The 72,089-nt window shown below is 31.9% G+C and overlaps 3 protein-coding genes and 1 long non-coding RNA gene across 4 annotated transcripts; 3 read left to right on the forward strand and 1 right to left on the reverse strand.

Moving 5' to 3' along the window:
• The first annotated feature begins 22,815 nt into the window (after positions 1 to 22,815).
• On the forward strand, positions 22,816 to 28,065 carry LOC132732933 (uncharacterized). Its single transcript, XM_060719458.1, has 3 exons — positions 22,816 to 22,924; positions 25,753 to 26,184; positions 26,658 to 28,065. The coding sequence occupies exons 1-3, from the start codon at positions 22,853 to 22,855 to the stop codon at positions 26,739 to 26,741; spliced, it is 588 nt and encodes a 195-aa protein (XP_060575441.1). The 5' UTR covers positions 22,816 to 22,852; the 3' UTR covers positions 26,742 to 28,065.
• A 5,028-nt stretch (positions 28,066 to 33,093) lies between these two features.
• LOC132732929 (cerebellin-2-like) lies at positions 33,094 to 34,883 on the reverse strand. The gene is made up of 3 exons (XM_060719453.1): positions 34,725 to 34,883; positions 33,939 to 34,211; positions 33,094 to 33,618 (listed from the first exon to the last, which is right to left on the reverse strand). The coding sequence occupies exons 1-3, from the start codon at positions 34,783 to 34,785 to the stop codon at positions 33,152 to 33,154; spliced, it is 801 nt and encodes a 266-aa protein (XP_060575436.1). The 5' UTR covers positions 34,786 to 34,883; the 3' UTR covers positions 33,094 to 33,151.
• Positions 34,884 to 37,588: 2,705 nt separating this feature from the next.
• LOC132732918 (uncharacterized) lies at positions 37,589 to 40,072 on the forward strand. The gene is made up of 2 exons (XR_009626109.1): positions 37,589 to 38,006; positions 39,318 to 40,072. It is a non-coding gene; the product is annotated as an uncharacterized LOC132732918 (long non-coding RNA).
• Positions 40,073 to 44,308: 4,236 nt separating this feature from the next.
• On the forward strand, positions 44,309 to 50,890 carry LOC132732919 (uncharacterized). Its single transcript, XM_060719446.1, has 4 exons — positions 44,309 to 44,406; positions 46,918 to 47,066; positions 49,167 to 49,353; positions 49,776 to 50,890. The coding sequence occupies exons 1-4, from the start codon at positions 44,343 to 44,345 to the stop codon at positions 49,859 to 49,861; spliced, it is 486 nt and encodes a 161-aa protein (XP_060575429.1). The 5' UTR covers positions 44,309 to 44,342; the 3' UTR covers positions 49,862 to 50,890.
• The last annotated feature ends 21,199 nt before the right edge of the window (positions 50,891 to 72,089 follow it).

A 72,089-nucleotide genomic window follows, 5' to 3' on the forward strand; every position in this document is an offset into this window, starting at 1 on the left:
GTATCAAAAATCAATTTTAATCTGTACGGTCCAAATCTTAGAGTGTAACATTCAAATGAACAAAGAACGGTTAGCCAACATAGTTCACTTTATCAAGGTCTAGACTTATATTAATAAGTCCAATTGTACAATAAAAAAACTGCTTGCGCAGCGTTGCAAATTTTCATTTAGATGTTCATCAAAGGGCAAGAAAATAAGTCACTTCGTCAAATTATCTAGGCCAGCTTATATCAAATATTAAAAGTAGGTTCATTCTTCAAAATCTAGGTCAGCTTACATCACAGTTAAATTTTTACATCTAAAACTGTGTACATGGTCTAAATCCAAATGCTTTAGGGTAACATTTGAATAAATTTACTTTGACGGTCAATGTTAATTAAAGGTCAAGGTCACATCTAAATTATTCAATATGTTTGCTTCGTAGAAAGCCTTGTTTTTTGTCCAAGTAAAAAACTACCTACACAAATAACAAAATTATGACATTTTAACCAAAGTTCAATATTTTTACCTTAACGGTTAAGTTTATTTAAAGCTTAAGGTCAGTTCAACCTTTCAGAAGGTCTTGTCCAAAGGTTTTTTCTCTAAATATAAAGATAATACATATATATTTATCAATTACCAAGTTACAGTCAATGGTAGCTAAAATCAGAGAAAATTACATGATTTAACTTCAAGGTCAAGGTCATATATGAGCCAAGGTAAATTTGAGGCTATCCTTAGAAATACAGTATTTTGATATGAAGTCAGTCCATTCATTGATAATTAAGTTATAGTCAGTTACAGCAAAGGAAGAAAATTTCAATATTTCGACGTTCCAGGTCAAAGTCATTTATGAGTGAAGATCAAGGTCTATCTGGTCTACTTAAAGATCTACCCTTTAGGATTATTGTATCAATTAAAATGAAAGTTATAACCACTTATAGCAAAAAACCAAGCAAAATTCAGCCATTTGAATGAAGGTCAAGTTTAGTCTGGTCTACCCAAGGGTTGTTGTGGCCAAGTATGAAGACAATACCCGAAGAACTTAAAAAAGTTATGATCTATGTTAAACTTTGGAAGACGGCAACGGCAACGTGACCGTAACAATTCAAATACTATTCGAAAATAGTCCAGCTAATAAAATGAAAAAAAAATAAATAAATAAAAAAAAAAATATCAAAAAAATCATCAAATATTACCTTACATCTTGCTATGTTATATCTCATTACAAGGAGCTAAATAACGTCAAGGAGAAAATCAAAATACTTGAAAGTACTGATGAAAAACGATCAACAAATTATGAAAAAAATAATGATTTATATCTTTAGTTCGCACTCGAGCAACCATTTTCAGGAAAGACATCAATTCGAATGAATTATTTTGATAAAGGTTTTTGATTCTACAATCTGGCATCACGGTAATTATGTAATATTATGATATTGTATATGTACTGATCATGGGAGTTAACTGCTGTAGACTGTTAATATTCTTGCTTGAAACAATTATAACGTTCGCTCACAAATTATTTTTATGTAATTCTTTGAAACGGCATTCAAGAAACATAACATTATACACTTATTTTATATTTTGAATGTATTTTTTTGTTTATTTTTTTATTTACATAAATTTTGTCGGACTATTTTTGACACGTATGCGTGGATATTGAAGTTGTTGGGCACATGCAATTTGAAACGACGGCATGTGAAGGCAATATTGAAAAAAAAAACAATGGTTTGGTTCTGGCTTTCCATTTTCTGTTTCGTTTGTGACATTTTGAACAAGACTTTGAACATTATGTTAATACCTAAAATAAGAAAGAAAAAAGATGATCAAAAATGTCTAATTTCCAATACTTAATGTACAAGATCAACTGTCATGGAGAAATTACTCTCGCCAGTTGATCGAGTCAGTGACCCCTGGGTTAAGTAGCCGATGCTTTTGGGGTATGAGTCAATATGTACATATTTATCATTAAAAGGATACAGATGGTTTGCTGTTCCGCCTTCCAGTGAACAACAATAAAATGTTATTTTTAACACATTCTGAACCAATCTTCCGCCATAGTTTGTCTTGTAAGGAACAATCTCTCTGCAAAAGACGTTTTTAAATACATCTTTTAATTATTTAATACTAACAATTTATAATGCTTGTATCCCAATGCACCTGAGACATGTTAAAACATATTTCAGTGTGTAAAAAACTGTGAAGTTTTTGTCGATATAATATACCCCTTTCTTTGAAGAAATTAATAAGTCGCTTGTTTTCTTGTGATAGATTCTACTATTTTTGTACTTGAAACCCATCTTCTAAGGTGTAAACATTGTTATAAATGCAACAAATCTGTTAGGAAAATCGTTATGTGTTTCTAAGGTGTAAACATCATCATATAAGCAACAAATATTTTTTGTCAATTGTTATGTGTGTCTAAGGTGTAAACATCATCATAAAAGCAACCAATCTGTTATGAAAATGGTCATGTATTTTATAAGGTGTAAACATCATCATAAAAACCGCAACCGATCTGTTATGAAAATTGTCATTTGTTTCTAAGGTGTAAACATTATCATAAAACCAGCAACTAATCTGTTATGAAAATGGTCATGTGTTTCTAAGGTGTTAATATAATTATTTAAGGAGCAACCAATTTGTTATGAAAATTGTCATGTGTTTCTAAGGTGTAAACATCATCATAAAGCAGCAACCAATCTGTTATGAAAATGGTCATGTGTTTCTAAGGTGTAAATATAATTATTTAAGGAGCAACCAATTTGTTATGAAAATTGTCATGTGTTTCTAAGGTGTAAACATCATCATAAATGTAGCAACCAATCTGTTATGAAAATGGTCATGTGTTTCTTAGGTGCAAACATCATCATAAAAGCAGCAATCAATCTGTTATGAAAATTGTCATGTGTTTTTAAAATGTAAACAGCATCTTAAAAGCAACAAAACTGTTATAAAAATGGTCATGTGTTTTTAATGTGTACACATCACCATAAAAGCAACCAATCTGTTATGAAAATTGTCCTGCGTTTCGTCGGTGTAAACATCATCTTAAAAGCAGCAACCAATCTGTTATGAAAATTGTCATGTGGTTCTAAGGTGTAAACATCATCATAAAAGCAACGGCCTATTAGAAAATTGTCATGTGGCTCGAAGGTGTGCCCTTTGTCAATAAATGAACAAATGATGTAATAAAATGTGTTTACCTGTTTCCTATGACAGCAAGTTGGTAAGATGCATATCATAATTTGAATGATGATAAATGACAAACACATGAACATGCTGATAACAGCAGACATATTGTAGCCTGATAAAGCTAAGACCCTTCCTCTCCGTGCATGATCTAGAACCCATGACGTTTCAGCTATTAAAGAAATCAACGCGTAAAGTGGTACCAGAAGAAACGCCCAGGCGAAATTTTTCAAACGGCTTAGATAATCGTATGAGGACATTATAAGATCCTTGTTCAAGATATCAACCGTCTTTTGTAATAGCTTTTCTGGTACCTGGAAGAGAAAAAGCATGTTTAATTAGAACCAATATATCATTTCAAGGTAATTAATCATTAAACATTTGTTCAATAATTATACATATGTCACAGGGTCATTTGTCATTATATATACATGTATATACTTTATCATTATTATATCCTATATGATATATAGTGCATTTCTTATGAATATATTCTTCCTTGTCCATCCACTCTTCATCTCATATTTACTCCCATAGCCTCATTATATCATTCATCATATATCATACACTAACTATAGTAACTGGTGACGGGCCTCATTTTTTCGCTCATGATTTACCGCCACGCATGCGCACGGCAGATTTGAATTACAGTTGTATACGTGAGAACGAAACTTCTGACTTTCTTGTTTATTTATTTATTTTGCTGTCTCTGTGTGTTTTACAGGTAATTTACTTATATATGTGTATTGATATATATTCATTCTTCATTTTCTCATTCATCGTTTGTTTCATGATTTTGACGGTTTTGTATATTTATGAAATGCACTGAAGATTTGAATTACAGTTGTAGACGTGAGAACGAAACTTCTGACTTTCTTGTTTATTTATTTATTTTGCTGTCTCTGTGTGTTTTACAGTCTCAATCACAAGAGAGAACTTTATAAAAACCCTTCGACCAATATAGAAGGTAACAAATTGGTGGCCAGTGTGACTTTTGTGTTTTTGGGGCGAAGCCGTTGTGGACGAATCGAGGTGTTTCCCTTGACGTCACAGGACTTCCTCAGAGCAGCCAATCAACGCCATAGCTAGCGCTACACATTTTACTGCTACGTCACTGCATATACACATGGAATTCCCTAAGTAGCATGGAGTGATTTGTTTTTATTCGTTCATTATATAGATCGATCTAACTCTTCATTTATTTGGATTACATTAATTTTACCGGTTTAATTCAACTAGATATCATCATATTTAACGTTTCTTCAAATAATTATAGTGCACTTTGTTTACATCAGGAATTATCGTCGTTGGAATTGAAAGTGAAAGTAGACTCTTGACATTTAACATATAGTGATTTACCAATAAGCTTTTGTTTTTCTATTACACATTTTATAACAGTTAATCATGTAGTTATATATTTCATCTTCATATAGTCTTTTTACTGAATTAGGATGTAGTGAAACATTTCATTTATACTTGAATTACTGTTTGTTTACATTTTATTTTACATGTACATTGTGTAATTGTTTACATTATTTTTTTTCCAGAACTGAGTGAATTCATTGATTTTGTCAGCTGCCATTCACAGTAACAGACACAGTAAAGCATGTAGCATTTCACAGCAATTGGTATTGGTGAGATTAATATTAACATAAATAATATATTCCCTTGAGCCCTATATCTTTGTAAACTTTGACTGATATTTACTAGTATCTACATATTCATACTGTATTTTGTCCTTACACAGCCAGCTGTTTTTCCTTTTGGTATTTTTGGCATACTTTTACATTTTGGCATTAATAGTTTCGCATAGCGACAGCTGGTTTGTTTAAAAAAAAAAAAAAAAAAAGTGGTCTGTCAAAATTCATTTAATTTAACTGTAGGTTATAGTATTCATAAATAGTATTTTTACAGCCCTGTGACAATATTGACAAATTGACTTTGACGGTTGACATTATTCTTTTGTAATGGATATTTTCTATCCCGGTTAGTACTTTAGGTGTTGAACAGGAATGAGTTAGTTAATGCTGTAGTACAGAAGATGGTCACAAGTTATTTCACCAACAGCTATGAATATAAATCAGTGTGAAGAATATTTCAGTTTGAGCTAAATATTGTTCAAATAAATGAAATTGTAAGTTGGTTTAATTGATTGATACAAGTTACTGAAACCAGTGATAGTTTATAACTAGTATATGTTATAAATTATTTAGCTTGAGAAGATATATACTTGAAAGCAGATCTTGTTTGATATTGAGTCAGATAAGTGCTGCTAGCAAGACAGTTTGCGCGAAATTTTGTGGAAGTTGTTTCATGTTTTTGTCGATGGAAGTATTTTTATTTGGAGCTGCTGGCGAAATACTGTAAGGAAAGGTATTGTGAAATGTGAAATGTTGTTATATTAAAGCAAATAGAAACTGAAGTTGGTTTTGTGTTTTATTTTGGTAAATGTTGATATAGTTTTGACCTTGAGGAGAAGTTGTGCTACAGTGTTTATCTAAAGGGTAAGGTATACTAGTGGTGTCAAAAGTCTGTCGCCTAATAGTAATGTGCTGAATTTGTTGTTGCACTTGTTTGTTATACAGGTACTTTTAAAAAGAGTTCTACCAGATAGTGGAAATTTCTTTTGAAATTTATTGAAAGTATGGTGTACCAGTAGGATCAAAAGAATTTGATTCTTGTTTGTTATTGCAATTGTTTTATATACAGTTACAATACTTTAACCTGAGATAGAGTTCTACCTGTATAGTTGATATTTCTTTTATTTTTTTAAAAAAAGAAATATATATGGTGTACTAGGGGAGACATAACATTTTTTTAAATGTAAAGTAACTACACCTAGTACTTGGTATTAAAAGTATATAACTTTTAAGAGGTATTTGTTTGAAATATCATTTTTGTACATTGTATAGAAGTGATATTATTTGATTGAATTGTGTGATTTTTATTTTTGCACAATTCTACCATAGTTGTCACCTTGTTTGTCAATTTTTGTCGTCATGGATTTGAATAATACTGCATCAGGCTATACTGACCGTGAACTTGAACATTATGCTGATATTATCCGTCGTTCCGGAAAGTTCCATCTTTATTATGTGGAATCTAGCACACCAGCCCCTCCTACTTTGCCCAGGGAAACCTCTCATACCCCTGATAGAGAATTTGCTGCTAGATATAGCACTGGTACCCCTTTACCAGGAACTGGTGCATGTGGTACCAGCCATCCCAGTAGGCATTCTTTGTTTAATACAGGTTCCAGGAGAGAGTCTTCATGTACCCCTGCTGCCAGATATTCATTTCCTAAACCTTATGTGAATACACACACTGTTGATAATAATCCACTTCCTCCACCCCCTGTACCTTCTCCACCCATACAGTATTCTTTTTCTCACTCTAATGGTTTACAGCAACCTGCTCAATTTTCTTCTAGGGTACCTAAGTTGCCTGAGTTTTCTGGTGAGGATCCTGATGATTGTGCTTTTGATTTATGGAGGTATGAGATCAACTGTTTGATCAGGAATGGTGTGTATCCTGAACATATTTTGCTCGAATCCATCAGGAAGAGTCTGAAGGGTAAAGCCCGTACAGTTCTTTTACATCTTGGAGAGGATGCTTCTGTTCAGGATATTTTGTCTGAATTGGAGGGTATATATGGTAATGTCTCCAGTGGTGAGAAGCTGAAGGAGAAGTTTTATTGTGCTCAGCAACTACCTGCTGAATCTATTGCAGATTATAGCCTTAGATTGGAACAGCTTTTGTCCAAGTCTAACATTAGGTTTGAGCAGTCCACCAAGAATGAGATGTTATGTAATAGGTTGTGGTCTGGGTTGTATGACCAACATCTCAGAAGTGTTTCCAGATACAAGTTTGAAAGTATCCATGATTATGGAGTACTTAGGAAGGAGCTCAGACAGATCAGGCTTTCTACTGCCTCTACCAAAAAAACTAGGGAAAAAGTAGGGCATTTTTTTACCAAAAAGTAGGGCAAAGTAGGGATTTCTGATGTTAAAAAGTAGGGATAAAGTAGGAATTTCTCACCGTTTTATTTAAGAATTAGCAAAACATACCATCACCAAGACCACATCAGGCTGTGTGTAACTTCAGTTCAGTCCATGCTTGAAAGACAGGCAACTCATAGCCAAAATGTTGCTTAATGTTTTGCAAAGGCACCATGAGCAGAGCTGCATCAGTACTAAGGGTGTAGTACCTAAGTACCAGTACCAGTACTTGCCAAGATTTGCAGTACCAGTACTTGATTTTAGCTTGGTACTGCAGTACCAGTACTTTTTGGGGGGAAGTAATTAAATACCAGTAGACTACTAATACTTTTATATATTCATCAAAGTTTGAATAAATACACAGTATCATTCTAAATAATTGCAAACATTATTCAACAAAGAAATAAAATCATTTACTTTAAAGTTGACATAACATGTTTACAACTTAAATGAACAAACATACTTTTTACAAACAATAATTACACTTTACTGATAAAATATCCTTATTGCAATCTTATTACTTTGTATTTACTTAGTAAAAAAAAAGAGCAAAATAAACACTAATTAATTACTTCTATTCTAAATAATCCTATTTCAAGTGATATTGTTAGCATCATAAAAAGTTGTTATTTACTTTGGTATAAATTGAACAGAGGTGTGAAAGAAAAATCAATTATGAATAATTATGTATTAAGTTATAGTAAAAAATAACATTTGTTAAAATAAATCCCAAGATCAAGGGAAATAATTCTAGAAATAGTCACGCTAGAGTTATGAACCTTGTCACACAACATGTATGTAATGATAAGAAGTATATATTTGAAGTTAAAATATTTCTTAAAGAAAATCCTAAGTTCAAAGAGAAATAAATCTGTAAAAATTACTTCAAGAGTTATGAACATTGTCACATAAAATATAATTGATTATAAGGAATAAGTATCTGAAGTTTGAGGTAGATACCTTTAAAACTAAAAAAGTTATATTAAAAAATAACATTTTTCTAGTAAAAAAAAATCTAAGCTGATGGGGAGATAATTCTTGCAATATTGGTGCTAGAGTTATGAACCTTGTCACATAAGATGTGGATGATGAAAAGGTACATTTATTTGAAGTATGAAATTGATCCCTTTAGAAATAAATAAGTTACAGTAAAAAATAATATTTTTTAAAGAAAATTTTAAGTTCAAGGGGAGATAAATCTGAAAATATTGGTGCTAAAGTTATGAACCTTGTCACATAAGATGGGGATGATGATAAGGTACAAATATTTGAAGTATGAGGTTGATCCCTTAAGAAATAAAGAAGTAACAGTAAAAAATAGTATTTTTTAAGGAAAATTCTAAGTTCAAGGGGAGATAAATCTGAAAATATTGGTGCTAAAGTTATGAACCTTGTCACATAAGATGGGGATGATGATAAGGTACATATATTTGAAGTATGAGGTTGATCCCTTAAGAAATAAAGAAGTAACAGTAAAAAATAGTATTTTTTAAGGAAAATTCTAAGTTCAAGGGGAGATAAATCTAAAAATATTGGTGCTAGAGTTATGAACCTTGTCATATGAGATGTGGTTGATGAGGAACATATATTTGAAGTTTGAAGTTGATACCTTAAGAAATGACAAAGTTATAATGAAAAATATTTTACTGCATCAAAACTTTAATCTGAAATCTGGACGCGGACGCCGACGTTGGGGCGAGTAGGACAGCTCTCCATATACTTCGTATAGTCGAGCTAAAAATAATGCCTTGTAATGCAGTGGCAGTACCACCTTTTTAAGACAGCAATACAGTTCCAGTACCTGTGTAGTAGCAAAATTTTGTAAGAGTAATTCAGTATCAGTACCAGTACTTGCAAAATCGCTGCAGTACATACTGCAGTACCAGTACCAGTAATGCAGCTCTGACCATGAGTCTTTCAAGGATGGACATCACAAGGAGACACACACACACACCTGAACTACTCATCAATTGCAACTGAAAATGCAACTGAAATACCACTTTAAATATCTTCTTTTTTTTCCTTTCATTTCAAAATGAAAAAGTAGGGATAATAGGGCTATTTCAGAAAAAAGTAGGGCAAAGTAGGGATCAAAAGAAAAAAGTAGGGAAAAGTAGGAAAAGTAGGGACCAGTAGAAAGCCTGGACAGATGGAACAGGACTTAGAATTAAATAAGAAGAGTCCATCTTCTCTCACACTTCCAGTGAGTAAGGCTAAGTCCTCCCAGGTTATTCAATCCCCTGAGGGTAGGAACACTCCAGATGTCAAGGTTGAACCTGCTTCCCTGTTAATGTCATCTGTTGAGAATAAGATTCTTCAACAGTTACAGGATTTAACCAACCAGATGAAGCAGCTGAATTCCAGGGTTGGCACTGTTGAGAAGGAACTTCAGGGTTTGAAGAAGTCCAGAAACTACCAGGGTGGATACAAAGATAGGAGCAGATGGAGTGATAAGAGTAAGGAGCAGGGTCCAGCCAAAGAAACACCTAAGGCTACTGACAAGCCTGTTGCAGATAAGGTTCCAGAGAATCCTTTAAACCGGAAGTGACCTTCTCAACAGGGCCAACAGGAGGTCAGCCATTTTTTAAAGGCCCATATATTGCACCTTTGGTAGGTCATGCCAATGAGGTTGAAGTTCTCATTTGTGACACTTCATGTAAAGGTCTTCTTGATTCCGGAAGCATGGTTTCTTCTATTAGTGAATCTTTTTATTCATCTTTAGTTCCTAGACCAGCACTTCACAGCCTTACAGATTTTAGTTTGGATATTTCCAGTGCTAATGGTTCTTCTGTTCCTTACATTGGTTATATTATTGTTGATATTGGTATACCAAAGGTTGATTTTAACCCTGTTTCTGTGCCATTGTTAGTGGTTCAGGATACCAAGTATTCTTTTTCAGTTCCTTTAATTGTAGGTACCAATGTTTTAAATTTTCTTAAAACTTTGGCCCCTACCTGTCAGGTACCAGCTGAATGGAGTGATGTTTTTACTGTTTTATCTTCTGTAAATTGCCTTCCTGTCAGAAGTCTTAGTGATATCAGTGTTTAGATCCCACCTTTTGAGACCAAAACTGTTATTGGCAAGGTTCGCAATGTTTGTAATATGTCTGAAGCTGTTACTGAGAATATTGACAATAATGTATCTGTATCTGTTTGTCCAAACCTTGTTCATGTGAAACCTACAATTTCTTTTTGTAGGATACCTGTGAGAATGTGTAATATGTCTGCCCATCCTGTTGTCATTAAACCCAATTCTCTTCTTTGTCGTCTTCAAGATGTAGATGTCGTTAGAAGAATGGATCCTTTTGAAGGTTCTACTGCCAAGATGAACAATGCAGACAAGTCACTTGAGGATTTGGGTATTTCTGTTCCTACTGATATTCTAACAGTAGATGAACATGTTAAGGCCAATGAATTTTTCTCTAGTTGGAAACATATCTTTTCATCAGGCCCAACAGATCTTGGATGTACCAAAATTGTAGAACATGGTATTGAACTTTCAGATCCTACCCCTTTCAAGGACCATTATCGGCGTATTCCACCGGGTATGTATGTTGAAGTCAGGGAACATCTGAAAGATATGTTAGCTGCTGGTGCCATTAGAGAATCTAATAGTCCCTTCTCTTCGAATGTAGTCCTTGTACGTAAGAAGGATGGGTCTTTAAGATTCTGTATTGACTACCGTCGGCTCAACAGTAGAACCATCAAGGATGCATATGCCTTGCCCAGGATAGACGAGACCATAGATAGCTTAGTTGGTGCCAAATTCTTTTCTAAGCTTGACCTACGATCAGGTTACTGGCAAGTTGCCATGAAGGAGGCCGACAAGTATAAGACAGCCTTTTCGGTTGGTCCACTCGGTTTTTACGAGTGTAACCGTATGGGTTTTGGGCTAACCAATGCCCCTGCTACTTTCCAGCGACTGATGGAGCGTGCTATGGGTGATCTTAACCTTACTGAATGTCTCATCTATTTAGATGACATTATCATCTTTTCTAAATCCAAAGAAGAGCATTTTCAGCGTCTTAATTCTGTTTTTCAGCGTTTGGAGAAAGCTGGTCTCAAGCTTAAAGGTTCTAAATGTGATTTCTTTCGAACCAGTGTGAAGTATTTAGGCCATATTGTCAGTGAACATGGTGTCGAAACCGATCCCGACAAGATTGCTGTTTTAAAGAATTGGCCTGTCCCTAAATCTATCAAGGAGTTAAGGAGCTTTATTGGTTTTGCTGGTTACTACAGGCGGTACATCAAAGGATTTTCCCAGATAAGCAAACCACTGAACGATTTGCTGATTGGTCATCCTACCAACAAAGCCAGCAAATCCAAGAATAAAGCTACACCTTGGAAATGGGGTCCTGATCAACAATCTGCCTTTGACTTACTACTTAAGTGTCTTAGTACCCCACCCATCTTGGCATATGCTGATTTCCATAAACCATTTCTAGTGAATATCGATGCCAGTGGAGTTGGTCTTGGTGCCGTTTTATACCAGGTGCATGATGGTAAAGAGAGAGCTGTTGCTTTTGCAAGTCGTGGGTTAAAACCAAATGAAAGGAATTATCCCGCTCATAAATTAGAGTTTCTTGCTCTAAAGTGGGCTGTGAGTGATAAGTTCAAAGACTATCTGTATGGTAACTCTTTCCAAGTCCGTACTGATAATAATCCTTTGACTTATGTTCTTTCCACTGCGAAACTTGATGCAACGTCTCACCGTTGGTTAGCTTCTTTAGCTAATTTTGATTTTACAATCAGTTATCGCAGTGGTAAGTCGAACGTTGATGCAGACGCACTTTCACGATTACCTACATCTTCTTGTCCTGGTACTGTTATATTTTCAGATGTAGTAAAGGCACTTTGCCTTGGTACTTTAGTTGATCCCAAGGAATCCCCTCTCTTTGAGTGTAACTCTTTCTCTCAGTCTGTGTTAGACCATGCCGATGCAGATGGTGATGAACCGGTAGACACCCATTTTAGTGATATTGATTGGGCTGAAGAACAGGGAAAAGATGTAGCCATAGCATGCATCCGACATTTAGTCCAGGCAGGTCAAAAACCAACTAGACGTCTTTGTTCTTTAGAAGACCCACTTGTAAGACCATATTTTAGGGAATGGTCATCTCTTTTTATCAAAGACCATATTCTTTTTCGTAAAGGAACTGTTTCTGGCCATTTTGTTAATCATCTTGTTCTTCCAGAAGTTTTCCGTGATATTGTGTTTACAGGCCTTCATGATGATGCCGGACATCAAGGTCGAGAGAGAACTTGTAGTTTGTTAAAGTCGATGTTTTACTGGCCTGGTTTAGAACAGTTTGTTGAACATCGTGTCAAAAACTGCCCCCGCTTTATTTGTCGGAAAACACCATGCAAAGTTTCTGCTGGTTTAGTTCCCTTTGAATCTTCTTATCCCCTTGAATTAGTCTGTATGGATTTTCTATCTTTAGAAATGTCTGCAGGCGGTTATGAAAATATACTTGTGATTACTGATCACTTCACCCGCTTTGCACAGGCCATACCTACTAAAAACCAAACGGCCCGTACAACAGCCAAAGTCCTTTTTGAGTCTTTTATATGTCACTATGGCTTTCCAGCCCGTTTACATAGTGACCAGGGTCGAAATTTCGAAAGTGCGGTGATAAGCGAGCTGTGCAAGATTGCCAATATTGACAAGTCTCGCACAACTCCTTATCACCCACAAGGAAATGGAATGGCCGAAAGGTTTAATCAGACCCTTTTGAATATGTTGGGGACCCTGGAAACTAAGCAAAAGCAGAATTGGAAGGCTCATATACCCACTTTAGTCCATGCTTACAATTCTACGAGGCATGAGACCACTGGGCTCACCCCTCATTTTTTGATGTTTGGGAGGCATCCTAGGTTATCCATTGATGCTTTTCTTGGAATCGAACCTGATTCAACATCAGCCAAGAAAAGTCCCTCGGAGTACATTTCTTCTTTAAAGAAACGTCTCCATTTTGCTTATAAGGTTGCCAACCGTGAGTCCAGGCGTCAAAGTAAACGACATAAGCGTCGTTATGATTTTAGGGTTAGGGACGCTAAAGTTCAGCGCGGGGATAGAGTTTTAATTAGAAACGTAGGCCTGAAAGGGAAGAACAAGTTGGCTGATAGGTGGGATAAGGAGGTTTATATTGTGACATCCCAACCTAATCCTTCTATACCTGTTTTTCAGGTTAGAAGAGAGCATGGTCGGGGTGGCATAAAAACCCTTCACAGAAATCTTTTGTTGCCTTTTATGGGTTTGCCTGTACGGAAAGCTCAGTTAAACCCCTCTCATGAGAATGATGGACCTGAGCTTCTTGTACAGACCGAGCCCATAACTGATTCTTCTTTTAACATTTCAGATAATACACCAGAAAATACAGATGTTCCCAAATATGTCATTCCACAGAGAAGAACATCTACGTTAAATCCCAAAGCTGAAGAATTCGTTCCCAAAAGATCTTCCCGTACAAGACTGAAGCCTGCCTGGTTACGTGACAAACACTGGATTACTTGAAATTGATGATTTTACATGTTTTAATTTTGTTATCTTTTATCTACATGATTGGTGGTTTTACTAAAATCTTCACGAATTCCAGTGTTATATTTGCCAGTATATGTAGCATCAAATTTGCATTATTATCTTACATTTATTGTGATAATTGTTGCATTATGAATAAATAAAATTTGAACACGTCGGATTATTTGAAACAAATGTCTGATACAGCGTTTATTTATTTTCTATGTGTATAACTACACAGGAAAGGTATATAATTTATTGTAATTTTTGTATTTAGATAGAACTGCAGTCTATCTTAAATACTTTATGAAACATTCCATTGGAATGTATTAAATCATCTTTGTTATTAACGTTTCTTTTTGATAGAACGTTAATATAAACTAAATATTCATTATAACTTAAACAACATAGCTGTTGGTGGAATATTTTGTGACTGCTTTGTAAAAAGTAGTTGTATATAGACTTCTGACCCTAGGTATGTAGTTGTATTTTTTAAGATGACTGTAAGATATGGAAATGTCGGGACGACATTTGACTGAGCGGGGAAGGATGTCACAGGGTCATTTGTCATTATATATACATGTATATACTTTATCATTATTATATCCTATATGATATATAGTGCATTTCTTATAAATATATTCTTCCTTGTCCATCCACTCTTCATCTCATATTTACTCCCATAGCCTCATTATATCATTCATCATATATCATACACTAACTATAGTAACTGGTGACGGGCCTCATTTTTTCGCTCATGATTTACCGCCACGCATGCGCACGGCAGATTTGAATTACAGTTGTATACGTGAGAACGAAACTTCTGACTTTCTTGTTTATTTATTTATTTTGCTGTCTCTGTGTGTTTTACAGGTAATTTACTTATATATGTGTATTGATATCTATATATTCATTCTTCATTTTCTCATTCATCGTTTGTTTCATGATTTTGACGGTTTTGTATATTTATGAAATGCACTGAAGATTTGAATTACAGTTGTATACGTGAGAACGAAACTTCTGACTTTCTTGTTTATTTATTTATTTTGCTGTCTCTGTGTGTTTTACAGTCTCAATCACAAGAGAGAACTTTATAAAAACCCTTCGACCAATATAGAAGGTAACACATATTAAAAATTTACACACATGTAAATGAAATATTGATTGGTTTTCATTTTTCGTATTTTACACTATAAAATTTTATTTCTCACTGCAGTGAACCATTTTTTCCCGTATTTTCATGGGTGTTTTGCCGGATCAAATAGATAAAAAAGAGAAAGTAAAATAAATGGTAATGACTACTCGATCATCTGAACAGAAAACAGTTTTCATGTACATGTTAAATACAAATAAAATGCAATTTCTTTCTTTTAATGCAGGATTTATATTCAACTAGCGGTATAAAAATAGATATTTCAAGAGTGGCAATCTCAACCAAAATGTGAACAAAAGTGATGAAAAATATATGTATAAAAGTAATAATTACAAGGTGATGCCATAAATGAGTCAATGTTTTTTTTAATAGCGACATGGTACGCTGCGAGTTTATATGTGTATTGTTTTTTTTGCGGTTAGCGACCTTGATATGGGAAATGTATGATAGAAATATGTTTAATCCTGTAAAGTCTATTGTGTGGCATGACATATTTCCAGAAGTTTGTAGAGCGCGATTATTTTAATCACTGTCAAAAAAGGCTGAGCACGGTCGTGAAATTTCAAGTGAAACGAAAAGAAATATTATTGAGCTGATTGAAAGCGAATTACGCGCAAGGGATGGTGCAAAAAGATTAAGTATTGGTTTGAGTACCATTTCTAGGATTTTAAAGCGGTGGAAACAAAGGGGACGCATTGAAAATGTCCACAGACCTGGCAGACCAAAAGCAACATCGGTTTACGCCGACCGCACTTTGTTAAGGATTGTAAAAACAAATGTGTTTGATATAATTTGAAGTGTATTACCGGAAAATGTAATGAAATAGCACCTGTGAAACTTTATATTCGTTCTGTATAGAGGAGACTTAATTTCTTTGGACATAAACAACGATCCGTTAGGAAAACCATAGGAATATTATTAAGAAAATCATTTAAAGAATATTGTTTTTAGTTGAGAAATGATGGTTGTTATTAAAACTGACAGGAAAACAAAAGTTTGGAGAAAGAGCTTGGAAAAAGTGGCGACCTGAATGCTTTGGATATGTTACTGACGGGCCCCAATCAACAATTAAAATCAGGGTCTGGGGTTGCATTACTTATAATGGAATTGGGACTTTAGCATTCGTTAATGATATCATGATTTCTGAACATTACATTGCGATTTTAGACTCGAATTTTCGGCAAGTTATTGCGAAAATATTTGGTGTTAATACCTGACTCTATCAGGATGACAACGCTCCCTGCCACCACTCCCGACAGTCCGAGGAATTAAAACATAGAAATCAAAATACCCAAGCTTATTTAGCCACTACAGTCCCCAGATTTGAGTCCTATTGGAAACGTTTGGTAACAATTACTGATGAAAAACACGTCGAAAAATCGACTTTATCTAGTACATAATGTCAATGACCTGAAGGCTCAGTTGGTACATGTGTGGAATAAGGTGCCACTATATTATATCCAGAAGTTGTACGATAGTCTACCCAGAAGATGTCGACAGGTCATTATTCAGAAAGGAGATAGTATAACATACTAGTTACATCACTCCTTTTTACAGGTTAGTAAATCAATTCTTTAGAGTTCATGTTTTGTTAACTACTGCGCAGACATTAAAAATCTTAACCAGTTTATGGTTTGACGCTGTAGCTTTGTAGATAAGTACATGCCAGAACAATACTAGACTACAGGCACCGTCTCGTACGCTCATATCGTTGGACTGTGAATAGGGTGATCCCGGTTCGATTCCCGGACGGTGCGGGTAATTTTCCTTGTGATTGATCATGAAATCCTTTCTTCGGTCATTCGTAATGTACTCTGCATTGGCAAGTACAGAAGTTATCAGTTCCTTATAAACGTGAAGGCATCTAGTACTGGTAAACTGCGTGATAATCTGCCCAAGAACGATGCGGTGGCTGGATTGTGTTCTTGTTTATTCAATGTGGCTTACTGCCGGGATGCGGACTGAAAATAAATATAAGTACCAGCACCACCACATTAACTACATACTTCAACCTTATTTTCCTTCAGTTTTTCAATCAGGTTATTGTCAACTGTGAAACGATACTTGGCAGGTCTGGCGACACTTAAGTTATCACGTGATGCCGGAATGATAAAACAATATCCGTTCTCGTCTGAAATATACAAATTCATAAAGTAAAACGCCTAAATTCATGAAGCTGAATTCGTGAATTTACGAAGCTAAAAAATCACAAAATCGTTATTTTTCATCTTATTAAGGTAATGTAAGGTAAGGTTAAAAACAAGAACATTCATTAACTCTGCTTAACATGTTAATCACACCACCAATTGTTAAACATTTTGGCAGAACTTAACGTTCATTAACGTAAATTAACGTTCATTGCAGACCAAGTCAAGCGCAGTTATTAGCTTAATACTAGTAACTTGGCTTGATGAAAACAAAATTTGAAGTTCAATTATGTGAGAAAGATAACTAACAGTATCCAGAGTTACCTTGGGTACTATATGAACATAATGTCAATGACATTGAATTACTCTGCAATATATAAATTCGATATGGATTTTTTGACTCGTAAAATGCAAATGAAGCTATGACTACGAAAATAAGGCTAAATAGATAAGACTGGATTCAATTATGAATTTGACAGACATATCACATGGTGCAAATACTTTTTTGTTTTTGTTTTTATTGGGTTTTACGTACAGTATAGGTCATATGGCGACGTTTCAGCTTTACTGGTGGAGGAAAACCTCAGGTGCCCTTCCGTGCATTATTTCAGGCACGAACGGGCACCTGAGTAGAACCACCGACGCTCCGTAAGCTAGGTGGATAGCTTCCTCACATGAAAGAATCCAAAGTCCGTGTCAAAGCATCGAACCCACAGCGGTGAATGGCAAGTGGTTTTAAGTCAACGACCTTAACCACTCGGCAACGGACGCCCCTATACTTGAAGTTCATTGGTTGCATATTATAAAGTGTGAACTAAAAATAGATATCACAGTTACTTGCAAAAGTTTCACTTACAATATCGGTTCATCATCCTAATGTTAAGCGAGAATAAACCGTCATCAGTATCTGGAAAAAGGTACAAAAATAGATATCATATCTTAAACTAGAACTATCTCTAAATGTAATTAATACCCCCACAAGACTGCTTCGAAAATGAGGATGTTACTAGTAACAGAATACATTGTAAAAGAATTGAAATAGAGTTATGGTTGTGGGCAATTAAAGATAGTCGTGTTTCTTGTATGTTGCATTTCCTTTCAATGCGGTTTGACATTGATGATGTTTTATTGAATTACTCTGCAATATGTCCAGAAAGACAAGGAAAAGGAACAAAGGGCAATAAGTGTATAAATACTGAAAATGGAGTTATGGTTATTGTACACTGCACTTCCTCTCATTGCGCTTGACCATTGTATGAAGTTGTATTGAATTCCAACTACTAGTTTTCAAGTTATGCACTGGACAAAAAAAAGTAACAAAGGGCAATTACTGTTAACATAGTCCAAATAGGCTTATGGTTCTTGTGCACTGCACTTCATATCACTGCCCTGGACCATTGTATAAAGTTTCAATGAATTCCAAACATTATTTTTCAAGTTATGCATTGGACAATAAAATGTAACAAAGGGCAAAAACTTTTAAATGAGTCAAGAAAGAGACTTTATGGTTTCTGTGCAGCACTGAGCTTCCTCTCCATATACTTGACCATTGTATGAAATAAAATTGAACTCAAACCAGTAGTTTCAAGTTATGCTCTTGACAAGAAAAGATCAATGGAAAAGTAACAAAGAGCAATAATTCTATAACTACTCTGGACAGAGTTATAGTTCTTGTGCATTGCACTTCCTCTTATTGTGCGTGATCATTGTATGGAGTTGTTTTGAATTCCCACCAGTATGTTTTAAGTTATGCTCCGGACAAGGAAAAGTATCTAAGGGCAATAACTATGCAATTTGTCAAAATGGAGATATGGTTCTTTTGCGCGGCACTTCCTTTTAATGTGCCTGACAACTGTATGAAGTTGTATTGAATTCCAACCAGTAGTTTTCAAGAAATGGTCCGGACAAGGAAAAGTAACAAAGGGCAATAGCTATGTAATTAGTCAAGATGGAGTTATGATTCTTATGCACTGCACTTCCTCTCAATGTGCTTGACAATTGTATGAAATTATATTGAATTCCAACTATAAGTCTTCAAGTTATGGTCCGGACAAAAAAGCAATGGAAAAGTAACAAAGGGCAATAACTCTGTAATTAGTCAAGATGGAGTTATGGTTCTTAGTCACTGCGCTTTCCCTTATTGTGCTTGACCATAGTATGAAATGTTTTTGAATTCCAACCAGTAGTTTTCAATTTATGCTCCGGACAAGGAAAAGTAACAAAGTGCAGTAACTCAGTAATTAGTCAAGATGGAGTTATGGTTCTTGTGCACTGCACTTCCTCTCAATTTGCTTGATCATTGTATGAAGTTATATTGGATTCCAATCATTAGTCTTCAAGTTATGGTCTGGACAAAAGAAAGCAATGTAAAAGTAACAAAAGGCAATAACTCTGTAATTACTTTAGATAGAGTTATGGTTCTTCTGCACTGCACTTCCCCTTATTGTGCTTGACAATTGTATGAAGTTGTTTTGAATTAAAACCAGTAGTTTTAAATTTATGCTCCGGACAAGGAAAAGTAACAAAGGGCAATAACTCTGTAATTAGTCAAGATTGAGTTATGGTTTTTGTTGTGCACTACACTTCCTCTCAATGTGCTTGACCATTGTATGAAGTTATATTGAATTCCAACTATTAGTCTTGAAGTTATGCTCCAAACAAGGAAAATGCAACGGACAGCTGGACCGACCGACTAACTGACCGGCCGACCGACCGACCACTGGGTGACTCCTATATACCCCCAAACTTCGTTTCGGGGATATAATAATAAATTCTTATTCCCTAAAAATGTATTAAAAGGAACTCCACTGAGGTCCAAACCCCAAAAACATAAAATTTGAATTACTTACATAGATTAAATTGGACACACAAATCAGAAAGATATGCTAAAGAAAATAATGAAATAAACCGAAAATCGTATTTTTGTGCTATTCTTTATGGTGGCATATTACTTACTAGTTAATTAAAAGGTTATCTAGTTACGTAACGTAGTTAGTTATGTGGTTAACTAGTTACGTTACGTAGTTAGTTATGTGGTTAACAAGTTACGTTACTAGTTATTTTTTTCAATAAATAAAAGATCATAACGGGAAATAAATGCATGTTATAGCCTACAAATGCCATCTTTTTATTATTTTACCAGCTTAATATTAAGGGGTTATCTAGTAACACAGCTAGTTTATCACTTAACTAAATAGTTAATTAAAAGGTTAACAAGTTACGTAACTAGTTAACCTTTTAATTAACTAGTAAGTTAGTGGTTAACTAGTTACATATTTACGTAACCAGTTAACCTCTTAATTAACTAGTTAGTTAAGAGGTAAACTAGTTACGTAGTTACGTAACTAGTTAAACTACGTAACTAGTTAACCTCTTAATTAACTAATTAATCAAGAAGTTAACTAGTTACGTAACTAGTAAACTTCTTAATTAACTAGTTAGTTAAGTAATTATTATAAGTAGTTAGTTAAGAGGTTCACTAGGTACGTAACTAGTTAACCTCTTAATATTAAGCTGGTAAAATAATAAAAGGACGGCAGTTGTAAGCACTCAGTTGTAGGCACTCACATGCATGTTTCCTTTTTTTTAATTGAAAAAAATAACTAGTTGCGTAACTAGTTAACCACATAACTAACTAGTTAATTAAGAGCTTATCTAGTTACGTAACGAGTTAACCTCATATGGTTATCTGGTGGCAGAAATATGCAACCAAAATCCTTAGCCCTGTTTAAGTGAAACAAATGATGTTAAGCATTTCAAATTTTGGGTCATTTTTTTCAAATTTAGAATAATTATTTTGGAAAACAAAATGAACGAATGATCTGAAATTTTAAACACAAGTTATTAGCCTCAGTCTTCATCAAATAAAACATTAATCTCGAAAAATTATATAAAGTTGGTGATTCGATCCGCTTTGTCAGTCATGTTTATTTTCACAAAGTCTGTCCAAAGTGAAAGTAGGCCAAAATTCATATAACAATAGCATTTGTTGGCACTAGAATAGACTTTGAACTGGATTTTGCCATTCATGAAATGTGCATAAAACTTTGCAACAGAATGTTTTTGGTCTTCAGAAATTTAGCCCATTCAAGTTAAATTTTCTTATTGTTATCATTTTTATTTTTGTTTAAACATAGAACATAAGTGTACATGCAAATGGCTCATCATATAACAATGTGAGCTTTGTTGTTATTATGAAGTTTCGCCTACTTTCACTTTGGACAGACTTTAGTTAAAACAAACATGGCTGACAAAGCGGAATCACCTTAAAACACATCAGTGAAGTCCCTTTAAAGAAAGCCTGCTAGTTTCTTATAGTTTTCTGTATATTACAACTACGAAAAAAATACCCTGAAATTTCCGATAAATTCTCGTTTATATATCTAACTTCATGCAAAAACGCATAATTGGGCATTTTCGAACTCAGCTGTGCTTTAATTTATACGTGATTCAACATCTTGTGTAGTGTTTGACATGTAGATTAGCGTTTTGAATATACACACTGAAACTCAAACATCCCCATCATGTTTTGTTGATAAACATTGTAACAAAACATTTTGACATAAGTAAGCGGACTCGAAAGTAAACACTTAACTCAATCAAATAACTGTTGTAAAGTAGAATGTATAGATGTAACATATTTATTCTTATTTGTTATTTAAGATTTTTGTTTAATGATAAAATATATATTTGAGGTCATGTACTTCATATTATTCTCATATAGATGGTTGAATGTTAGAGATATACTATCCTCATCCTAGAGAGAAAAAAAATAATCACAGACATTAAATGAAATATATGAGATTCTAACTGAATATATCTAATTTGAATGACAGAATGAATAAACTATGTGTGGGAAGCTGCATTCCTTAATATGAATCAAGTAAAGTCTTGATGTTAACATTTATCAAACATATGTATATAGTTTATAATCATAATCCAAATGAGTTTAAAGGCCCATTATGCCTCAAAAATGCCATTATTTTCATTTGTCCAAGACCTTTTATTTTTTATTTAAAATATCATTTGTCATTTGCAACATATTATACTTAACCACCTTTGCTTTTTTTTTTGCTATATTGGCAATTTGTATAATTACAAATTATTATTAATTTATTTGTTACACATGTGTGCACAATCATTACTAATCTACTTAGCTGTTTTAAATATCAACATGCTCTGAATCAATTATTTAAACATTATTTAACAAATGTTTGACATTTTTTATCCATAGTGTGCCTTTAAACTAAATATGAGAATTGTCTTTACAGCATACTTAGTCACATATGTACATACCAGGGCGTAAAAGTGAAGCTGCAATTTTGGCTGGCACATCTAATCCCGGTATGGTTGCATCAATGTAGGTCAAGGTCACAAGTGTAGGCGGTATCTCACACTCTTCAAGAAGTACAGGCACAATACAGCTATAGCCACAACCCATAGAGTTTATAAATGCCGCGTCAGTTTCATACTTACACCAACCACTTTCGAGAAAATTTGGTGTCAGAAAGAGTAATACCTTTAATGAAGACATCATTCCTTCACGTATATTTACTGTTATATCCTTCCCACCCTGAAAGTCCCGTTCATCAAATACACATTGTAGACCAAATCTCTTTTCGACGTCCTCAATTACCGAATGAACACGTTCTTTGTCTAAACTGGTGTAAGAAACAAAGAAATGCTTTGTCTTCCCTTCGGGTAAAGCTGGTATCTTAGCTTTTAAATCCTGATCACGGCAATCGTTTGCAAAATATTCTGAATTATTTTCTGTACTCGTAGCCATGATTACACAGATAGGTATATGTCAGTGAAAATGAAATCGATTCTAAAAATAGATAACGGAAATACCAGCGTACTTCCAAATGTCAATAATGGCGTGTCGAAATTCACTGCTCGCTGCTTGTTTAATTGGATATATGTGTTCTATAACTACCGTAAGTTGCTGTTTATGTATTTTTTTATAGTTTGTTCAAATGATATGTAAAGTTCGTTCAAATGATAAGATATGTTACGTTTTAATTTATTCCTGTACTCATTTTAAAATAAGTGCTTTCTTTTCACATGATTTTTCTGTTTTCTAAAATCATGAAAATAACATACATGTATTTCCATTATTACACACGTGTTTTTAATATAACGTTAGCACTTTTGCTCCTTATAAAGCGGGCGATGTTTATAAATGAAAATAAGACTGTAAACTTATTCTTTTGGTTGTTTTAGTAATGTGTTAAAACGATATATACATGTCTGTCGTTATTTAATATAAACTAGTTCTCGGAAAAAAATTACACCAATAATATCACATTGACACCCCTGATCTCAATTATCACATTGACAATATTTAGTTTAGCTATGTTTATATAACGCAAATAACGTCACGTCAAAATATATGCACTGTCGTTTAGTGCACATGTACCCAACCGTCCAATATGACAATAATATATATTTGTTTGGATCCAATACGGGAATATATTGGAGGGTCACGAGGCACACATACAGATTGTCGATTGGTTAGATTTATCAATATATAATAATTGGCGTCCGCGCCGAAGCGCGGCGCTCTCATGGAATGAGATCAGATTTTGTGAAAGGGCGACAGCAACTTCTCGAGCCTTTTAGTCGGTCATAATAAAAGCCGAAAATTCCGATCGGTATGAGGGTGCTTGATTATTAAATAAGAATGAAATGTCGCGATATGTTACAATGAATTTTCGCAATGCAAACATTTACAAATGAAATAACCTTTTCCGTCAATAAATCGCGCTCTTCGGGGTTTTTTATTTATCATTTTGTAGTACACAGTCGGTTATCATGTCATGGTATGTTATTGTTGTACATGTATCCTTAGAATGATCAGTTGATGACCTAAATATTCCAAAAACCTATTTATAGATATATCTTTTTATCACTCCTATCGGTAAATGCCGGTCTCTCCCGGTCTATTTTGACCAGGATTTACTAGTGACCGGCGAATAGTACCACACGTTTATTGTCCGGTCTCTCCCGGTTTTGGAGTAGATGTTTGATATCGTTACAATTAGAAAAAAACAACAATAGCATGTTTCATTTTATCTATATGAGATAAAAACAATAAATATGTACACGGATTTATATGTAATATAAATCCGTGATATGTACAATAATTGAGAAAAAGGTACATTTTTTATGGTATTAAAATGACATTATCAACTTTGAAACATTTTATTTAATTATTCAATTTGTTATCCGTGTTTAGTAAAGATGCCGAGGAATTATTCAAAGTTACAAATTAGATTTTATGAATTATTCAATGATCGATAATTTAAAAAATGATAAAGAAAAATACAATGTATATGTACATGGTTTAAGAATAAACAATATTATATATTGAAAGATAAACCATAATTTACTGACTTTTTCCAGGTAAGCTTTGACTTATAATCGTCGGTCAATATGACAATTGAATTCTTAAAATTTATTTTACAATTTTAATAAAAAAGAGTAGTAAAAACTCAGTATTAAAATAGCACATAAAACACAAAAAAGAATAAAAGAAAACAATATTCATAAAATTTGTATTTTTTTTAATTAAAATTAATAGATATTACAATTATTGTATAATAAACAATTATGCTCAACATGATCAACATGGTAATATAACCAGTGTCATATTTTTACTAACTTAAAGTGTGAACAGATACCTTAAGGGGGTCTTCGCTAATAGCGATAACATGTACATAATAAGGGACAAATGTGTGGTACGTGTTGATCATGCGTTACACATATGGATTATAAATGATTGCATACATGTATATCCGTTGCTATTAATAACCACGATCATAAAGAAATAACAAGTAATATTATAAGAATCTTACACCGGCTGCCGGTACAGACCGGAATATCTAGCTCGAGGGTAACTGTTTACGGCGGTAACGAGGCTCTGCCGAGTTTCCGCTAAAGAACTTATTCATAAGTGGTATACATTTCTGGTAGTTTATAAGAATATCTTGTCATCATATGTGTACTAGTTCATCTTCACTTGCTGCATTTCTTGCTTGGACGCCCTTTGATGCTTTGCATCAATGCTTTTCTTGTGAATTCTATTGAACGAGTACACAACTTTCAAACCTATATTGGACGAGGCACAAACAGAGTCTGATATAGGTTTTGCAGCTGTTTATGAGTCCAATAGAATCAGTATTGTACTCAATATTGTATAATAACCACAAAATGTCATACGAGAACAAATGTCATATCTTATATGATTTTTGTTCTGTAAAATGTCAAATTCGAGTCATTATAAAATTAAAAGTATATGTCAATTGTTTTGTGTATATTACATCTGAGTACACATTGTGAAATAGATACCATGTATGACGTTTTACACAACTTGCTTTCGAAAACACATTCCCAGCGTATCATTTTTCTGGTGTTAAAAATAGTGAATGCAAAAATTTTTTAATTTGGCAAGGAAAGATATAGAGGATTTGTTTGTTTGTGTGTAAGGTAGTAGATTCGCGGACTTGCATTACAATAGAAATGATTTACGGTATTTACGGTATCTGTATTTTTTCCAAGTAATTCCAGATTCCTAAATTTATTATTTTCAGAAAACAAGACTCTATCCAAGTACAGTGTGATTTTATCAATGAAATCTCTCACTGGCATAATGTTTTTATTTTTATATGTATTTATTTAAGCGGTAGACAAACATTGAACTTAATAACATTATATTAAAATAAAAATATTTTATATGTTTATTTTATATGTATTTTCTTTACAGACACACATTACATTCAATGACGAGCCATCAATTTATTCACAACTAAATTGGACATGTCCAGCTGATAAGCCATTTATGATTAAAACCGGAAATTGGTCTATTTGTGTTTCATCATGTGGACCTAAAATGGTGGCAGATGGTAAAAACTGTATAAAAGTTGAAGATTGTAACAAACCTGTGCTGTCGGATGGATACTGCATTGAAATGTGTGACGAAGGCTATTTATATGTAACGTTTGACCAAGACCTTGGCCAAGACTGTGGAACCGAATATGCTGATTGTTCATATGGAGAGGAAAATATTGAGCAGAAATTGTGTGTAAAGAAATCATTTCTTATTTTGAAATTAGTATGCTATGTTATTGGAACAATTCTATATATCGCCTTTCTGCTGATGTTCTTCTCAACGTGGCAGTTCCCATGCATTAAATTGGTACGTAATTTTACTTTGAATGAAAAAACAAATGTCAGAGAAATAACATTAACAATCTGTTACATGTGTAAAGAGTCATCCAATTTCAAAGACCATTTTGCAACAGATTCAATAAAAAAACCAAAGGTTCTACTGTTAGACGAGTCCAACAAACACTTGACTTTTAAAGGAACTCCACTGAAGTCAAAAAGCTTTCAAAATAATATTTGAAATTCTGGCATAAACCAAGAGAAGCACTTTCTTGAATTAGGAAAATCTGAAAAGATAATATAAAAAAGAGATATATACACAAAATTAATATTAATATTCACGTTTACACTTCGTAAAGAAAAAAGCAACAGGCGCATGCGCACAGTGACCCGAAAATTTAAAATGAACTCTCGAAGTTTACCATACTTATGATTTATATCAGATATTACATAAATAGCTGTGAAATTAATATATTTACGTAACCATAATGTTTTTTATTTCAGATAATGTGGATCAAATCAAGGAATCAGCTACAAAAGACTTCGTCACGTGAAATATTGTGTAATGATGACGTCACAGATGACTGATTTCGTGGAAATTAAATCGTACAGACACGTTATGCCATTTCAACGTCTCATGTTCTTTGTAATATCAGATTAAAGTGCACCGACAGCGGTATACATGTGCCGTTAATATATACTTTTTATTACCTTTTATTACTATGCTATGATCTGTTTCCAAAACACGGGAATATCTTTAAAAATACACATACACATTTTACTGGAATTTTGACAACATGCGTCCTTTTCTTATGAATACATATTAGTCTTATTTTTGATAAATATTTGATAAATAAAAAACACCTAAAATCCAACAACATTAGGACCCAGAAGTTAAAGATTTTTGATTTATTGCATTTTTACTTAAGTCGCTTACATCTGCATGTATTCAAATGAGTATAATTATTAATAAAATAATAAAATTAGTTCAAGTAAAAATGTTTATAATTTTCATGTTTTTGTTTAAAGAAAATTATAAATAAAAGATATAACGAAACGCTAAATTATCATATCAGACATTATTTTTATATGTCCGAATCGCGGTAATGCATCAATCGTTAATTCATTTATTACACAAGCTCATTTTTAAATGCACCCTCCTGTTCCTGCAGATGCTAATGAACAAAAAAGGTGATATACCTTTAAATTTCTAGCGGAGTGGGGGTGCTAAATTTTCTCTTCTTTATCCATTTAATAACATAACTGCAAGAATATAATGACTCACGGATGTTTTCCTTCACGTTTCAGCATAACAAAACATCCTACTACTTTTATTATAAAGCGAACCGAAACAATTACCGAATTTACTAGAGAAAACATCACGTTTTATTCGATTTAAAGAAAACTGCAAAGTATAATAGTTAGTTGTTAAGTTCAACAGCGAACGCGAGTGATTTTAGGCTTTTTGTTATTAAACATTTTGCGAAGGGAGAGAAATCAAGGGTTATCCCTGGGCAGAACGTTCAAGGATTATCTCCTATTTACAATGTTTTATCTGGAAACTGTACTGTATTCTATTCTTTCTAAGACTTTTTTCATTGGTGCTTTGACATACAATTTCACTCATGACGATTTCTCTAGAGGAATTTCCTTCAGCAATATTAATATTCAGAAAACCGATTTTATATGATACCAAACAATCACGTTGTTTGACTTTTATTCAGAATATTCTTATCGACCTGTGCATTATAACTTCATGGCCAGGAACGGACGTTTTAAATTGGTGATATTAAATGGTGTATTTTGCAGTAAGCAAGTTTTTGAGGATGACCACACTTACAATATAATCGTCACCAACAATTTCCTATCTAGAATAGATGTATCTGTCAGATAGTAAAATCGTTTAATCATGCTTACAGTTTGAAATCATCTGTCCTCAAAGCGTAGTTTTAGTACACAACGAATATGGAGAATAATTCCTCGATTTTGTTATCAAAATAATAGTAGAAAAACTATTTCTTGCTAAATATCTGCTAAGTAAATAACGAGTTTACTAGTCTGCAAAGCACCTCAGCTTTCTTTGATTGATGTTTGAAGGGATTTGATTCTTAAAGCAAAACAAATGTAGAAACTGTAAAATGTAAATACTGCGTACGTAATAAATGTATTAACACCAGTGAAGAGATCACCCAAACGCAAGACTTAATGTTTCGGTCGAAGGAAATGTAGATAATAACTCACAAGTATATAGTACCTTTGAAATACACCATCCTATGTTGAACATAGAATGTTAACGGGGAAAGTAACTAGCAACTCTGAATGCCATAAAGCATAACAATGCTTATGAACACAACTGCTAACTTAAAAAAAAAAAATAATAACAAAAAAAAAAAAAATAATAATAATACAACAGATGTGTGAAGTTGGTGGCCTGGCGGTGTGAAGTTGGCGGCCCAGCGGCCTGGCGGCGTGAAGTTGGCAGCCTAGCAGGTCAGGCGGCCGACAATTTTAATTTTTAGTAATGTTATAAAACAATAAAAACGGCAATTAATGATGTTCTAAGGACACTCTTTGTTATTTTAGAGGATTCATAAAAAGAAAAAAAGAATCACATTTAGAATTTTTTTATTAAAAAAGCCAGAAATTTGACAGTTGTAGAAATGTTCTAAATATAATATTTCATTTCATTTCATTTATTTATTGGCAATCAGCAATACATTTGCCTTTGGCCATTTACAAACAAACAAAAAAAACTTATGGCAAAGACTTTTATATACATAGCTAACATAGACAAATAATGAAGTACAATATACGATCAGAAGACAGGTAAACTTTCAAGGGTATTTTGACGTAAACACAATGCTTCTTTTATATACTTTGCTAGATTAAACATATATTTTTTACTTTTATTTGACATCAATGCATTGAACTTTTGTAAAGTTGGCCATGAACACTGGCCCAAATATTTCGATCTAATACTACTGTAACGTGAGCAACACATAACAAAATGATATTCTGACTCTACTGCATTTTGGTTACATAGTTTGCACAATCTATTACTTCTTTCAATATTATTATATCTTCCTAATTCTATATCTAAACTATGTGAGCACAATCTCAAGCATGTCAAATGCTGCCTTAGCTTATCATTCAATATAACATCCAAGTACTTTTCAAAACAAAATTCAGTTTTATATTTGCAATAACAATCTAATTTTGACATAGAATTAATATTTAAACTCCATTCTTGAATAAATTATCTCGTATTCTAGATTTTATCAAAAAGGTAATAATTAACCCTAGGATCAAATGTCAACCTTATATCTGAAAAAACCTAAATGATCTATAATAGAAATTCATTCTACTAGCCCAACTAGAGGTACTTACATTATTACATAAATCATTAAACATTTGATAAATAGGTAAATCATTACTTTTCATAATTTTCAACCAAAATTTAACGCTTCTTTCTTTACATATTACTGACAGAGGCACTCGGCCAAGTTCACCATATACCGCATATGTAGGAGTTTGTTTCTTTACGCCTAATATATATTTACAAAATCGAATATGTAATTTATCTACCTCTTTATAATTATAAGCACCCCAAACTTCACATCCGTACGTTAATATAGGGACAATCATAGTATCAAAAAGAGATAACTTGGTACGAATATCTAGACTAACATTATCAAAAACGTTTAAAAGATTATTATACGCCCTAAGAGCTTGCTCATGCAGTGCTTTTACAGCATTTACAAGAGTACCGGTGTAAGTAAACTTGATTCCAAGATAAACAAAATTGTCAACAATTTCAATTTTTTCGTTATCTATATAGAAGTCAGTATATACAGTTTGTTTTCTCTTTTCAAAAACACAAATTTTTGTTTTACTAACGTTTATTTTCAAACCCATTTTTTAGAATAATGTTGCACAGCATTAATTTGAGCCTGTAGGCTATTTGGATCTGTCGTAAGTAATACAATATCATCAGCAAATAAAATCATATACCTAGACAAAAGTTCAAAGTCCCTTTCAGTCAAAGCATTAAAATCCAAATTTTCAGAAATATCATTGATGAAAAGTAGAAAAAGTAGAGGAGACAAAGGTTCTCCCTGCTTTAAACCTATCGTTACATTAAAGAAGTCTGACATATTCATGTTATTTGACAATTTCACACAAGCTTGAACCTTTAAATATATACATTTGATCATATTTGTCATTTTACAGCTAATTCCTGATTGTAACAGTTTATTCCATAATTTATCTCTACAAACAGTATCAAATGCTCTTTGGTAATCAATAAAAATACACCAAAGTTTTGATTTTTTTGATAGAACCTTCTGTTTAATAGCATGAAGTAGGAAAATAGCATCTGCTGTAGAGCGACCCTCTAGAAAACCATACTGAGAATCATTAAAAACATGTTCTTGTTCACACCAGCTATTAATACGATTTCTTAATATCAAAGAAAATATCTTCCCTATAACATTTATTAATGTAATACCTCTATAATTCGCAGGTATATTTTTATCACCTTTTTTATATATCGGAACAATAACTCCCTTAGACCATGCTTCAGGATATAAACAGTTATTATAAATATAGTTAAATATTGTACATAAATAGGGAGATATAACATTGTTTGCATCAATAAAAAAATCGGCTACATTATTGTCATAGTCACAACTTTTGTATCTTTTCAAAGAAGATATTGTTTTTTGGACCTCTTCCACAGAAATTTCTCTATCAAGAAAATCAATATTTACAGTTTCGTGACTCTCTTGTGAAAATTCATCACGTTCCGACTGGCTTTGACTATCATTAGACATATTTTTGAAATAATTTTTAAACTCCTCAAGACTAGCATTAGATTCAAATCCACCTGTATTTCTAAATTTTTTAATATATTTCCAAAATTTACGAGGAGACGTTTTACTAATATCAGACATTTTTATTTTTTCTCTATGAAAATACTTGCTTTTAGCCGCCTTTTTAATTTTAATGTATTTTTTCCTGCAAGTAAGCAAAACTAATTTATTTTCTTCGGATTTAAAGCTAGCATTACGTCTCTTCGCATCACAAAATAACTTTTTTGCATGTCTACAATCTTCATTGAACCATAGCGATTTCCGCTTCTTTTGTTTTGGACGATTATTATACGTCTTACCGTAACATGAATATGAAATATCATAAACTGTGTCAGAAAAACATGTCACACATTGATTGATATCATATACACCATTTAACAGTTTCTGGTTGATATCATTAAACACAGAACACTTACTTTGTAATATGTTTAAAAAATCCCCATTTTCGGACGAATTCCATAAAATGTTATCAAATTCTAAGTATTCGTCTGGTAAATCTGATATAATATAAGAAAGACAAAATGTTACTGGACAATGATCAGAATATTCATTAATATCTAAAACACACATATTTGATACACTTTCATAACATTCTATATTTGAAATTACATAATCTACCAGACTAGACACTGGTTTATTTCTATATACTGAATTATAAGTGCATTTACCATCATCTTTACGACCATTTAATATACACAAATTGTTCTCCTTGCAAAGATCTAGTAGATAATAAAAATGGGACATAATGGAGTTCTTAAGACTATTTTGTTTGTTTTGAAGGGACTATTTTGTTTATTTTGAAGGTATATAAAAATCTCTTTGAGAGATTTTTTTTATTCTATTATTTTGTGAAGTTGGCGGCCTTAGCCGCCGTTACTTTTAGTGTTGTTGAAATGTTATTTAAACAATAAAATGGTAATTAATCTAATTAGTTCTAATTTAACAATTCTTGTTATTTAAAGGATATACAAAAAGAAAAAATAACTTTTTTATTTAAATATCATTTTTGTAAAGTTGGCGACCTGGCGGCCCAGCGCCTAAACTTTTAATGTTGTAAAAGTTTGGAAAAGAATTGAAAAACGACTCTTACTTAAGTTTTAAAGACTTATCTTAATATCATTTAGCAGTAAACTATTGTTTAAATAACATTTCTACAACGTTAAATTTTTTGACCGCCAGGCCGCTGGCCCACCAAGCCGACTACTTCACAATAATGATAAAATCAAAAAGTTCTCTGAAAATGATTTTTTCTTTTTATAAACCTTTTACATATCAAGAATAGTCTTCATAAAGTCCCGTTTTCATCATATTTATAACATTTCTACAACTGTAAAATTTTCGGCTGCCAGGCCGCTATTAAAAAGAATCTTTCAAAATTTCATTTTTTTACTTTTATATAACTGCTAAATGATAGATATGTCTTTAAAACTTAAGTAAGAGTCTTTTTTCAATTAGTTTCCAAACTTTTACAACATTATAAATCTAGGCCGCTAGGCCGCCATCTTCACAAAAATAATAAAATAAAAACGTTTTCTCAAAGTTTTTATATAATATCCTTTAAATAACAAGGTTTGTCTTAAGAACTTCATTAAATCCCGTTTTATATAACATTTCAACAACATTAAAATTTTAAAACTTCAAAAAAATGATAGAATAAAAATATCTCTCAAAGTGATTTTTTCTTTTCTATATATCTTTCCAAAAATTGTCTTATTAATAAGAACTTCATAATGTCCTGTTTTTATCATGTTTAGATCATTTCTATAACTGTAATAATTTCTGGCTTTTTTAATAAAAAAGCTTTCTCAATGCTTTTCTTTTCTTTTTATATACCCTTTAAATAACTTAAAATAACAAGGAGTGTCCTTAGAACATCATTAATTGCCGTTTTTATTGTTTTTATAACCGCCAGGTCGACAACCACGCCACCAGACCGCTTAGACGCCACACATCTTATTACAACGTATTACTTATAGTGAAATATTTTCGTAAACAGGCATATACATTAATTCTAATTTACATAATTATTTATAGTCATATATTTGCTATTTCATGAAAAAAGGAAGGTGTTTGAATTAATGACAATGTTTTTTAATCCTTCAGTTTTATTGTGCTTTATAATAATAATTATTTTCCTATTATAGCTGAAGGAGAGAAACCTTCGTACAATAAAAATCCAGAAAATGTGCTGTGACTGACTCCATAGAAACCTTTGTCGGAGTCAAGATTTTGAATTGCTACGTCATCACCTTGCTGTAGCTGAAGAACAATAGTTTGACTGGTCGTATCATCTCCACTCCCAGAGTTTCCTCCGCTTACGTACATATTTGTAATAGCTGTTCCATTTACAGCAAATTGCGCATGCGCACTGGCAAAATGGCGGGAAACAAGAGTTGTCGAGAATACGTAAGTTCCGGCTACGGGAGCAACAAAGACACCGACATGTTTGTTGTATGCGTTTCCAATGTTAGTTACGACCACGTCAAATACTACGGTTTGATGTATGCCAGCATGTTCCAGATGAGCATCCATTTTAGCAAAGAAGGCAATTGGACTTTCAACGTTCTGTCTACGTATTCTATTCTTAAAGTCACCTACAATATTAGAAAGTCAATGCATACATACAAAAAAAAACAGAACCTGAGGGGGTCGTTTGGATACATATTTATAATATTTGAATAAAATAGAAATGTTGCTTGCTCTATCATTTAAGATTTTTAACGAAACTTAAAGAAAACAAAATATTCTGCCATTTTGTCTTATTAAATATGTAATCCATGTTTACAAAATAGACCAATAACATTGAAGAATGCAAACTAAACTTCTTTGCTTTGATAAAAAAATGACAATAATTTGGTCAATTCAGATTTTAAATTTGGCATGACATATATTAGTATTAATAATAATTTGATACCTTGATCCCTCTCAACTGTAGATTTCACGGACGTTTCAACTTCGGACACTTTAGCTAGATCTGAATCTTCATTTTTGTTACATGACTTTAATTTCTTTATCATTTTATCCAAGTTGAAGCTGTGCTGTCGCTGTAAACGAAGCTGTTTCTCTAAGTACGCAACCTTGTTCTGTCGGACCTTATCTCGAGATTTCAAATCATTCACTTCATGAAGAAGATCTTGAACAAGATTTTCAGTAGCGGTAAGTCTTTGTAACATGACACCATCCTTATCTGAAACAGAGAATGATGTAAAAGCTACATGGAGCCTTTTTGCGACCTAAAATCTAAGCAGAAATCTATCTGCAACAATACTTTTACTTTTTATTTTGAAACATTTAACCGTAACATACACGGATCCAGGATCCTTTTCCGGAGAAGGTCGCTGAAGTTCGGCAAGATATAATGCATATTTCAGGAGGGATTTGGCGTTGACTTGTTTTCCATTGGTCGATTTAGTTAGCGTAATTTTCACTGAACAAAAATATAAGTAAATATTCAGACTTTGGTGTTGCATTATATTTTATACATAAAAATAGACTTGCAATAGGAGGGGAGACCTGATCCACGCATGCGACGCTTATCTTAAAACGTGTTTACCTGATAGTCAAAAGCTACTACGTTTAAGTCGTAAACGTTTAAATACGAAACGTTCAACGATGTACAGTAAAATTAGGTAAAAGGACACAAAACGTCCATGAACTATATTATTTATTCTTGATATAATCTTTAAATAATGTCATTTACCTTCTTCAGCTGCAGTCAGTGTACAAACGAAAGTGAATATAAGAAATAAAATCCCCTTCATTTTGTTTTTAAATAACCTTCCAGTCTATCGTCAGTTCGGCTTAAACGTTGTTCTACATTAAAGACCGTTTAAAGATAAGGACTTTATATCATATAATTATGCTATCTGTTCTTAACCTTAACGACATGACGGAATATTTGAAAAAGTGTGCATGTATAAAGCAAATACCGAAATTGTTTTTATAATAAAGGTTAAAACGAACACACATGTTAAATGTTTCAAATAACTTGAAAGTGCTATAATTGCCTTTATCTGGCGAGAAACCAACATTTTTATATCAAATTTGGTTGTCGGGTTTAAAGTGGATTGATCACATGAGTTTCAAATAATGAAAAATGTCCTTATACATTTACCTTAAAGGGGATTGGTCTGTAATGGGCACAATTTTGATAAGTATTTTAAATATTGAAAACAAACTCACATACAATAACATATAAGATAAAATTTAAGATTATGTTATTATAAAGTATTTATATGATCATTTATATCATCAGCACCGATCAACCAAAACCATATAGAGGTTTTCATGGCATGTTGCCACTAATTATTCGAAATACTATCAAAATTTTGTTTAATGATATTACAGTCCTTCCGTTATGGACCGACCAATTCACTTTAAAAAATATTATATAAAACTATATAATATTGAAAATATTGGGTTCTTTTTGTCGCACTACACAGAAGCACGTGTTAATTGTTTAATTCGAATAAGCCAAATTGCAATAAACCATTGCCACAGACTATAGTTTGGTTTGCCTTGTCTATTCAAAAACTTTACTAGCACAAGTTTTCTGCGAGATTGAAACAAGATTGAAAATATTAGATTTGCGATTCTATTATAACAGGTAAAAAACTTCATTTTCTCAACAGAGATTCAAATATATCCGCATACTAAACATTTTATCAGTCAGATGTTATTCTGTGTAATAAAATTGACAATATAATTCGAAATTTCATTAAAACAATAGCCCATGAATTTAATGATTGGAGACATGGTTCACAATGATGAAAAACGATATATTACCACAGCAAAACATGACATTACGATAGTGCTATGTTTTTGACGATGATGGTGGTGATGATGACGATAATGATGATGGTGACGACGATGATGATAATGATGATGATGTGATATTCATACTGTTGAGTTTTCACCATCGTAGTGACATGTTTTCAATATCGTACTAGTATGTCACCCTTTGTTATCGTGTTATTAGTATTACCACAACCATGGTTCTATCGGTACGTATATACGGTATTACCATTATCGCAATATGGGCACAAGTCCTGTTTCAGTTGTATACTAGTAATCTGTTGCCATACAGTCACGTCCATGCTACATTACATTTATTTGAATCGATCGATCCCCAAAAAAAGACCTTATTGTCATCCGAATTACATGTCCTTTCCCTCCTTTCGCCGCCCATATACCCTCCCCAGGTCTTGGTTTGGTGCCTTCTGGGTGCCCTGCTGTTGTGGCTGTAGTGTGTTGGGGTTGCGTCCTGCGAACGTTGCCTTTGCCTTGCTGTTTTCTCGTGTTTTGTTTTAGGTACCCAAGCCGGTGTTAGGAGGCATTAGAGACGCTTTACTTCCCATTATATCTCCTGAAGAGACTCGATAAAACTGGATCTTAGATTTTCGCTTTTGCCTTTGTTTTTTTCCCCTTGGGCCTTTCACACAGAAAAAGAACACAGTCAAAACTGCATTAGCCGTCACCTTTATACAACGTGACCCTGACTGTAAAGGTCAGATAAAGGTCCGACGGAGAGGAATCCTAATATATAAGGCACCCTTTATAACGTGACCCTGTTTAACGCGGCCACTAAATATCAGTCCAAATAAGACAATATAAGTGTCAGTAACAGTAAGAGTGAAATAAAAAAAACAACTGTAAAAAAGTGCAACGCTTAAATATAACGGCACCTTACCGGAAGCATCGAACATCTGATAATAATATTATATGACTATGAATTTTAGCAATTTAGTAATTTTGTTTGTATTAATTGATATCATTTGGTTGATTTGAACTTTAACTAAGTGATTTCGTTTTCATTATAGATTTGTAACTATTATTTCGATTTTTTGAACGGGATTGCGATATCGTGAAAAAAAAATTGAATTTTCTTTCGTGATTTAATATGAACCAGTTCGTTTAAGGACACGTTGTTTGTATCAGAATTGCACTACAAAAACAAGAAAACTTTAAGAAAACAACATACTTTTTTACAAAATTGTTTTATTTTGAATACTGAATAACAGTTATGCTGTAACTTTATCATGCACATCGTATGCTTTAAATTTGTACTATTTGAGTAGATTTCAAAAGAATACATCCATATAGAGCCATATTTTATCAAAACATTTATAACAATAAGAGTCAATATGGATACAGTGGTCCCCTGTCCATAGCGGTCATTTTGGCTCAGTCCCCTTACTGACCACTTTATGCAGGTTAGACTGTATTTGGACGAACACTCAGCTAGACAATCAGCATTCAATAGTAAAGCTTCCATTTTCATATATTGTTACAAATAACGTGACTGAAATTCAATAAGAAAATAAATGTGTTTTAGGCTGTTTATGTTCGGCTCCATCAAATATTGCTACGGTTTGATAGTTTTTCAATGTAATGCACATATAAATAGTGAACCTCTTAAAGGTGTTAAATGCCTCATTATTCGTTAGCTTACAAAACAGAAACAGAATCGTACTGTAATTAAATTTCAGACAGAAACCAAATTTTTGAATATTTACGGAAATAAAGAATGTGCTTATTACACAAAACTTATGTAGACGGATACAAACTGAGCAGTCCTAGATCATTTTATAATCCGTTTTAAAAACTAAACTGAACATTTTACAGCAATTATTTGAGTTTACAGTTGCTTTAATGATAGTTAACTGAAAGAAAAAAAAATGTTTTCTTTCTTTATATTTGTAAATCCGGTTACTATATAATAAATAATTGGTCATTGATGACTGACTAATTGTTTTGACAAAAACATCAACATATTGAATACTTTAATTTATTCTTTAACCTTTCGTTGGCAGTAAAACTATAAATATGTGCATGAGTAACAATGCGTATAAGAGATGTATACATAAGAGCTAAAAATAGTAACAGTGAATAATCTGGATTTACCAATATTGAAAACGAAAGTTACACGTTTTTAGAATTTAGATAATAATACGAATACAGGTGGAAATAACAATTTATTGAAGTAAGTATAATGTTATAAATTTAATATTTTGATGACATTATCACGCGGATCGATACAAAATTAAACTTATAATACATTGATTTTTGTTTCCATAAATAGCAATCGCTTTCTTTGTGCCGCACCAGATTTTGGCAAATTCAACACATATTTCTACGCGCTTCTAGAAAAATAAAACGGTTATCTTGATTTGTTTTCAATTTTAAACATATTTCATAGTTAAAAATAAATTAAAATGTGTTTCGATTTTCTATCTTTACTACTAAAATAGCAATGTGAAACCTTTTAATGTTCTTTTTTGGAAAACAAGTGAACACATTTCTTCACATATCGTGTATAATTAGCTAGCCCGTAAGTTATTTCATGATATGAACAGATTAAAGCAGATCAGATATATGTTAAGATTAGAATAGAATTTATTCAATATTGCAGTTATTGAAATTAGTTATGGTTATTTTGTGTAAATTATCATAAGTTGTATAACACGTGACATTTTATGTTCTGCTTTGGACAACATACCTATTCAATAGACGGTACGGATTTTATTTTCTTCCATGATTATAGCGTAGAACCCTCTCATTTTAGTGAGAAACTCACACATAGAATGTTTTATGGGAAGAAACAGTATTTATTAGGAAAGTGAAACAGCGTGTTTGAACAATCGGTTATTCACGTGTTTTACTTTTTCCCATAAAAAATAGGTTTTTTTAGTTCCTAACTAAAATGAGCTGTCTTTATACTTTCTCCCAAAACAATAATACATAACAAGAATATAGCAGAAAAAAAACATATATGGCGGAAAATAAAACCTGAACTGCCTTTTGTATAATTGGTTTTCTGCTCCACGCATATCGCAAAAATGTCACGTTGGAGAGGCACTGTAGTTATGTATAGTATTTGACACATCTTTTCATAATCAGTAAATGTATATTTATCGACATGACCGGGTAGGTAATGCGCCGGACTAGTAATATAAGGATTGCTGGCCGCGGGCGTTTCACCCTGTCAGGCTATGAGCAAACAAACTTTACAATCATTGGTTAGTACCCGTTGGATCTTTCGTGTTTCAATGAGCTGGCAGCTTCCAACACAATATCGATCTAAAATAAATTATGTAGAAACTATAAAGTAAATGAACTTTTCCGGCTATATGTAGCACTAGTGAAGCTATAGTCATTTATTAGAAAGAGCAAAAAGAAATATGAGCAAAACAGTCTTAATTTGTTAAAAACGTAAGTTTAACATGAAATCAGACACAATCTAACATACTATTTAGTAGATAAATGATGGAAAATGTACAATCTTCTTTTCTAGGTCATTGCAAAGAGGGGATCACATTGCAGTGGCAAGCAAGAAGGCTGGGCTAAAGTATTATCATCATGGTATATTTCTTGGAGAAAGAGAAGGAGTAGTTGATTTTGATTCAACAGACGGAATGAATGCAACAGTTTGTATCGCTACCATATCAGAATTTACAGACCAGGGAAGACTTACTATCCATCGCTACGTTTACCGGACATAAACGTGCATATAACAGAAAAAGTGGATTACTATTATAACAATAACCTTAATAGATAACATGAATATGAATAAAGTTGGGTACTTTACATTTATATATTACAACTTAAAAAATAAAATTATCTAACAACTATGTATAGGTTAGTGTTTAATAATACGTATTAACACAACATTTTGTAAATGCATATTATTAAACATTAACCTATTTAATGATCAACATTATTTTTCAACCAAAAACAAAGCATTTCTCTAAACTGCTTTTAGTAAGAATGGTTAGACGACTGATTAAGTAAATATTATTTAGTAAGTACACATTAACGAAAGTTAGACAAAGCCGAAATTTGAAAAATACTGCAATCCGATTGGACAAAAATAATGTTGATCATTTATTCATGTTTGTATTAATTTTATTTATTATGTGTGTTTCATTTGAATTATGATTAAATATTTGCTTTTCAATGTGTTTCTAATGTTTCCCACACATGTTTCAATTATAATCTCTTTAACAAATCATTGTTGATTGTCAGACAATAAGATTATATTTAATTTGATCATACACTTAGAGATGATTTATATTGTTTTTATATCGAGCATAATGAAATGTTAGATTTTGTAAATTAAACTGTCAAATAAAGTCTGGGTTAATTCTTTAACGGTAAAAGATGATATGAATTTAAACATATACTCTCACTTAATTTTATAAAACACTAAGATTATGTAAGAGTGAAGACATCTGAGGAGTCACGAAAACAAAACACGAAATGGTAAAAATACGATTGTATATTCGTTTTTGACTCTTTATTTCGCATCTACGTCTTCGTTCTTTCATGTATTAGAGTATTTCTGTGTTCTGTTAGGGTAATCGCCTTTGAATGAAGTAATCATGAAACACAAAAAGTCGATGAAAAGACAACAATACGAAAACATCACGACGAAAACACGATAGTAAAAAAGAAACAATCAGAATTATTAAAATTTGCTTTCTCATTATCATACCTGTTTGTTTTCGCGTTTTTGTCTTCTAAATTTCGTATTTTCACGGTTTCGTATGTGCTTGGTTTCGTCCTTCGTTTTTCCGCTATAACGTATTTCCGCCCTCCGGTACGTATGTGCAGTAGTAATTTAAAATAGAAAACGTCATATTTGCATATTTAGAGCCACGTAATGATCTCACGCGGAATGATATTACACACGCCTGTAAATATTGCGCGTTAATCAAGTTTATGTATTTAGATGTACTAAGAGTAAGGGCTAATCTACTCAGTATCATGTAGACGCTTTAACTGTCTCTGTACAGACCACGGGTAATCTACATGTAGGTAGTGTCTGCATGTATGTATAACCTAAACCATTAAGTGGACAAATTGCAAATTTGACGTAAGACATTTTATGACGGGGTCCAGGTTCCAATAAACAAGGACAAAGATTTATCTAATTTTCTACTCTCAATGTGTTTTTTAAAGAAGAAAAAATTCTGTAACTTGCTTTTGACTTCTTAGATAAACAAAATTGTTGCTTATGTCTTTTTGGCTTTCCAGATAGACCAAATTATTCGGTACATCTATCTTGCTTTGGGTTTACAGATATACCAATATGTTAATTACATTTATTTTTGCTTGCAATATAGACTAAATTATTAGTTATCTTGCTTTGGCCACCAGCTGAAAAAAAAAAACAACAATGCAATCAATACTGTTACACAATGTGTCATCTATTTCCTCATGATACTACTTTTTCATGCACGTATGTATAAAATCAAAAATATAGGCCTCCAGCCAAACGAAATTCAACAAAATACAATACAACAAAATTAAAATGAAAATGCAATGATAATACAGTTAGCGATCATAAGCATACATAATATTGTACCGTTAGCATTAGCAGTCAGTCAAGATATTTTTTTTAGAATGACAATGATTTTAAAGACGAGAGTGAATTATCGCGATTATGCTAAATGAAGAGTGAGGCGATTACTGAAAATGATGATGGTGAGGGTGATGATGATGATGATGATGATTATGATGATGAGAAACAAAAAGAAATATCAACAAGAAAGGGCAAAAACGTTAATTACACACAAACCCAGAAATACACAGCCACAATTGACCACCGGCAGTGCGGACCACATGCAACGCAGACCACCTAAATGCAAAAATCTAACGCACTTAACATGGCAGCAAAAACAATTTAAAAACGGATTGGGGGTACAAGGGCGGTGCAAAGACAGGGCGTGCCAATCATAGTCAATAATTATAAAGTTAATTAAGAGATAGCATAGGAAATTTAATGAGATAATTACGGCGTTACTTGATTAGGAAGGTGGTGAGGGTATAAGAAACGAAACGGAATTTATAGAGAAATGAGAATAACGGTAAGAAGAATACAATGTATTCCCGAAATGACCCTATGAGACTAAACAGTGTATTTAATAAAATGTTCTCCACCAACCAAATATCTAGCAGTAATCAGTGTAACAAAGGGTTAAAAAAAGAAAACACGGACTGAAATGTTCTTCTAAACGCATATTAAAGAAATCCTAATGACACGTACATGTACAAAATGTCATAAAGGAGAACAGATCAAAGAAATCACCTCAAATGACCCTACGAAACGAGGTAGAAGACAAAACTTAAGGCGATTCAGTCCTGATGGGTTTTAAAACATGCCCATCATAGTATCCCACTTGGAACACCCGAATCGTCAGATGCAATCAAAAAAGGGAATAATAAGCATGAACATTAAGCATGCAGCCTACAAAATGTAGAACAACGTCTATAAATGAAACATTTGATAATTTTTGTAAAACTGAACCACGATGTTAGCAAGATTTGTGTGTGAATTTCGTCAATGAAAAACATATCGATAGTTACAGTATCAAGCATGTCACTAGAATATCTGACAGAGAGATAAAGTTACTGTACCAATGAACTAGATTATCTACCTTGGTTAACTACACTGTTTATACAATCTTATTAAAAATCATATCCTAATTGTCGCTCCACTACCATACGCTCGTAGCGAAGAGTAACGGAGCGAAAAAGATGATCTGATTTTAATGGGATTGTTGTTTCTACTGGTAACGCATAAAACAGCGTTAAACACACTCAAAATTTTTCAGTAGGAGCGACTTAAGGGGCTGACGAAACGTGCAAAATTAAAGGAACCCCGCTTTTCCATGCATATCCGACTGGTGTATGTTACAGTTAGTTCTACCCATGCAGGCAATTTTATCTGGCAAGGGAAGAGGGTGCGAAATTGTCACGTGCTATTCATCAACGTCTTTTCAGCGGCGCATTTTATAAATGGAATGCGTTAAAATGACGTAATTTTGGCGCATTTATGATTAAAATTGCATGCTTAGGATGGTATCGTTTTGCCGATATGAATGAAATTTTTACGCTATTATACGGATGATATGACACAATTTTCCATGATACATTATTGTATTGAGGTAAAGCATTTAAAAAATGATAGAAAGTAGTAGAATATGTAAGAAAAAATATAAGGCATGTGTTTTCGGTTCTTATCGTAAAATCCGTCGCTACGCGTACCCGTCGACAAGTCGGCAAGCCTCGTCCCCCCATGGGTGGTAATCTTCCGATCCGAATCCCAACATAAGAGAGATATTATTATAAAAATCTGGAAACAAAGTGATCCCTCAGAAGCATTAATCACAACAAAATTACAAGAGAATTGCAGACTCAGTTTGATTGAGTCTGTACATGAGGGATAATGAATACGTGCAACATCCTTCACGCCCCATAGCACCGGTTTGAGCGGTACTCAATTCTCAACACTTAATAGTGTTGGCATCATTGATCCCGAAGGACAAGAAAAATATAACAACACTGAAGTAAAGTACGGGGCAACTTTTTACAGCTGCCACACAGCACTTGACACCTGATGTTGTGAAGTATAATAATCTGGAAACAAAGTGATCCCTTGGAAGCATTAATCACAACAAAATTACAAGAGAATTGCAGACTCGGTTTGATTGAGTCTGTACATGAGGGATATTGAATACGTTATAAACCGTTCACAAAATGCAAATCTCCTCGTGGTAGTCAAGCTTCCTCTGAAGTTTTAATGAATTGCTTGCTAAATACTAGTCTAAAAGAAATTATAGAACAAGCTAAACACTCTTATAAAGAACATCATTCAAATGACGTGTAGTTTCGAAGCGGGTTTAAAAAATAAATAAATAAATAAATGAAATAAATAAATAAAAGTCGTAGTCGGAATAAAAAAAAACAGCTTCATAGACCTAAAAAAGGAAATTGCCTTTGTGAAAAATCTTTGTACCGGAATATGCTGCTAAAAGGCGCACTTTATATTAATCATGGAACTTCCAAATATTGAAATTTCAGAGATGTCAGGTCAGTGGTCTGAAAAAAAATCCGGAAAAAATATTAGCTGAAAACAAGGCTAAACATCAGCAAAGTACCGTGCACATATAGTTAAAACTATAGAACTGGAGCATTCTACCTGCTATTGAAGCTAACAATGAAATTAATATGACTTTTAGTTGGTGGGTACTAAAAAGACCTGACAAAATTAAAGCGGAAGAGACATAAAAGGGACATACCTTTGTGAATAAAATCACTGAACTGGAAGATGAAGCTGATATGAACATCTTCCATAAAACTTGCAGATTGATTCAGTTGAAAACTCGATATTTAAAACAACGTGAAGTTTGTTGTTTTTATTTAATTAAGCACCTAGAAGAAAAATATTAGTGGTGTTCAAGCCAATAACAGATGAGGATAATAACTATAACACTAAATAACTATTCTTTCATAAAATTATAATTGGTTACCTAATATGGCGGAAAAGAACTTTTTAGTTGCTTTGATTATTGTCTTTTTGTCATTTTCTCTTCAATACGGTAAGTGTAAATGTTATTTACAGGAAAAATATGCTTATGGATATTTTGTTTCTCGATATTGTTAAACTATTTAAACACAGTGAGGCGGATTTTATTAGTACTTGTTTATTTAATAATCAAACTGGTACAACAAATGAAAAATAATTTATGAATGTAAATGTTTTGCTTTTATTCCATAGTTATTTTTTACGAATATTTATGTTTAGTAATTTTAATTGTGTTAACTTTGTCAATCGATATAATCAATTTTGACTTTACTTCAACTATTTCTAACCCATTTCAGTCTTTTATAAAATGGGAAAATAAATCTATGCTATGGACATGTAAAATATTTAGATTGGCACTACATCTGAAGATTGTTAAAAATCGAATTAATTAAGTAATATGCTCCGGGCCAAACTGAATGTCGCTCAGCGGCCACAGGCGTTTTAATCATTCTATACAAACCTATTTAACAAAATCCTCATGAACTCGTGGGCGAATGATCAACCATCTGTGTCCATATAAAAAGGTTCATCTTAAAATAAGCTTGGTTGTCGGTTTTTAGGGCATCACCATACTTTGCCTGTAGCATTTTCTTTCTCTCTCCACTGTTACTGAAATCATTTGTGATTAGTAGTCAGTCAGCTGCGTAGAAATTGATAAATACTTGTTAATTAACCAGGATAAAGCTGGTTAGGTGGATCGGCCGCCGAGGTTGGACCAAAAGAATGTGTTAAAACCGGAATATAACAAACAGACAACAAACTAAAACATACAGAAATTATGCTTTAATTGTATGTATTACCATTCTATATCATTCTGACCACCCTAATTAAAGTTAGGGAATAGTAATTGATACTTTTTCGCATTTTAGTCTTATATTTTTAACTTGAGCATTATGATAAATAAATTGATACACAAGTCCCTTTGGGCTTTACGGCTGCAGCCACTGTATAATCCTGCTAGGCCGTAAGTGGCGACTTACTTGTTTCGAATCACTAATCAAATAGGGTGGTTTTGACCGCTGGTGATGCTTTGAAGTTTGTAACATAAAATATCATATTTCCTGTTTCGGCGTCATATGACCCCTTTACTGTGTTGGTGAGTCATAAACAAACCAAAGAAACAAAATAGATACACAACAATAAAATGATACAATTGACATTTACTAAAATGTTTTGCGTATTTGTTCTTAGTCGCTCTGACAGACTAACCATGAAACTATAAATATCAAAATTGAAATACCAAATTCTGGCATTTCATAACAGCACATCACTGCTTTCAAAGAGATTATTTGTTTGGGAAATCAAAATTGCGCACGATTTCAAGCTAAAAATGGCTGTGTCCATACTTTACTTAAAAACAGCAAGTTTACGCAAGACTTGAGTTTCCAAACTAAATAGGATTATAAAAATAACGTAGACTTTTGCTGTTGCTTAAATACAGGCGACTCAAATTAAGTAGATCATTTAAACGAAAGGAACATTTGATCAATAAAATAAGACATAAAAAATAATATATTTAAAAAATCCAGACACACAGTACCGTTCTTTAATAATTGTAATTATGTCTTAATTAAATAGAAGTGCGCCAAAACCACAGTTTGATATGCCAATGCCTTACTGTCAAATATAGACCAAAATGGCCATTTCGGTTTGTACATGTATGCAGTAATAGATGATTTACAATCTTTGTTACTTTCTTTATAAAATAATAAGTTAAAACAATCCTGCTTCATAATTAAAATAAGAAAAGGATTGATAATAATAATCATAATGTTGACAAAAAAATAATAGGGAGAAAGCACTTGTACAAGCCTGTGTTGTTGTTTTTTTGTGTTTTTTTTTATTTCAAAAATTAACAAACTCATAATAAAAGTTTTCAATAACATTCATTTTCATACAACAAAATAAAATACAACACGTGCTAAATATATTGACAGAGCTAGAGTGCCAATGTACTAAATGACTTCCCTTTGTTTTGCCAGGTTGTATCATATTTTGACATTTAAACTAAAGTAAAATCTTGTCATGTTATTTGAGAGAGCAAATTTACATCCCTCTGTCATGTTGAGTATTATTGGCAACTGATATAGTCGCAGTCTTTTCCTTGTATAATTTTAAATTGTTATAATGTATAATCCGTTAATCATTTAAAAAGAAGTTGAGATAGCAAAGTGTTGAATTGATCTTGTTCATACAAATACTTATGAAATATGTTTCCCTGTTCTGGTTATCAATAGGCATGTGAACAAAAAATAAACACCGCCAGATACTGTAAGGACACAGTTATGACAAAACACAATATCATTCTGACGATAAGACCATTTCCTATGTTTTATTAAGACGGTTTGCAAGTTTAAAAAAATGAAAATGTTGGTCATAGGATTGGTGAATGACTGACGGACGTGGCAACAGACGATGACCAATTCTTAATATTTCTATATAGAATATGATAATAAAAGACAGTGACCCATCTTCAGCATTTCCTTGTTAACAGATGGGGACCTTCTCTACTCTTTATTTTCAGGTAAAAGTGAAGATGTACAGGATTCAAAGTCAAGAATGGATGCAGATCGGATATCTAGCATGAATATCACAGATAGGACGATATTAAAATGTAGTTGCTATCCCAAAGATAAATGTTCAGGATTAGACTATTGTCAAACACATTTTCAGGTAAGTGTTCTGCAAGATTAGCTATGATCAAGAACGCGGTATCTTTGATTTTTCTCAATACAATTTATAATCTGCATTTGCCCAATAGATGTATACAAAGTTGATTACAATAAGCACAAGGCATGCTAAAGCTATTTCCCCGACCGCGATATTTTTGTAGCGAAACTGCTGAACATTATCTAACACAGTTGAAAGAGTTCTTATAGTGCAGTTTAGAAATTTAGAATCAAAAACATGATCTGACTTTGGGTTTTAATCCAGAATTTGAATGTTTGAATTTCAAAGAACTAGCATACATTCAAATCGAAATAATATGTATCAAACTGATAATTTGCATCAAGCCCTATAAATGAACTTGTGAGCGTAAAGTATGTCAAGCAGGAGTCACTTATTCAGTACAAATTACATGCCTGTAGCAGAAAGGGTTGTCATTTAATTAGCAGGGTTGGTTTATTACAGTTATACAGAAAAAGAAACAGACCAGAACAGAAAGGCAGACCAAAAACTGATAAAATGATCAATGGAACTTAGGGAAACATTATGCAACTTTATTATCATTTTTTCTTCTTTTTATGCACTTTCATTTTTTTTTCATATTTGTAGGACATAAATCGAATATTTCTAATTTTGCACAAAAAGAAAAGATTTACAAAAAAAGAAAGGATTTACTTTTAGCGTATATTACACTTTGTCATTATTACGAACAATAACATGTCGTTTAAATATCATGTACTGCAGAATGTTAATTCAACTTTGATGAGCAAAGTACAATTATATATGGTCATTAAGTAACCGTTACTTTGGACATCGTCTTTGCAAGCTTAACATTTGCGCCAAGTTTCGTATTTTTTTTTAAGATGTGGCAGATATCAAGCAGATTGATCCTTCAAAGAACGTAGTGTATTTGAAGCGGACACGAAACGCAGGCTCAGATATTTTGAGGCAAAATGACTGACACGTGCCTTTTGCACATTGCCTCAAGTGGCACAACTTTTGAGCCAATTTTCATGAAACCTTTTTACAGATTGTGAGAGATTTAAAACGGACACGAAAATGTCACGGACAGACAGACTGACGGAGAAGAGGACGGACAGAAGAACGAAGGGGATTTCTACAATCCCCTCCCGTTTCGCGGTTGGGAATTGTTAACGCCTAACATACATGTATTAGTGCTGCTTGCCGGTAATAATAATCTGATGACATGTTGAATTTTAACCACACCCTAACATCAAGGCTAGAATCAGTTGATTTAACATGTACCCTACGCAGAAATTTACAACAATACCTTTGCTTTTGTTAAACACTACTTAAGACCAGTCCCTTTATCAAATAATACAGTCATCATCATTACATTTCTAATGGTCATTTATAAGATATGCTTTCTTTACAACAACTTCACTGCGTCCGTTTCAAAATGAAGAAAAATGCACAGAGCAGTAAAGTAAAATAAAAGATATGCTTTCTTTCCAACAACTTCACTGCGTCCGTTTCAAAATGAAGAAAAATGCACAGAGCGGTAAAGTTAAATAAAAGATGTGCTTTCTTTACAACAACTTCACTGCGTCCGTTTCAAAATGAAGAAAAATGCACAGAGCAGTAAAGTAAAATAAAAGATATGCTTTCTTTACAACAAATTCACTGCGTCCGCTTCAAAATGAAGAAAAATGCACAAAGCAGTAAAGTAAAATAAAAGATATGATTTCTTTACAACAACTTCACTGCGTCCGTTTCAAAATGAAGAAAAATGCACAGAGCAGTAAAGTAAAATAAAAGATATGCTTTCTTTACAACAACTTCACTGCGTCCGCTTCAAAATGAAGAAAAATGCACAGAGCAGTAAAGTAAAATAAAAGATATGATTTCTTTACAACAACTTCACTGCGTCCGTTTCAAAATGAAGGAAAATGCACAGAGCAGTAAAGTAAAACAGACGTCAGATTTGATCACGTATCTCGAACTTGCCAACAACATTTACTTTACAATTATTTCGTAGTTTGTTGTTATGTCTGATACCAACGTTATTTATTGTATAACAGACCTTCCATCACTGACAAATTCAATTAACGTTATTGAATGTTTGAATGTGTGATTATTTTGCAGTGTTTCAAGGTATTGGTTCTAGAGAAGGATTATGAAAGGTCGGAATCGGGCTGTACATATAGAGATAATGGGGACTTGTTTCTATGTAAAATCAAACATACCCACCATGTTGCCATTGGTTGTTGTTCTAATGGAACACGTTGTAATGATGATCTCGCATTTTCCAGATTACCTAATCCTATTCAAGGTAATATGAATTTGAAACAGTATGTGTGGAAAAATTTGAGACATTGTAAAAATTTAATGATATAATAACTAACAAACAAACTGTTTTAATATTAACTTAATTTAAACCAATAAAGCATAAAATTGATAATGATAAGAAGTCCTTTCGCCAAATTAATAAAATACTTTAAAATACCAAATTGATAAGTTGGTGGATGGCATTGTGAGCGATTGCCACACCAGCACTGTTGCTTTTCAAATTGTATGTTTGTGAAATTTAAGCAAGGGAAAGACTTAGTTAATATTCTTAAGTGCTTATATTGGAAGGGCAAGACATTATTATCATTTTAATTCAGAGTTAATTACGTCATTAAAGCAAGTTACAAAGTGTTAGATTCGTTCGTTTATTTTCTGTTTTTGTGTGTGATGTTATATATGTTACAGAAACATCTGGTGGTGGTGGTACGACTAGAGATATAACAATCTTTGTCAGGCTGATTGTTGTCCTCGCGCCTGTGGTGCTTTTGTGAAAAAGCTGTCACAGAAAGAGAAGCTATTTCTTCGACACGAAGAGTGACGGCCACAACATACAAAATACACAACTCTCGGGATCAAAGTTTTTGAGATAATAAAAAAGGGTCTTATTTTGGTGATTTACAAAGAATAATGGAACCGTTTTATACCCTAGAAACATCATTGACGTAATATGCATTTGTTCATTTATATTTTAAAAACTAAATATCTGTTTCTACAATTTGGATCTTTAATGATATAAGATATAATGACAAAGATATTTACTTGTTTAATGTTTTTAATGTTTTGTTATTGTATGTCACTGCACAAAAACCATAATCCTGGCATAGACTAATTTTTTTTTATAAAAGAAAATTAATATTTGAGACGGACAGAAATAACGACTAGTATCTGGAAAATAGTATCGTTTCTTTGTAACATGGAACAATCTCGTATAAATGTACTAATAAGAGCCTCTCTGTCACGAGTTGATCATTTCAAAATTGTATTTGTCTTTTTTTACTTTTGTTATTACTTTTCCACTGTTAAAAAATGTTTGACTGCATCAATTTCAGTTGTGTTACATGTAAGAACACATTTAAGTGATATAATAAGCTTTCATTATGACATTTTCGTTAGCATCACCAATTTACTGGGGAAACTCGAACTATTTCTCATCATTTGCCGACCATACCTGATATTCAAGATTTTCCTTTGCGACAAAGTCCTAAAATTAAAATTTCTATCAAGAAATAAAAAATGTGCGTCTATTTCAATTATTTCACTTGTATTTTTCTGAAAAATTGAACAGATAAATTTTCAAACAAAGTGACTTAAATAATAATCAGAATTTAATTTAGATCAGGAATTGTGTAAGAGAAATAAACCATGAACAACTTGACGCACAACTCTTGAGTTAGGATTGACTTTGTCACTGGCAAAGTACTGTCCCTTTAAACACTCTCAAATCATGCGTTTGATTTAGTCAGCACAAATTGTACTTGAATTATTTGAAATAGTGCTACTACATGTACATTTACAGCTAGGGCACTAACTTGCAAGTATGATTTGATATTTTAATTAATAGTGTTCTATGTTTTTATTATTTTTAACATAGTAAATGTCCTTTAATATTTCATTACCATTTCAATCAGTCCTGATTGAGTATGGTTTTGTCTGCTCATTATAAGATAAGTTGTACATGTACATATAACTGTTTTGTAAGTAACTTTAGGGTGTTTTTCAATATTGTTTATTTATTCATTAATCATTGTATTTCATATTTTACTAATAATTGACAAACAATTATATATAAAAATAATGGCGGACATCAGTTGTAGACAGCATATTCTCCATAACAAGTTTCTTAGTGAATATATTTTCGAATTCAAATATGGAGAATTGATTAAGTTGTGAACTATAATATTTTGTCAATGTTTATTCACTTCAAATAATTGAATTATTATAAATTATGATGAATTTTTAATACTTGTCGAAATTTATATTTGTGCATTACTAATGTATTGTACCATATCATGATTTAGTCTATTTTATCATAGTGTTCAATAACTGTGTAAGTACTTTTAGCTAAAGGTTTTCAATATTTAAATAAATATGACTTGACAAAACTACCTTAAAACTTGTTATTATAATCTTACACGATATAATGTCTATATAAAGTCTGTCAACTGGTAATTTCTGAGTAATTTCTGTATTAATCTACATTATCTTTGAACAGTCAAGTGATATCAATACAATCCAATTAGATAAGTACAGTTTCTCAATTTGAAGGCATCTGACATTTATCTCTAATACAAAATCTAATTAGCTGTATTGTCCTGAATCAAGTACAATCAAAGTCAGCTAATAAGCTTAGCGTCTTTAAACAAGTGTGTCAGTTGGTTAATTAGTTAATATGCTAAAAGCAAAGCTTACTTTAAGATATTGATAAAACCATTTCATTTGCTGAAAATCACTGTCGAAAATTGATTTGATATATTTTATTACATAATACAAAATCAATAATGTTTGAAATGCATGAATTATTGGATCGATGCATTATGCTGTGAGAATTTATACTTTCATGTATACAATTTCATATAAATTTCCTTTTCATAATGGTTTTAGAGTTGAGGTCTGAATACATATCTTTTATAGACGTAAATGATGTTGAATTTATCATGGCTTATTAAGTAATTCACTTTATTTTCAGTATAAATAAACATGTTCATACAGTCATTACGCTATTTTTACTTGTTGATGTTCAATGTACCTTCACATTTCCCTTAGTCCCATTCCTTTAATTTTTCAAGTGTTGAAGAGTATTTTTCAAAGGATCTATTGTATCATACCGAAAGAAAATGTTGTTTAAAGTCACTTTTAATTTTGGTTATTAAGCATTTGATTAAGTGATTGACGTATTCAAAAGGTCAGCCTCCAATAATTCTGGAGTTGTGTTTCAACACGCTCATTAATATTTAATGAGTAACAGTTCATATTATCTTCTCAGATTTTATATACTGAGTACAAATTAAATCTACATATTTTTAATAACTTAAGCATCATGCAGATATTTAATTCCAAGATAATTATAAAAACTGTTTAACACTCAAATATTACATGTAACAATAAATTACGTACTCAATCTATAGTTTTGGATGGCGTTAAATGATTCCAATATTTTAGTGTAGAGGATTTTATATCGCCTAATCCGGTGCGAGAGAGGGGTGGTGAGAGATGTTGCACATTTTTATTGTCTGTTAAAGACAGACTTTCGTAAAAAGAAAAAGCGGATAACACTTGATAAATGCAAGTGACCGTCCACAGTCTACAGAAAACCCAGTCTACCTTGCATATGCCTATAAATAATAATATTACATTAACGTACACCCCTCTACTAGCCCCATACCATTAACGTAAATTACAAAATAAAACTACTTTTACCTTCAGTTGTATATAAGTAAGGAATGTCTTGACAAAAACACATGAGCTTAAACTTTCATAAAAATACATTTTTTAAATTTTGTCTAGAATATAAATTATTCAAAGCAGTTTCTTATCCTGATCATCGCAACGTGAATTGTTACTTTGAGGAGTGGAACAAGAATGTAGATTCCATAGGTTGTCTTGCGCTCAAGTGAAAATTATATAAAATGATAAATAATCTTAAAGGAAAAATGTATCTTCACTTTGATCATTACTTTGGCTTGGCTTTTTAGATACTCTTACAAATATGATATTTAAAACAAAATGTTGGGAAATAGCTAATCGCCAGTATTCAAAAGTGTCCAGGATGTTGTGTAACTAGTAAAACCTTTAAAGGCATATGGTAATAAATGAATTTGAAAATGATTTAAAAGAAAAACCTGTCATAGTATGAAAAAGAAAAATTATATAGTTTAAATGAATAAAATGTGTTTTATTTAACAATAAATAACCCTTACCTACTGCTTCCAGAATACAATTGATTTCCATAATACGTTTTATTACCTATAGATTTACATGTATGCATAGCAACTAGAAGCATGTGATCGTTATTACAAAGCCTAATAGCATGGTCAAGTAACTTAAATAAAGGAATTGCATTACGGTAACCAATTAGGAGTTTTATCACAATTTTCCTTACGAGAGCCTCAGTAAAATGTAAAAAAACTTTAATATTGAAAAGGTGGATATATAAAAAAAAAACTGTTCGAGTTTAAAAAACATTAACCTTGTCGGATGCGTAGAAAATATAACATAAGAAAATATTTTGGCATGCTTTGTACATATGTATTGTTTGCATAAACTGTTAGTTTTAGTTAATTCATTTAACATGCTCACGAACAACAAAAAAATGAGGCATGGATCATTTATCACCAGAATTGTGCTTGTTTAACAAATTACATGATGGTAATTGATTGACAGCCAAAAATGTATTTAGTGTGAACTATACAAACTGTTTTATTCTAGAATGATAGAAATGCATTCGTAGTGGAAGAAATCGGAATAGGATTGATTTCTCGGAAGTATTGATAATCATATAATATGATAATTGCAGACTTTATTTGATTGAGTCTTTTTATGAGAAATAATGAAAAGTGCAACATTTCTAACGCTACCTAGCACCGGAATACTTTCGTATGTAACAGTAAAAGCAGTAATATCTATGTATGATCTGCTTATACAATGTACTAATGTTCATTTGGCGTAATATATATCTTTCCCATGCATTAAAAGATTCTTAAGTACGAAGCACCAGTGTAAACTTCATTTACACAGAATGTAGTTCACAAAAACCAGAAACTGTCTCAAAGGTCAAGTTTAAAATTAGAGATAAAAGTTAATAAACTATAATTTAATCGTGAATTGTAGGATTCTCAAAAATGTCAACCTGTATAAACTTTGTGAAATAGTGCGTCACACAAATCGTCTTAAGATATGTTTCAGTTTGTATCGAAACATTTTACTTACCCACCTTTCTATTTAAATTTCCCCTTTTTGTGTCGCCTCTACAAAGTAGTGGCGACATATAGGGATCACTTCTCCGTCTGTCTGTCCGTCTGTCTGTCCGCACAAACATTTTAGGTATATGAGCTAACTAACGGTACACTTAGACAAAAGAGAACAAAGGACTTCAATCCGTAAATAATAGTAAGCTCATAAGGAAACAATAGTTAGCCCACAAGGAAACAAAAGAAAAGAACAATAGAAATAGCTCATAAACCTGAAAAATTGGTACGTCCGTCACAAAACTTGTCCGGACTACTCCTCATAAACTACTGGTGCAATTTCATCCAAACTTTAAAGGAATGATCAGTACCAAGTCTAGTTGTGCATATTGTCAGAATTTTTCGGTTCAATGATTTTTGTCAGAGGTATGGCCCTTTAATATTTTTTTATTTTTAAAGTTTGTCCGGACTACTTCTCTTATACCACTAATGCAATTTCAATGAAACTTTACAGGATTGATATGTAGCTAAAGTCCTATTGCACAGGTTTTCCGGGTGAATGATTTTTGGCCGAGTTATGGCCCTTTGCTAAAAAAAGATGTTTTTTCTGTGTGTTGCCAGATACACAAAATCTTGTCCGGACTACTCATCATAAACTACTAATGCAATTTCATCCAAACTTTACAGGAATAATCAGTGCCAAGTCTAGTTGTGCACTATCCGTCTGTCTGTCCGTCTGTCACAAAAATTGTCCCCACTTCTCCTCATAAACTACTGGGGTAATTTCATCCGAACTTTACAGGAATTATCAGTACCATGTCTAGTTGTGCATATAATCTGCTTGTTATGGTTAAATGAATTTTGTCGGAGTTATAGCCCTTTAATCATTTTTATCTCTAAAAGTTTGTCCGCACCACTATTGCAATTTCAGTGAAACTTTACAGGATTGATTGGTAGGTCAAGTACTTGTGCATAATACACAAATACAAGCATTTAAGCCTGATTTTTTATCACATGCTGCAGAATAGTCTCGACATATAGGGATCACTTCGTCGTCATATATGTGTTCTGCCGCAACATGAAAGTAGTTGCAACATATGGGATCACTTTTTTGTTGTGTGTGTGTTTCTTTGTCTGTTCATCTGTCACACATTTTTCAACCCAAACTGTACAGGGATAATTAGAACAAAATCTAGTTTTGCATATCGTCAATATTGGTTGAGTTATTGCCCTTGCTTTATCACATGCTGCAAAGTAGTCTCTACATATAGGGATCACATCTTCGTTTGTTTTGCCCTGTTAATCATTTTTGTGTCTTCCACTACACTGAAGCTGCAACATGAAATTGGCCATCATGAGGCGACACATGTGATCACTGATCGCTTTTGTATTCATCAATGTATAATTCTAGTACATATTTAACGAGGCGGATTTTAGTGCATTCTTTAAATTTCAGGTTTAAAAGTCGCAACATGCCATAATTTATAACAAATCTAAGTGTAAATTTATGTCTGATTCATAAATAAATTATTGGTGGGAACAAATTTACTCCGATTTATGCTTTGATAGCGAGAACATAATACACATTGAAGATCTATTTAATAGATAGTAAGCATCAAACTGGCGATGAATTTAACAAATTGGATTTTACGTGAACATAAGTCGTAAATGTTCATTAAATTAAGTCACAGAGGAAATAGCTACTAGTATTATTTGTAAACATTTTAATATTTTGATTTTGCCCGTCAGTATACAAAGTAGTCTTAAAATATGTTAAGTTTTAAAAATGGAACAATCGGGATCAAAAGCTCATGTTGTTTGTTGCCTTATAAATAGGCGCAGTAATACAGTTGCAATACCTATGTGAATATATTGTTTAAACTCATCACCACATTATTGTTATTTACTTAGCGTCATGCTGGTATGAAATATACCGTAGTTCTACCTGGATTAAATATTGCATCCACTACCTAAGAATTTAACAAATGAAGGTCAATGAAACTATGGTTAACCTTTTACTCGAAGCAATTATTTGTTTCTGTGAAGTTAAATTGAACATGTGATATTTAAGAAAAACTTTGTACTGGAATACATGTACAAGTATCATAGTAGAGAAACCGTAGTTATTTTTTTCTAAGGCTGTGTTATGCAATTTAAGCTCAATTTGCGAAATCTAGTTTTCGCAGCTGAGAAATGACAAAATGGTAAAGGAAAATTATTTTAATATCACTGTTGCTAATTGCAAGTGCTTGTTATCGTTTTAGGTACTACAATCTCAGCCATTCCTATACAATTTTCTAAAAAAGAATATATGACTACAAAAAGATATCCAAGGATTGACCAATAATTGAGAACGATAAATGATCGCGATAAAGTATAAAAACTGCCTATGATATAACAAGACTTTCCCATTTTTTATAATTTATATAAGTGTATGTTACTGATAATTTACAAAGGATATTATAGAAATTCCCGTGGGTCACGTGACTGATTGGTTATTTATGTGTACCACAATAAAGAACTGAAAACAATAAACAATCATTATAACGAAATGTTTAGTATGACCTTTTTTCCTTTATTCTCGTCATTAACACTTGCCTGGGCATAATGTCATTTATTTTTTTTAGCCTTTCATATAAAGTCATCTTTACAAATGCTTATGAAATTACCGTTAACAGACTGATGAAAAGTTCAATTATTGATAGCAAAAGAAAGAAGAAAAAGAAAATCTCGTAAAAGATATTCACATACAGTTACTGCAAATTTTCTAAACAAGATTTAACGAGGCATAGAATTAAATACTTATTCTGGAGACTGAATAATCTAACTAAAGGCCAGAAAAAAATATGTAACGTTATTTTCATTAAAATCACAAATAATCGGTTGTCATTTCAGAATACTTTAACCTCTGTGCAAAAGATATGCATTAAAAATTTCGTAATAAAACGAATTAACATTGTCAATTCTGTTTTAAGACTTCAACGCTTTCTTGTAATCGCCTTCAATTTTAATTGAATTAAATGATGAAAGAGAACATTCTGCAGCATTCATTTAAAGTCGCCACATGTCGTAAATAAAACTGTTGTAAATACAATAAAATGTGCCTTGTCGGGCGCGGTGCATAGAAATGTAATATTCTTGATGATTGTTTGGTATGTTTGGTGCATATGCATTGTTTGCTTAGACTGTTAATTCATTTAACATCCTTACGTAGAACAAAACTGTTGCACGGATCTTTTTTACCCGACTATAGCTTGTTAAACAGATTACCGAAAGGTAACTCATGACATATTTAGCATGACCTATACTGACTGTCATATTCTAAAAGTGTTAACGGATATATTCATAGTAGACGAAATCTTGAAAATGGTGATTTCTCTGAAGCATTGACAGTGACTTGATTTAATAATGTTCAAATGAATTGACTTTGAATCGCTTCATTATTGAAAATGAAATAGAATCAGAAATTTAGGGCAACATAGGTCATAGTTGAATTTAGAATAATGCTTGTCTTTTCTTTTGTATTTTTATCTTAGTTACAATAAGACAAACGATATCTGATAAGACAACATGAAATAACTAAAAAACTGAAAGAAGTGTTTTTCTTTTTCCTGCCGATACAACCACATTAAAGTTCAATCTATTTTTTTTTTTTTTTTTTTTTTTTTTTGAGAAAATAAAAAAAATCAGCTATTTACCCTTTTTTGAATAATTAAGTGGACAAAATGTCTTTTATTAGCCATGTTAATCATGATTATATTATGTCCGTTAATGCACATTGTAGGCATAATATTTGCAACATTTCAGTTGTAAAATGTATCATGTCAATGAAAATCACTGAATGCGCAAGATCATTTTTTAAATATAATTTGAAAATGCAATGCTTGATATTCAAGAGGAACAATTCAAGAAAGTGCCTTTCAAAATCTGTTGTCGTTAGTTACCCATAAATGATTTCAGTTGTACCAAGTTATTATTAGATTTACCGTAAACTTACCTGTCTAAGTTTACATTGTTTTCACGACTGGGGTTGCAATGAAATTCATTTAAACGGTGAGTAGCTTACAGCTCAGAGCAATTATTAGTTTCTGTTAAGTCCAGCTGAACAGGTGGTTATTAGGACAAGTTCTTGTGTAGCATTCTAAACAAACTTGTGTGCATGGACTTGAGGCACTTGTAGTACATATAGTATAGCATATTTGAATATAATAACTTAACCCAAGAAATGAAAGATTAACATTAATTATCATGCTTTAGAAAATAGACCGGGACCAATATTAAGTCTCTATTCAGAGTTGCCAACGTTGACTTCTCATTTGATGTTGTCTTATGCCATTACAACTAAATGTGGGAAATCAATTTCAAAACATACAAAAGGGAAATATCTAAATAACAATGTTGATAATTTCAAGTTTTTGTCAATTTCTAAAACCTGATATTTTAAATTAAAGACACTTATTTTAATTAAAAGTGGCCTTTAACGTTTATATCACGTTTTGTATCGTAGCATGTTATATTGGAATTATTATTTCTTACTCATTCTTTTCAAGTTGTATACCCTTTGCTTACCTTTTTCATTTGTTTGAACAAAGTTTTTATGTAATTTTTAATGACAATTGACAGTCCCCACGTAAAGTTCGTATGGGAAATTCGTAATTTCGGCTCGTTGAGTTATTATCTAAATTCGTAACAATGAGAATGTTGAATAAAAACACCAGCTTCTTCCATATAACTATCCCTCACATCGGCGCCGAGTATAAAGCAATAGTTTAAGTATACATATTTCTTGCAAGAGCATTCCATTTTAATTGAATTAAATGATAAATGAGACTATTCTCAAATATTCCTTGAAAGTCGCCACATGTCGTAAATAATGTCGATATAACTAAAAACAAATCCCGCAAAAATACCCGAGTAATGAATAAATTACCGGTGGAAACAAATTTACTTTGATTTATGTTCCGATAGTTCAGACAAGATAAACAATGTATCTCTCTTTTGCAGATGTGTTTAGATAGTGAGCGTGAAACTGATAACGAGTTTTACTAATTAGATTGCACGTAAACATGAGATCTTATAATTGTACGAGTGTTTAATTTGTATCAAAACTATAAAACTTTTCTGTCTTGTTCAATACAATTATGTTTCGTTTCGTTTTCTTTATTGATATATGCTCAGTGTGCATATTTACAAATATAAGAGAAAAACATTTTTACATATAAAACATAAAAAGTCACACATAATTAACGGCATGCAATTATAACGTGCAAAGTGAAAATGTAATTTTAAACGAGGATTTTTGTCGTATTAATCAGCGTAACTGTATGGTTTCTAAACTGCGTTTGTAGAGAATGGAGTTGTAAATTGCGTAACCTTAATGTAACCTTACTATTTCATGTTTAAATGTTGAATTCTGCTTAAGCCGGTGCTAGGGGCGTGGACGGTAACTTGCACTTTCCAGTACCGTCCATGAACAGGCTCAATCAAACCGAGCCTGCAACATTTTCAATTTTGTCGTGTTGGGCTTTCTTTAGGGATTCTGTATTTATCTATTTTATGATCACATCCGTGTTATTTGTGCCGTGTGGCGGCTGTAAAAAGTCTCCCCGTATATTTAATCAATGATGTTATATTATCGATCCTTGAAGATCGTTCAGCACGACATTATTGTTGTGCTTGTGGTACTTTTAGTTTCAACTTTTCGGCATTTTCTAGTTGGGTGGTTCCAATATTCCTACTTGAACAATGTTGAATCACCCTTAGGATATGTTGCCTGCTTTTTAACTTTGTCTTTTGACGTCTTATCTGTGATACGCAGGCTTCATAACCCTTGATCCCCTTTCAAAATTCCATTGTTTTAGTTCCGCCCATTGTTTTCTCGTTTAGGGCACACGCTTTTTATTACTTGGGGACCATACCCGCTTTTTATGGAATGGCACGGAAGTGTCACATTGAAGGTTCCATGATAACCGCCGTATGAACACATCTGCGGATGTTTCTAAATTCAAAATTTTACTATTTCATGTTTAAATGTTGAATTCTGCTTAAGCCGGTGCTAGGGGGCGTGGACGGTAACTTGCACTTTCCAGTACCGTCCCTGAACAGGCTCAATCAAACCGAGCCTGCAACATTTTCAATTTTGTCGTGTTGGGCTTTCTTTAGGGATTCTGTATTTATCTATTTTAAGCTGAATAAAGACATTTATTATTGATTTAAAAATCATAAATTTTGAAAAATTCTGTTAAAACGCCGATAAAAGGCTTCAATGAAAACATTGACACAATTTGAAATAAAATGTCTATAAATAAAATGGATATTCTATAACGCAAAGATACACAGAAGCATTTATTGAAATACAATTAGGTTTTACAAATGCCATAATTGCTTCTGGAAACATTTTATCCAATATATAATTAGCTTCTTAGTTATAGAAGCCGTAATTTCCACGAGCAAAAAAAAAACGGATTATAAAGCTAATCTTAGACGCGAAAGATATCAGGCGCGATTTTTGTTACTAAAATCTAAAATTTATTATGTTATAGATCATCTATAGTACTTTTTGTTTTGTTATTGTCGACACAATTTTATTGAATAAATTAATATGACTTCATGCTTTTCTCTTTGTATTTGCACCGCCATTGTATATAATATGTAATATTTGCGATGAACATTTATATGTGTTTGCTGAAAAAAATATTGAATTGACAATGTTTAAAAGGGTTGCCACTTCCAACACAATCTCTATAAATTAAATGTAGAAGGAAAATTGAACTATTGATAAAACTAGTAATTTAAATCATCTTGAAAATACAATGTTTTAAGAATAACAGTTGTCAGATTGACGAAATGTTAAATGATTGGTAAACAAAAACCAACAACAAAGTACCCACTAAATTGATTAAACAAGCTATTTTAAAATTGAATGTTTAAAGTTCAATTAGCATTGAACTTATCTTGTGACGGAAATATTTGTGTGTATTAACAATTTGTGCGCAATGTTTAAATATTTAATTGTAAGTCATTTCATACTTGTAACATCTTTGAAATTTGAAAATACATAAATGCTGTCAGTGACTTGTCTGTAATAAATGTAATGGTTACGTGTAAAATCATATTACATAAGAACATTTTCATGTCTCTAAAGTGTCTCTTAAGTGGCACATTTACCTAGACACATTTCCCCCAAGAGTGATCCGAATTTGAATTTATGTCAACAAAACAATGATCACGTTATTGATATATCACTCCTTTGTCATATGTAGTCAGTCATGTCTGGTACTCAAGATTGTATTAGGAATGTTTTCTGTCCTTTGCAGACTGCTGCTTTTCTGATTTATTTGTATATTTACATATACTTGTCATTTCTTACCATTAGATACTAAAACTTGCTGACATATATATAGCATGTAACATCAATTTTAGAACATAAGTCTAAAGGCCTCAACGTACGGTAGGATATAGTTGTATAACACTTATTAAAAATATGAAGTATAATTTTCAAAACAATACAACACTTGCATTCAGACGGTAATTGTAATTGTATGAATAATCACATTTCCCTCCGAAACGCTTCCCTTCATATGTATCCCACGCAGAAAATACACACTTTTATGACTGAAATATATGTAAATGTTATAATTGTTGGTATTAGCAAATTACATTGTTTAAAAGATAGGCCAAAAGATTCGGCCGCAAATAACATGGAGGAGGCATTTAGAAAATTACCATGACCTGGAATGAATGAGATAACTGAACACCTTAGAGTCTGTTCTAGGTTTTGGTCTTATGGTGAAAAATAAAATTCCTTCATGAGAAATGGTAGAAATTTCCATTTTTTAAAACCCCCTTTAGTCTAGTATAATCATTATCTAAACAATTTTGTATTCGAACATTCCTCCACTTGGAGGCTCCCCAAGAGTTTTTCAGTAACATCTTCACTCCATCGCACTTCTATGTTTTTATTATAGACCCAATTGTTCTGGATTTTCATTCATTAAACACATTATCAGTGGATGATTGGGAAATATGTCACCTGATATCGTGTGAGGTGAACAAGAACTACAAAATGGCCCATCCTGTACATTTACAGAGCTCAACATTTTTGTACAAATATTATATGAATAGTTAGTTATGGTAAAAGCAGATTACAAAAGTGAGGTCAGTGTTTTCTGTTCATGTTTTTGATTTTATAATAATATCTACTTTTATCACGCGCATATTTATTTACAAGTGTTTCGATAAATTAAATAAAAGGTTAAAGTGTTTTATTTCTTTATTTTAAGATGAAAATGAGTTTCGATTTCTCACAAGGTCAAATAACGGGTCAAGAATTGTAGGCACACTTGGTGCTAGATCATAATTACTAAGCCAATGGGTCCAAATGAGTCGAGTCTGTATTGTTTCCAGCGGTTAATTCTTTAAAAACTTTTGAGCATTTTTACGTCAGCGCTTATGACGTTGTATCAACGTACAGACTGGACCGCATGCGCATGACAATGTTTCCGTAGATACGCCTGCGGTATAAAAACTGTGTTATATTTTTTTTCTTTTCAATGTAAAGAGGATATATTACAAAATAACAAAGTGGTTGTTATATATAAATATTATTGGATCTATGGCTAAATTTCGGGTATTTCGGGATCATTCCTCGTATAAAGCACACAATTGTAAACTTTATGAGATGAATTATAGATGCATTCAGAATTTCTGGAAAGTAATAATCATCAATTATGGTGTAATTACTATTCCATGTATTATCACGAGAATACCACTGTAAAAAAGCCCACACTGAAGACCGTTTTGTGATCATTCTGCAAAGATTTGAAAAAATAGCAAAACTTTTGAAGCATTGCCGAGATACCGAATTTGTTTTAACAATTAACCCTTAGTTGTAAATAAATGTTTGTTTGATGCATAATCATCATAAATTCTGGGTTAAAATGAATATTTACTCTCGCAAAGTAATTGCTGTTGTTGTATATTTGCATTTGCAGGACTTATTTGTCATTCCTCTATAATTATAACGAAGTTATTTATTGTAAATAAATAATAACGGTACCAAAAACATTACAGTTTAGCTATAGCATACGCATTCTTAACGAACTTGCCAATTTGAAATGTGAAAATACACTTTTATTAATGGTTTTTAAGTATATGTAGGTTTTATGGATAATAATTTGGTTATGGCACATCATTTAAAGAGATATGTTGCAATTTAAACCACTTTGAATGTTTTGACTATTTATTTTTCGACACAACGTTATCAATAAATAAGGAAAAGCCAAAAAGGTCAGCAATAAACTAAATACCAATGGTGATTTTGTGCTGCTGGATTTTTTTGGACTGATTCCTTGAACGTCTTAGCTTTAATGGTCTTAGCTGATATCTTAGTACATTGGGTGTTTTTAATCAATGACTGTTTCCTTGGATTGTAGTTGTCAATTTTGGGATAGGTGTAAGATGAATCTTACAACATTAAGTCGATTATTTGTAAATGTAGGGAATTAAAAGTTTGAAATTGTCATTACTTTTTGATAATGAGTATTGTTTAATTAATTTCATCAAATCTAGATCCCATAATCTAGAATTCAACAAAATACAAACAAAAACAAAAAAAAAAAACAACGACAACAACACCAGTTTGTGTAAAATTTTATTTTCCAGCTGATAGCTGTTTTTAAAATACTTGTTATATATATATAATAAAAGAATTACCAAATATTAAAAATTGCACATATAGTACTCCTTATAAGAATGAGCATTTATGTTAAATAAAAAATTTACAGCATGCACAAATTTTGCAGCATAAACACATTCTCAGTAATTGTTATAGTCATATCTTTATACACCGAATATGTTATAAGTGATTTTTATGACAACGTACCTCAAGGTAATCAGAAGATTATATAAACGATGGTATTACAATGTTGCAATACATAATGAAGTTAAATATAATGAGAGTTCATGAAATTTCTAGAATGAAATAAAAAACACAACAAATCATTCAAACCTTCATGTATGTTTATTGTTATATAAATACAATATTAACATAATAAGAATTCATAATTTTTCTAAAATGAAACAAAAAATAAAAAGTCAATGAAATCGACATGTATGTATTTAGATATTAGATGAAAATAACATAAAAATAACATATTATCTATCGGCTTCTATCTCATCTATCATATCGCTGTAGAAAACAACAAAATATTCCAATTAATGTTATTTTGATGTGTCTAACCCCTAACGATATGTATTTCTTGAAGTATTCAATTTCAATTAAAATAAATGATTACATTCACTGTTCAAATCAGACAAAATTCTTTCATATCCACTAACTTTTATTAATAAGTAATCAATATGATTGCAAAATGGTTGTTATATCCACTATCTTGCTTTTGATGTACTACTTTAATATACCCATTTAACTTTTGTAAGTGTAATTACTTCATAACTAGTGTAACTAGTGAACTAATACGTGTTGTACTGTACATTATTATTTACAGGAAAGAAATTTACCTGTCTTACATCCTTATTGTTACATAATTGTATATGCTCAAACTATATGAAATAAATACTGATAAAACCAAGTTGGATATCTGGAGTCTTTGTTAAGTCGCCATAAAATGTTTATAGTTTTAATGTAACCCAAAACAAATCCGAAATAAAAGAAAAAATAAATAAAATACCGATGGAAACAAAATATATACTTTGATTTTTGTTCCGATAGTGCAGAAAAGATAAACAATGTATCTCTCTTTTGCAGATGTGTTTAGAAAGAGAGCGACAAACTGATAAAAATTTTGTTTATTGAATCATACGTTTATGAGAAACCATTTAATTTGAAATTTACTCTTGCGTAGTCTAATAACAATTTAAAATGATACAAAAACATTTAAAGTGGTTGGTCACATATGTAAGTAAGGTCTCCAATATAAAAACAAGGGCATATATCTTACTATTTGGCATAGACTCATCAGAACACAAATCCGTTGTTTATCACTTATTCATTAATAATAAAATACAGGCGAAATTAAAAATCCTTCAAAACGATGCCCACTTTTTCAATTAGGTGAAAATCAATGAATATTGTTTGATTGCATTTTACGTTCTTACTCCACGACGAAATCTTAGCTCAGGCAAAAAAAATGTTTGTTTGTGTGATTGGTTTTTACGTTCTTTTGACGATATAATAAATAGACGTACGAAAAAAGATGATTATTTACAAAAGAAAACAACAATATAACACAACAAAAAACATTAAAGACAGATACTTTGCGGCCAGGGCACGTTCAAGAATACTACAAACATGAATGCTCAAACAAAGCTAGGTATGAAAAACTGAAAAGACAAAGGTTGCTACTAACATCAACATACGAACAAGTATTTTGATGATTCACATTTATCATTATCAGATTGGAACAAAAAATTTGGATAGGTCTCTATTATATTATGATTAATGACATATATTTAAAATAGTATGCCAGTCTTTTTAAATTGGTCAATATTTCCACATTGAATAGCTTTTTCTTCATTTACCTTTAGAACATATGAAATATACTTTATAGCACCAGCAAATGATAGCATTGTTTTATTAGTTTTACATTTAAAAATATACATTTTGACATAAATTATAAAAGAACTAAATTGTTTACAATTTTTATTGTATTGTTTCCTTTATTGTAACCAAAAAGCATAGTTTCTTTATTCAAGTTTGGCATGTTTAGTTTATCTATACAAATATAGTGTATTAATTTATTGCTGTGAATGCATTCCCAAAAGATATGTTCTATAGTTTCAACATGAAGATTACAAAGGCTACATAAGGACTGTTAATATATTTCGTTTTGAACAAAAGATTATTTGTACCCAAAATCCTATGGATAAGTCTTACTTGGAGCCATTGTAAATAAGTATCTTTTGTCAATTTGAATGGTAAATTATATATATTCTTCCAGTATTCATCATCATTTGAGAGGCATAGTTTTTGTAACCATTTGACCTGACAAACGGGCTTGCTGAAATTGACATTAAGCGAATCATACATATATTTTGAGCCTTTTTGATCTTTAATTATCCCTTTAATGTGTATTGGAATTGTTGGGAATATTTCTCTCTTAAAAGTTAAAGGGTTGAAGCAGACATTTTGAAAAAAGTTTGTAACTGCTTTTTTAATTCCTAAATATAAAAGATGATTGATATTTATATTGTGGATCTTGCCTAATTGTTCTGGTGTATAAAACTGGCCATTGTCTTGTAAGATATCATAAATACAACGAATTCCCTTATCATACCAAGATTTCCAAAAAATACTTTAAATGCCAATAGTAATGTTGTGATTGTAAAATAAAGGTAAGTTACAAATGTCTTCTTTATCGAATTTCTGATGCTCAATAAACAATGAAAATGCATTTAAAGTGTGTTTCCAGAATTCATTTTTAATAAATTTTGACATTTTCTCGACATAATGCTTTCCACACGTGACTAATTTGTGTACATCAATTCCCAGTGTTAAAATACTTATCCAACAACCATCACTTGAAATAATTTTTCTTATCCATGTAAGTTTTAACGCAATCATAAAAGCATTTATATTTACCATTCTCAAACCCCCTTCCATGTAATCTTTAACTAACACATTTTTATTATTTTTTGAAGTTCAATTCCAAATAAAAGCATATAATGTATCATTAATTTGTTGTATATATTTATCCGAAGGATTCGGCAACATTATAAATAGATGGTTTAGTTGTGAGATAAGTATTGTTTGTTTTTATTACAGTAACTGTTATTTTACCGATTGGAGTCAAAGCTCTTCAATTCCATTGCTTAATCATTTTTTCTATATTGAATATTTTTTCTTTAAAGTTAAGATCTACCATTTTTTCAAAATCCACATGGAATGTTGTAACAAGCATTTTGAAACTAGTTTTTTTACGTTCTTACTCCACATCGATATCACGCAAAAAATAAAATAATAATAAAAAATCTGTTCTTTCTATGTGTATGTTTGATAAAACTTAAAAAATTATAGATTTTTTACACAGCCATTATTACCTCCCCTGACCGCCATTCCCAACATAGCATATGCTTATAATATGATAAGATAGAAATCTCTCATACTTATATCATCTTCATGGAAACTGATGAAAATTTTTAACAAGTTAGTACTTTAATATTTTTCTTGCATATGTATTATACAATTAACATTTATTAAATACATTTATTAACTTTTACCATATTAAAATCTAGGAAATCGTTACCGAAAATGTTCAATTTGAATATTAAGAGAAATTAATTAATATTAATATTAGAATATTAAGAGAATGCACATACTGTGTTTGGAAGCTGCATTCCCTTTGTTCAAGTTGATTTGGTCTTTTCTTTTAAAAAAATGCATGTTTTTAATGACAATATGCATTCATGTTGTATTTTACTGTTTTATGTAGGTTTAATACTTTACACATCTTCTCTGTGTGTACTTTAAAAACGTTACTATGCACTCACTTTATAGATAGAATATTATTTCATATCGTGTTCAAACACCTGAGGTGAGCTAAAATCATCTTTTCTGTAAAGTAAACCTTAATTGTGTTGGTGCGCCGTAAACACAAACAAAATGAAACAAATCGTTCTCACAATTCTAAAACGTTATCAGCTGATTAGATGCAGTCAGAATTTTTGGAAAGTCATAATCATAATTATGATGTCATTAACATTCTATGCATTGTCATGAGAAAACAGTTATAAATAAAGCACATGTCCTGGTACTGTTTTGTGTGCATTTTGCACTGTTTGCAAAAAGAAAAAAATATTCTTGAATGCATTTCTGAGATAACGAATCTGTTTTAACAATTAACCTGAGAATGCAAATAAATGTTGCTTTTATATAACATTATCATAACTTCTGTGTTAAAATGAATAATTACTCACAAAACTAGCCATATTGGTCTATCATGACTAACTTGTTGAAATTTACAATTCTCACGAAGATATTTTTAATTAATACACACATTACACCATAGTTTATCTATTACAAGGTCAATGGAATTTGTTATTAACAATTTTCGTATTGCAAGGACACACGTGTTAACATCTGCTTATATCAAATAACAAACAGTTCTTATTAAAAGTAGTCAATAATTAATAGATCTATATGAATATTTTAAGATAGAATCAACACTTTAATTTTTGCAAAAACAAATTACATAAATTTGTAGAGCATTCGTATTTCTCATATTTTTTAAAGTAAGGCAGATGATTTACATCATCTTATATCAGCAGTGTTTTGTCACAAAATTTCTAAAACTGTTAATTTGACCAATATGCTTTGAATTTTCGAGGCGAAGAAGCAAAAGAAGGAAATAATAAGGTAATGTTACGTCAAAAGAAATATGCCTTACTTTTACCTCTTTTTTCAACTCATATTACAATATACTATGTATATTTATGATCATCTCATTGTGTTTTCCATTGTCATGTTTGTGGTATTATGTTGTATTTTAGGCCGGATGCCTATGTTACAAGAAATAAACTTTACTTACTTACTTATTTAATTTTTTTTAATCTTTGTTCTTATTCGCATTTTCTTTATTTATTATCATTTATTTATTTTTGCATACACCTTCCAGTTCTGGTACGGATGTCTATGTTAAATTTAACGAGAAATTTGTTTAATAACTTTAACTTCAATGCCTTAAATAAATCTAGTATTAACATTTCCGGCATATATATTAACACATTTTATCAGCTTTCTCATTAAATGCTGGTTTTTCCTATTCGCGAATATGCAACAATACAACAATACATCAAATTTCGTCTTGTTGGAGCAATGCTGTTGTCTTCCTTACCTATCTTTGCTACAACAAATGCGAAAACATGCAGAAAAAATGGTGTATGTATTGTTTCATTAGTTTGGATTTTTTAAATTATTTTTTGTGTGTGTGTGTGAAAAAGATAAATAAAATACGACAGGACGTTGAAAAAGCTACAGTATATAGGCGTTAAAGGAAAGTAATTATTTTCTTCATCTTTTTCTTCAGCGTTCTAAAGGGTCAAAAGATTTAAGTACAGAATACTGTTTAGTTTAAAAAACAAAATAGATTTAATTGCAAATCTTTTGAAAATAGGTGTATTGCATTTATCTTAGCTTCTTGTTAGTAAACATTCGACTGCATATGTATAGTAAGAGATGAAATTTGAATGTCTTATCTAAACTTGTAATTGCAGATTAATCTGTTAAAGTGGTTTTAGGGTTGTTTTTTTTTTCGTCAGGAAGCTAATTTTCTATTTGATCTGTAATAAATTCTAGACCTCGTTACGCTCTGTACAATCAACGCTGCTTTTCTATCGCTAAATTCACTATCTTCGTGAAAGTCTTATTATGCAAATGCTAAACTTCCCCGGATGGTATAAATGATAAGAAGATAATAGAAAAAGATTTGAAGTCAATTCATGAATTTATCTTTATCAAATAGGTCACGAAAGGAGACTTTTCTCTGTATAATGAGGATATTTATCGGAAAGATGGAGAAATAAATTACCACACACCATACAGTGCTATTAACTCTTTTTAAACTCTGCTTTCGGATTAGGATATAAACATAAAATCTCGGTAAGAATTTGCAAAGCTCATTTTTCTTTCTTTCTTGTAAAAGTTAACATGTGATTTCATTGCGTTACAATTGATAGTTATTACATTTTGGAATAATAGAAAATGACAATTTTGAATCCCCTAGTAAACAAAAGAAACGTTAAATAAATCAAAAGGTTCTAGCACAGAAGTGGTCCGGTGAAAAATATATGAAATAGTGCTGTTAAAACAACTTTGTGACAATTCTCTTAATATTAAAAACATGTATTATTAATAACATATTTTTGATACTTTTTTTTCGATTTAAGAACTATTTTATTTCAACAATATTTCTTTCAAATCAAATCTTCGCAACATGTTTCCATCACACTATTTGCTTTGTTTGCTGTTCTTCATTTGTCATAACATTGCTTACATTTTTATTTTTTATTTTTCTTAAGGGATTTCTGGGGAAATTGTACCCTTTTTGTAAAAGGTTACTTATATACCATACATATTTAAACCATTTTTTTGTGCCATTAGAATTTTGGCAATTATAACAATAACAAAGTTTTAGTATCTTGTATGAAAGTCAATATACCTTTTATCACAAAATGTTTCACAGCATCATTTATCTACATAATTAAATGATCTTTATCAAACACATTTTAAAGGAACTTATATGTATTTTATCTTAGCTTATTGTTAAAGTGCACCTGCGTAATAAACCTACACAAGAAAAAACTATGGTATTTCAATTGACATACTAATTAGAATATCGTCTTAGGATTGACTTGTCGTCCATCAGAATATATCAAAAATCATTAAATCTATACATGTTATACAATGATTGGAGATAAAGTTATGAAGTGTGTTTTATATTAAGCATTTCAAATTTCTGCATATGTTTGACAGCACAATATTTCATTTCCTTCTTATTAAAGATATATGACTACATTTTAGCACTATCTTAGGATAGGTGTATACCATGTCTAGTTAGCTTCTGAATAAATTGATGCATTTCTTATACTAGACGATATGTTGAGATGATTGTAGATAAAATGATAATGTGTGAGAAAAAATTAATTGAAGGGGATATCAACAGTTCTGAAATAAAGTAAACAACATTTGTAAATTTAACAAAGCCATTTTTTTGTTATCAGCGGTGTTATTGCTATTCATTTGACGTCTTCCGTAAATTCAATATGGAAAGTTTTTGTTGTTGTTTATTTTTTTATTTTTTTTTCAGTCTTTAAGAATCGTTGAGAAGGTCCTGATATATCTATCTTTATGTTACGTATTTACCGATGATTTGAATTTGAACTTCAAACGTTAAAACAATCGATTATAATATAATGAAGCACAGTATAAAAAGACGTTTTATTTATTACATCATTGCTTGATTACTCAAAAATATTATTGACATTCGTTGCTTGAAAAAATATATTAAAGTAAACGAAAAATATATTTAAATTTAGCATTTTTTTTCATTTTTCATGTGTTTTATATTTGTTATTTTAGAACCGAAACCTGATTCTGGGAATACTTAAAGAAATATACCAAAAACCAAATCATAAAGTAAAATTAAGAATTTGCATTATATAATGTTACGCAATTTACTATAGAAATCAGTCTTTTCAGTACAAATCTTACATTGTAAGTATGGAAGTAGATAGTTGTAATACCAGTTTGTTTGAATGACATTTGATACGTTTAAGGTTTTAACTAAGATAATGCTACATAAATATAAATTGCAATATTCTTTCAAATGATAAATTGGAATGATAAATCAGAAACTTTTGTACTGTGGCATCTTTACTCTTACTACTGTACACGATTTGAATTCGTATTTGAAAATAAAAACATAACTTGATATAAGATTAATACGAACTCACGATAGTAAGTGAGGGATGATATTCTGTGAAAGATGTTGCATTGCCCATTATATATTATGGAGTCATGAACAAGACTATATTAAACAAAGTCTACGAGTATTGTTTGTTTGTTTCAATTGCTGTCAGGAGAACAGTCTTTCCAGAACTTTTGATACCTCAATTTGCTTATCAATAATGTATTTTTCTATTTAGTGACACCGCTGGTAGCATTATTTCAATTTACCAAGCCAAACTTAATATTTGAGCTTACGTCTGTGAAAACAATGACCACACTCATAATAAATCATTTTTGACATCAGTGTATGAGCATGTCTGGATCGCAAAACGACATAAAGAAACATCAAAAGGT

This window comes from Ruditapes philippinarum, unplaced genomic scaffold (genome assembly GCF_026571515.1).
Source record: "Ruditapes philippinarum isolate M1 unplaced genomic scaffold, ASM2657151v2 ctg1819_1_1_1_1, whole genome shotgun sequence".
In the NCBI taxonomy this organism is placed as follows: Eukaryota; Metazoa; Mollusca; class Bivalvia; order Venerida; family Veneridae; genus Ruditapes; species Ruditapes philippinarum.

Coding starts and splice junctions, on each gene's coding strand:
- LOC132732933 (XM_060719458.1), top strand. CDS start 22,853: ATGTCAATAATGGCGTGTCGAAATTCACTGCTCGCTGCTTGTTTAATT. Junction 22,925..25,752: donor ATATGTGTTCTATAACTACC/GTAAGTTGCTGT, acceptor TTTTCTTTACAG/ACACACATTACATTCAATGA. Junction 26,185..26,657: donor AGTTCCCATGCATTAAATTG/GTACGTAATTTT, acceptor TTTTTATTTCAG/ATAATGTGGATCAAATCAAG.
- LOC132732929 (XM_060719453.1), bottom strand. CDS start 34,785: ATGAAGGGGATTTTATTTCTTATATTCACTTTCGTTTGTACACTGACT. Junction 34,212..34,724: donor ACTGACTGCAGCTGAAGAAG/GTAAATGACATT, acceptor TCTCTGTTTCAG/ATAAGGATGGTGTCATGTTA. Junction 33,619..33,938: donor TACAGTTGAGAGGGATCAAG/GTATCAAATTAT, acceptor CTAATATTGTAG/GTGACTTTAAGAATAGAATA.
- LOC132732919 (XM_060719446.1), top strand. CDS start 44,343: ATGGCGGAAAAGAACTTTTTAGTTGCTTTGATTATTGTCTTTTTGTCA. Junction 44,407..46,917: donor GTCATTTTCTCTTCAATACG/GTAAGTGTAAAT, acceptor CTTTATTTTCAG/GTAAAAGTGAAGATGTACAG. Junction 47,067..49,166: donor ATTGTCAAACACATTTTCAG/GTAAGTGTTCTG, acceptor ATTATTTTGCAG/TGTTTCAAGGTATTGGTTCT.